This window comes from Canis lupus, chromosome 17, assembly GCF_003254725.2.
Source record: "Canis lupus dingo isolate Sandy chromosome 17, ASM325472v2, whole genome shotgun sequence".
Lineage (NCBI taxonomy): Eukaryota > Metazoa > Chordata > Mammalia > Carnivora > Canidae > Canis > Canis lupus.
The window spans coordinates 55,028,605-55,092,808 of NC_064259.1; the positions used below are offsets into that span (position 1 = coordinate 55,028,605).

The 64,204-nt window shown below is 48.6% G+C and overlaps 1 protein-coding gene and 1 long non-coding RNA gene across 8 annotated transcripts; one reads left to right on the plus strand and one right to left on the minus strand.

Annotated features, from left to right (window-relative positions):
• Positions 1-2,287: 2,287 nt before the first annotated feature.
• LOC112664127 (uncharacterized) lies at positions 2,288-22,356 on the minus strand. Of its 5 annotated transcripts, none has more exons than XR_003139519.3 (5): positions 22,089-22,356; positions 19,145-19,335; positions 7,051-7,229; positions 4,810-5,006; positions 2,288-2,808 (listed from the first exon to the last, which is right to left on the minus strand). It is a non-coding gene; the product is annotated as an uncharacterized LOC112664127 (long non-coding RNA). The 5 variants fall into 5 exon arrangements; XR_003139516.3 differs by having other exon boundaries at positions 2,288-2,811; XR_003139520.3 differs by lacking the exon at positions 2,288-2,808 and adding an exon at positions 3,059-3,181.
• A 167-nt stretch (positions 22,357-22,523) lies between these two features.
• TENT5C (terminal nucleotidyltransferase 5C) lies at positions 22,524-44,430 on the plus strand. 3 transcript variants are annotated; one of them, XM_025453384.3, is made up of 3 exons: positions 22,534-22,673; positions 24,272-24,395; positions 38,784-44,430. In XM_025453384.3, exon 3 carries the CDS (start codon positions 38,812-38,814, stop codon positions 39,985-39,987), a length of 1,176 nt encoding a protein of 391 aa, XP_025309169.1. In that variant the 5' UTR covers positions 22,534-22,673; positions 24,272-24,395; positions 38,784-38,811; the 3' UTR covers positions 39,988-44,430. The 3 variants fall into 3 exon arrangements, with proteins under 3 accessions (XP_025309171.1, XP_025309169.1, XP_025309170.1); XM_025453385.3 differs by lacking the exon at positions 22,534-22,673 and adding an exon at positions 23,098-23,219; XM_025453386.3 differs by lacking the exon at positions 24,272-24,395 and having other exon boundaries at positions 22,524-22,673.
• The last annotated feature ends 19,774 nt before the right edge of the window (positions 44,431-64,204 follow it).

Consider the following 64,204-nt stretch of genomic DNA (forward strand, 5'->3'; position numbering starts at 1 on the left):
GTCCATGGTACCTGGTTGCGGTGGAGGCAGTTGGCTCTTCCAGTCAGGCATTAATCCTAGTGAAATACTTGGTATTTCCAGTCATTCCGGCTGGAATTAAACTTAAATCAAGCCCAAAAAAGCACAGCCAGGAGAATGTGAGCAAACTCGCCAAAGTAACCAGGCATCCGGCCTGTTCAGATGCTGGTCTCCATCCTCAGGAACTGTGGGTCCTTCATAGCCGGTGCCTGGGAAGCAGGAGAGGTCACGAACAGAGTACCCCCACTGCCCTTCCAGTCGTCTTCCCCACCCTCATCCCTGCCTTGTAAACTGCCCAGCAGTCAGACACCAGGCATCTGGGCCAGGTAGCAGAGCGAGGCAACCCGGGGCCAGAAGCTCTGGGGTGTCAGCCGGGTTGTGCTGCCTAAAGCAGACTCCATCGCCCACTGTGGGACCACTGACCGATGGCCTCCTGGGCCTCCGCTTCCCCATTTGGAAAAACAAGAGAATAGGTGTCTCACTGGGTTACTGGGTGACTGAATATAAAGCGGGCTGATACACAAAGAGTTTATGTTGTGAGTGTTGTGAGTGCCATGTGTTAGCTACTATGGCTCTCGGGGCCTTGCTCCCCTGCCGGCAGGGTGGGCCTGGGGAAGGGCCTGACCGCCAGCGCACACTTCATGCGGGTGATCTGTGCCTGTGAAGAAGTCCCTGCCTCTGGGAGGGTGCTCCCCCTCCGTGGGAGGAAGTGGGTGGACAGGCAGCTACATGCTCCGCTAGCCACACCCCATCGGTGGCTGTGCATGTGTGACTGTGCCTGTGTGTGTGTATTTACGTGTGTGTGTTTACTTGTATATGTGTGCATGGATACATGTGTGTATCTGTGCCTGTGGGTTTGCATGTACATATACACATGGGTCTATGTGCCTGGGTGTGTATGTGTGTTTGTGCATATATGTGTTCATGTATGGACGTGTGCATGTGTGTCGTGTCTGTGTATGTGTGCACGTGTGGGTTTTGGTGTGCACGTGTGTATATATGCATGTGTAGATGTGCGTGTGAGCTGTTCCTTCATGCATGTGTATATGTATTTGTGCTTCATGTATGCATATGTTCATGGGACATGTGTGTGGGTACATGTGCACATACATGTGTGCATGTTTGTACACCTGTGTGTGTGTGTCCAGGAGGAGAGTACAGAGAACCAGCCCATTGGTTCCTCAGTGATGTGTGGATGAGAATGTGTTCCCCCTTCCTCTTGTACCTGGCCTGGACCTGTCTGAGTGGGCAGTGGAAGTCCCCCAAACCCCAGAAGGGGGATGCAGGGATGGGGGGAAGTGAAGGAGATGAACATGAGTGCTTTAACCCAAGAGACGCATTGGGATGTAGACTGGAGGAGCTGAAAGGGGAGAGCAAGCCTGGGGGGTACCTCGGGGGCTTAGCGGTTGACCGTCTGCCTTCGGCTCAGGGCGTGATCCCGGGGTCCTGGGATCGAGTTCCGCATCAGGTTTCCCACAGGGAGCCGGCTTCTCCCTCTGCCTGTGTCTCTGCCTCTCTGTGTGTCTCTCATGAATAAATAAATAAAATCTTAAAAAAAAAAAAAGAAAAAGAAAAAAGGAAAGCAAGCAAAGCTGGTTACTCAGCGGTGGACACAACCCCCTACCTAAGCACTAATGTCATAGAGAGGAATCTCCCAGAAGGCATCAGTGACCAAGCTGGGACTCGAGAGTGGGTGCGCTGATCCCCAGGCCCTGGCTTTCTCACCACCCTGGGATGCCTGTCAGGGGAAAGACAGACAGATGGGCTGGGGACAGTCCCTGAGGGCTCACTTGGCCCGGCTCCAGGGCGGGTGGGGGTGGGGGGTAGGGAGCTCCAGGCTTCCAAGTGCTGGATTCCCAGGCCAGGCCCGGGGGAGAGATTGCTGAGGAAGACAGGAATGCTTGGGAGCCCCCAGAAAACAGGGGGGCCAGCGAGGTGGTTGGAAAAAGGCCAGGATATTGGTATTTTAGTTCTGTTTGTGACACATTATCTTTGGCCAAGTCAAGTCGCCTTTCTGAGCCTCAGTTTGTCCATCTGTCCCTCATCCAGCCCTGGCCTCATAGGAAGCAGCTGTGTAGGGCCCAGGTTAGAAGGACAGGCTTTAGTGGCTCCCAGAGCAGATCCCAGCCCAGCCCTGACCCTTCCCAGCTGTGTGCCTTGTAGCCTGTTTTTTATGTTGTATGTGAAACAGGGCTCACAGTGGTCTCTACCTCATAGGGTTGCTGTGTAACTAACTCCAATAATGCCTATAAAACACCCGACACAAAGACAGGGGCCAGGGAATGTTTATTACTGTTGCACTTGCTATTATTTCACAATATTGTTAGAACAAACCCAGCTTGCATAGAGGAGGCTGCTGAGCTGTCAAAGCCCCTCTGGGAAGGGAGGCAGAGAGTATCCATGGCCTCCTCCCGCTGAGAGTAACATATTTTCACCTTACTGACTTTGGGCTCGATCGTGTGACATGACGAGGCCCATGGAATATGAATGAATGTGCCAGTATGTTCCAGGTGTCAGCAGCTTTACCATGCATCGGCGAGAGCTTCCACCACTGTACCTGCTGACCCAAATGGGGCAGCTCCTACAGCTTCCCTGGAGTAGGAAGTCATGATACAAAGAAAGCCCCGGGAGCCATAGGTGACAGTCACCCACGTGTGATGTGAGTGAGAAAGAAATGTTTGTTGTCATTGTGATCCCTTAAGACTTTGGGACTGCTTGTTACCACAGCTGAACTGACACATACAGACAGTCTTAAGAAGAAGAAGGGTCTCCAAGGAGGTGTCCCATGACCTACTGGAGAAGGAAAGAGCCAAGTCTTAGAAGCTGAAGTCAAGGAAGGGATTGAAGTCGACAAAACACACACGCACACGCACACGCACAAAACATGAGGAACCCTCCATATTGTCTGCCCTTCATTTCCATAAGACATTGTGATACTTACAGGTCTCTGGAGCTAGCCAGGTTTTCCACAGGGTCGCCTCACCCCACCCCACCCCACCCCACCCCACCCCACCCTGGGAGCTCCTCACTTGTTCCTGGCCTTGATCTCTGGGTTGTTCTCACTGAGGGAGCCCAAGAAGCCCTTTGCATTGGCTTCTGTTTTGTTTGCTTTCGCTTGTGCCATCCAGTTGTGGACGAGAAGGAAACATGCCAACACTAGCCCCTGCCACAGACCAAGGGAAACATTTCCTGGCCTCCGGTTGGATGTGGCTCCCTTCCCGTGGGTCCTCCTTCCAGAGCCAGGTCTGTAAGCTTGGGGAGCAAATGTTCTGTTGCCGCGCTCTATCTGGCTCCCGTCTGAGGTTTTCCTCAGAGGGGGACCGGAGCAGGAGGGGGCTGCGGTTGCCTGCCCTCTGGTCCCAGCAGTTCTCCCACCTGGGCGCAGAGGGCCTGGCGGATGCCGCCATCTTGCTTTTGGAAGAGGGGTTGCTCCCAGAGCTGACCTCACTGGTCCGGGAAAGTTTTCCATTTGGAGTGCTTTCCATTCCAGGAGGCAAAGCAAACATCTGGTCACACAGTTCCCTTTCTCCCTGCCAGCGATCCCACTTGGGGATTCTAGACATTTGTTCCATCATTTCTTCATTTTCTTTCCGTACCATCTAGCTGAGCGTTGGCTGTTTCTATCTTTCCTCCCCTCCAGGGAGCCATCCACAGCCTCTCTCCCCTTGTGTCTGTTCCTGGCCCTGACGAGAATTTTCCTGTGGCTTTCTGTGGTCGCCGACCCTGCAATTTACCACCCAGAGCCTGCAGGCTCTCCCTGCTCTGAAGACTTTGCAAGCAGATCAGCGTGGTGGCCCCGGGTGACTGTCGCAGAGGGCCCGGGGAAAGCCGTCCCTGTGCCCCAGCAGTGCTCCAACACCCCCCCCCCCAGCTCATGGCAGCTCACAGCCCCTCTGTCCTCGTGGTGGGTGTTTTGGGGGTGCAAGGACTAGAGGCCCACGCGGGCGTCCTCAGGCGTTGCTGGCAGGATGTGTGGGACAGGCCTTGTGGAGAACAGCCTCTTGGCTCCTCACTGCTCAGCACAGCGGTCTGTGGTCCTCAGAGGCCACGCCATCTCCTCCTGCTCCTGGGTCTGCATCATCCTGGCAACTCGGCTCTCTCGGCCCCTGCTCCGAGCCCGCCACCCCAGTCCCTCTCCCCTCCTCTCCATCTCGTTTGCTCCGGCTCGCGCATGGTGTCTGGTGCTTTGTGGCTTCTGCTTCTCTGCTCACCGTCCCTGGGTCTCCGAGCTCTGCTGCGTTCTGCTGATGGGGGCCGTCTCTGTGTGGCTGCTACGAAAACCCCCAAGACGATCTGGCTGGGGCAGTTCTTTCTGTCTGGCACCTGGTCCTAGCTGGACGGAGTTCTTCCGGACCACCTCACAGGTCGCTGGTGGCCTCATGTGGCTACCAGCCTCTGTGTGGCCTTCTTGAGCTCAGGTGCCAAGCCTCGGATCAACTGGTTATTTATGGCCAGGGCTGCATGGTCACACGACCCGCAGCATGGCAACTGGGAGGTAAGGAACTGTTGGAGGTGGCCCTACTGGGCATGCAGGCTGGCCGTAGCGGACCTCGTAGCCACCTGACAGCACCCCCACTGCATCGGGCCAGGTCCACAATTCAGGAGCGCCACTGTCTCTCCCACTTCAGGCCAGCCCAGCTCTCTCCTCCTGCTGCTCGACACATGCCACCCCTGTAGTGGGCCGGTTCCTCTTGCATGTCCCCATCGCCCCCTAGCCAGAGCCCTCCGCCGTCCATCCCCTACCCAAGTGCCCGCTCAACCATTCCGGCTCCTCCTCGAAGTTTCACTCACCCTTCCCTTCCAGGGCATCTGTGAGTCCTGCTACAGATGCTGCCTCTTGCACGTGGTTTGTCCTGCACCATTTTCCATGTGGCTTCACCACGCTGCTCCTTGGTGGGGTTGACATTTGGCCAGGGCCACTGTGGAGTGTCACTCATCACCACCACGGCACACCACCACCAGTCCTATTTTCCTCCGTGGCCCAGACTCTGCAGACAGAGGAAAGAGACATGAGCTCTCCTTCTGGTGGAGACATCGGCCTGGAACCCAAGGATGGTTCAATAACAACAGCAGTATTTGTGGAATCGGATCATGCCGCTTCCTTGCTTAAGACCCACCAGAGCATTCTATTGCACCAGAAGTCACATGGAACCCTCTGTGTAGCCTGCAAGCGCCTGCATGACCTGGCCCCTGCTGACGTCCTCAACTTTCTTTCCAGCCACACTCCCCAGCCCCACCCTACACCACCACCCAGGCTTTTCAGTTCCTCAAAGACACCAGTCTGTCTCCTCGGCTAATCTGTAAACTCCACATGGCAGGTGCGAGGCTTTGTGACCACCACACTGCCTGACACGATGCACAGCACACATAGTAGGTGTTCAATAAATATTTTTCGGTGACTAAGTGAGCACCCTGTGCTTCGATGTGAATGGAGGAGAAAAACATGAGGTACTTAGGAGGAGCAAGAAGGAGGTGGGCCAGGCCAGATTAGAGAGGGAGGTGGTGGGAGACAGGCTGAAGGGGGTTCGGGTTAAACTGTGAGGCCCAAAGGTCTGGCCTGCCCCTGTAACCTGCATCCAGTGGCTGGGAGGTCTTGCTGAGGGAGGAGGAATGTGAATGATTCAAGAGGAGGCCTTTGGCAGTCACAGGCAGAACAGATGGAAGCATGAGAAACCTGAAAGTCGAGAGACAGATAGGGAGCCTTTGGAAATACCCCAGGCCTAGCTAAGGACAGATGCAGAATTGGGGGGAGTAGGAAGCAGGTGGAGTGAGAACGGACAGCTCGGAGGCCTGGCAAGGCAATGGCCAGCCTTACTGGTAGAGTGGAGAAGCAGCCCAGTCCAGGAAGGGGGGGACTCAGAGCCTCTCTACAGATGCCACAGCCTGGCTTCTTGGAGGGCCGAGAAATGGTAGAGGCAGGAGCAGGGGGCAGGTGATCAGACCAAGAGCATAGGATGGTGGCTGCGTCAGTGGGGCATGGGCTTGGCCTGTGATCACTTCTGAGCTCTGTCGCTTACCAGCTGGCTGAACCTGGCTAACCACTCAATCTCTCTGCACCTCAGTTTCCTTATGTGTCCCACAGGAACAATAATGTCCTTGTTACAGTGATCCCCTAAGGTAATACTGGCAGAGGGCACAGCATGGTACCCAACAGGCAGTCAGTCCTGGGTTAAGTAGTAACACTCTTTTGTAACCATTATTATGATTAAGAAAATAATAACATTAATCCTACAAGCTGGCAGCCCTAGAAGGACCATGATTGAAGATGGATGCACAAGAGCTCAGTTGTTGAGGGGAGGGTTGCAGGAGGGTCCTAGCGGGGCCTGGGGACACCGCTGGCCTGTGTCTGGGTTCTCAGGAAGGTTGCTGAGCCCCTTCCTGGGGACTGAAGCCCTGAGGCGTGCCAGTCATGGACTGGACTCAGCCGGGGGGAGCTGGGGGCTGGAGACAACAGGGCAGGGGGCAGGGCTGCAGCCAGGGCCCGTGCTGCAATCTGGTGTCTCCCCTGCTCCTTGGGAGCATTTCACACAAAACGCTTGGCTGAGGCAGCAGATGAAACTACAGCCTTCAGGTCTGGCTGAGGATTTGAGTCACCTGGTGCTCCCTGCCTGCAGGCAGAGCAGTGGCGCAGGCAGGCCTGGTGGCTGAAGTGGCGGCCGTATGGGCAGGAGATGTTTCTCAGGCTCCCCTGTCAGTGGGGTGCCCTCACGCTTCTGCCGAGCATCTGGGCTCCGCCCTGCTTTCTGGAACAAGGGCTTGCCCCACACACTCACCTCCGCGTGCACGTGGCTGACACCAACACTTGGAAAGGGAGTCAACAGCCTTGACTCAAGCAGAACCAAGAGCAAGCCTGGGCCCTGCTGCTTCTGCGCGGTGGGTTCTCGGGCCATCCCTGAGTGGCTCTGCGCATCCTTCTGCGCATCTAAAAGCACGGAGTTGATGCTTGTTGGGTCCTTAGCTTGAAAGTTCAGTACATGCTAGCTGGTTACTAAAATTAATCAAAAAGCTGTCGCAACCATGATCACATTTTACCTTCCCGGTAAAGCCATGGTCCAGCTGAGGCAGTTAGTGGCTCTGTGTTACAGGGGAGGTCCGGGGAGGTTCCACAGCTGGCTGAGTTTCACATAAGGCCCCAGGCTTTCCACCTTCAAGCTGGTGCTCTGTTGCCTCTGCTCGGGGTGTACAAAGAGCCCCTCTGGCTGCTTCAGATTCTGATTTAGAAGGCAGGAGGTGGATTCAAGAGATGATCTTTAAGCATCAGAACCCCCTGCCCCCCACCAAGATGGCAATGCGGGGAGCATTTCTAAAACTCCAAGCTGAGGGTATCGTACTCAAGCCCCTCAGTTGAAAAGGAACATAACAGGTGGCCATGGACAAATAGCGGAAAATTCTCAAAAGAGAAATCTCAGGCCACAGAACTCCAAGAAAGGAGGTGGAAAGGGGGTGGACCCAGAGCTTCCCAGGGATCTGAAGGATGCCCCCCGCCCTCAAAAATCCTAAAAAAGCATTGATCCTCGACAGTGGGCAGCTCTGAGATGTGAACCTGAATCTTTTCACCCCAGCTCGCTAGCCTTGTGGCTTTGACAAGTCACTTCACTTCTCTTGCCTCAGTTTTTCCAAACAAAAGATCATGCCAAGGAAACAGTCCTTGGGTACAGCTCCTGACATGTAGTGAGCACTTAATCATCAGAGCTACTGCTCTGAACATTGTTGTCACTGCCTTCGGCAGCCTCTCTGCCTTTTAGCTGCTACCTCGCCACGGCCATGGCCAGGCCCAGCCAGGAAGAAAAGAGGCACAAGGACGAGTGTGGAGACGAGGCCAACCCAACAGAAGATCAGGTCAGCTTTGCTCCAAAGCTCTGTGATCCCAAGCAGAACCTTTCCTTGCATCAGTGTGACTAGGGGCCCAGGGAGGGCCGGACAGAGGAAGCAACAAGCCCCAGCCCTCTGGCTGACAGTGCTCAATGCCACCTTGGAAATGACGGCCACCGTAAAGCTAGCCTCACTCTTTTGGACATGTGCCAGGGGAGGGGCATGGTGGGTGGTGCAGACACCTGCTTGCTCAGCCACCCCTCACAGAGCTGTGTCTTTTCCACGCGATGTGAGACAAGTGGGGACTGTCATCAATGCAGTGGCAAAAGGCAAGGGGCAGGCCAGGGAAGTGGGTGCCTGGAGGAGCTGTCCGCTTTTTCTTGGCCTGTCCTGGAGTTACGAAGACTTGGCTAAGGTTCTTAGCACTGAGAACTATGTTCTCCTCTTGGGCTTTCTCCATTACCACCAACTCTGCTCTGCTCGGGTGGCTGACCTGGGGAATTTGTTCAGCGCAAAACAAATAGAAACGTATTTTGTATTGGGTCATTGGCAGTGGGGATGCGTTCTCACTGCCCTCTGGCCTGTGACACTAGAAGCAAGACCAGCCATCATTCTACAGAAACATGAAGGCCACTTCCCTCACCCAGACATACAGACTACAGGCTAGAGGGGCATGGGACCCCCTCCCAGTGTGGTTGGGAACCCCAAGTCTCAGAAGCAATCCCACCAAGGTCTTCAGCTTGTTTGGGGTGGAACAGACATAATTCTTGGATGTTTGCCAGGGCTGTGAGCTTATTGAAGTAGAAGCTGGTTTAACCTAAAATGTAACTATTAAAAAGGAAGATTTTAAAGTAACTTTCTAATCTTCGAAGATTAAATTATGCTTAGCAGAGTTTGGGGGTTGCCAGGTGCTCTGTACAAAGCTGCCATCCTCAAGCATTAATGTGTATAAAACCAGTCAAACAACTGATTTGTACCATCTCTCAGTGAGCCCAGGTCTTTGCCCACACAGAATATCCTGTTTATCCAACGGGTGGATACTAGTTCTTGGAATACTACTTGAAAAACCAGAAGTGTAGGATCTAAGAGTCCTTCCTTGTGCTGTCTGAGTGAGGTGTCTGCACAGTTGTGATGTCAGTGTGGAAACACACTCCCTGCTGACAGGTAGTCTGTTTGGGGCCACGGGGGTGGCTGTGGTAACAACGGACCATTGAGGGCTTCCAGGCAGACAGCTTGTTCAGTTGCACACACACACACACAAAAAAAAAAAAAAAAAAAAAAAAAAAGAAGGAGGAGGGTGTGAGTGTGCTGGGGGTGGGGGCGCGCTAGGGTTGACTTGCTCATCAGTGAAGATACTGAATGGAACCTTCTAAGCTGGTATTTCTTTGGAACATTAGAATTAACATTCATTCCTGTAAAAAGTGCCCCTTGACAAATACAATTCTGCAAGTGAGCTTCTTGGTCAGACTCTGTCACCAACGCCCACATTTCCATGCACTGAGGGCAGCATCTCTTATCATTTATTCTGCTCAGTGCACTCATGAGGTGGATATTATCTGTTCCCATTTCTCAGAAGAGGAAACTGAGGCACAGAGAGATTAAATAGCTTGCCAGAGACAATACAGCCAGCAAGTGGCAGAGCAGGGCTATGAGTCCAGGCCTGCATGACACCAAAATCTTCCTCTTACACCAGGTTTCTTTAGGTGTGGTCCTTGGTCATTTGGGTCACAATTATCAGGGGTACTTGTCAAAATCAAAGACTCCTGGAATGGAAGGCTCTGGGTTTGGGACATGGGCATATACCACAAGTACCCCAACAGGGTTCCAACGGTCTTGAAGTTTGAAGAACAAAGTCCTACACAAAGCAACAAACAATGCCCATGGATGGTTAGCCTTATCTTGGCACTTTTGGTCAGGACCCCAGGGTGGGGCTTCTATCCCAGGAGCCCACCTGTCTCCAGTGTGATTGACGCACCTCTTCCCCAGGTAACTGACACTGAGACTGATCAGACCCTGTGATGAGATCCTCCCTCTCCTTATAGGGGGCCATCTGGTACCCAGGTAGGTGCTCTGTGCTGACTCAGCACCATGGCCAGAGCATCTTCTGGTCTGCAGTTACAGCGGGGTCACTCCCTTTCCTCTGTGACTTCCAGTTATCCAAGCTGTCACAGGCCCCACCAGCAAGATGGAGGGAGCGGTGTCACCTTTCCCAGGTGGATGTGAGCAGGGCAGCTCCCAAACAGGTTTCTAAACACCACAGGCCCAGTAAGAAGCCTGCTTCCCGGGGACTGGGACATGAAAAGCAGCTCACCCTCTGCTTTAGCTAATTTGTACAGATTGGGGCCCACGTGGTTACAAAACCTTCTCTGTACAGTCTGCTAGCAAGGCCTGTGATTATTTGTGGCTCTTTCATATAAAAACAAGCCCTTTGGGAGACAGGCTATCATGGCTCCCAGGCCCTACTAGCACAGTCATCCCTTTGCTTTGGGGATGGCACCAGCTCGATGGGGAAGAATCTGCGGTATGGGATGGATGGGCCCAAGACCGTGAGAAAGGAGGGAGGAAAGAGCCCTTGCTTGTATCTTTTTTTTTTAATTTTTTAAAATTTATTTACGATAGTCACACACACACACACACACACAGAGAGAGAGAGAGAGAGAGAGAGAGAGAAAGAGAGAGAGAGAGGCAGAGACATAGGCAGAGGGAGAAGCAGGCTCCATGCATCAGGACCCCAACGTGGGATTCGATCCCGGGTCTCCAGGATCGCGCCCTGAGCCAAAGGCAGGCGCCAAACTGCTGCGCCACCCAGGGATCCCCCCCCTTGCTTGTATCTGGCTGTGTCACACTGCTGCTTGTAGACAAGCCCATTGTACCCGTAGCTGATGGCCCCAGGTTCTGCCCCTCTCTGCTGTTCCTTGAGCACCTGGACCTTGTGATCCCACCCGTATGAATGCAGCCGAGCACATGTGGTCCAGCCAGGGAGGCTAAACTAGCAGGCACCAGAGAGAAAACGCATGCCCATGGTGGGTTGCTGGTGACCACCTGTCTCCAGACTTCCTCTCTGGGAGTTTAAATTTTAGATAGCAAAGGAGTTGGGGTTTGGGACACGGGCATAGGCAGAGACTCTAGAAAAAAAGGGTTAAGGCTTATTAGTGATCAGAGGTCAGTAATATGCACTGAGAGGGCAGGGAGAAAAGTGAGCCTCTGGAACGTTTTAGTTCTCCAGCCAGGTGCCAGGCACTGTGAGGTCAGCTCTCCCGTGAGGTCTCCTGTGAGGTTCCTGTCTCCTCGGTACCCCAGCAACTTTCAAATAAGCCTTTCTGCAGCCTAGGGAGCTTCTCTTGCTGTCACCTCTGGTGGAACCCTTTCCCACCCCTTACTGTGGTGACCTGTGGCCTTGGGCTCTAGAAAGAGGAAGGAAATGAATATCGCCAAGGCACCATGGTAGGATGTTGAGTCGTTTTTTGTTTTTTTTTTGTTTTTTTGTTTTTTTTTAATGCAATCCTCACGGTCTCTCGGAGAGACAGGGAGGGTGACCTCATTTATGGGTGAGCATCCTGAGGGCCCGAGGGCAGAATGACACAGTAGGGGAGACTCTTGAGCTCCGTGTCCATGGCCCTGCTCTTCCTGTGCTATGTGATGATCAGCATAGGCTGGCCCTGTGTTTCTTTGCTTTGGTTTCTATACTGAAAACAACAAGAACAACATAAAACAGACGTCAGCGTCCTCCCTGAGGGCCCCGGAGACAGCCAGCCCCTGTAGCACTTCTGAGGACGCCGTGCACAAGTGAGCTCTGGGCATGTCAGGCTGGAAGGGGCCCTGGAGACCCTCTAGACATCCCCTCCTTTGTCGGGAGAGCATACTGAGTCCAGGGATGGGTAGTCTCTAGCTAACATTTTTTGAAAACTTATTTGCCATACACACTTATGAGTATACACGAATTAGCTCATGTAATCCTCATGACATGCAGGTGAGAGAGGTTCTCTTATTGTCACCATCTTATCATCTTGAGATAAGGACACTTATGAGGTTTAGAGAGGTCAGATAATGGTTCCAGAGAAACAGGCAGAGCTGGGACTTGAACCCAGCCAATCTGATCTGGGAGCCCATCCTTGCAACCACCAGGTGAATCATGCCTATCATGCTGCCATGCTTGTCCTGCTACAGAGGCCTGGCACTCAGGTTGGCTTCACTAAGCATTATGATGTATGCGATGCTGCCCTCCTAGGCTTCTGTTTTCCTAGACACTTGAGAAACTTTGGTTGTTGACGCTAAAATTTCTGATGCTTGGTCACCACACAATGAAACAGGGAAAGGAGAGTTTTATTTGTGAAGAAAAACAAGTCTAGTATAGAAAGTGCTGATGTGTGAGGTGAAACAGGAGGGACTTTGGGACCATGGAGGTGTCATTTGGAAGTTCAGCTTTAGTAAGGGTGGTGTAAAATCAGAACTGTCCTTAAATTGTCAGACTTGACATTTAATGTTTGGTCAACATGACAGCCCTTAAAGTGTGTGAGTTGGGAAAAAAAAAAGTTATTTAATGATATTAGATGCTGTTGGCTGCTAAGTATCAGAAAATACAGTTAAATTACCTAAAGCACAGGAAGTTGTGGGCTCCTGAAGAGAAAAGTTCGGTGGCAGTGTAGCTTTCTGACCTGGTTGTCTTGAGTTGGTCCCACCCATGCTGGTGCGTGGGTCTCAAGACACGTTAGCTTCTCTCAAAGCAGTGAAACAATGGCACCCTTTCTGGGACTCACATCTACATATCATCCCACCCAGACAGAGATGAACGTTCACCAAGTCCCCTTTTCCAACCACTGAGACAACTTCCCATCAATCCCTGAATGATCCCAGGCAAAGGGATAAAAGTACCCTGATAGCTTGGACCCATCATTAAGACACTGGGGACATCCACACCAATGCTACTCATGCATTGTGGCAGTTCCCCAGTCAGGGAAGGAGAAAGGGATACTGGGCACCAGCCTAGAATTCTCACTATGACACCTCCTATTTTCTTTCCAGTTAAAAAAAAATTCATTATTTTTAAAATTATAGTTGACTCTCAATGTTACATTAGTTTCAGGTGTACAACATAGTGATTCAACAAGTCTATACTTTATGCTGTGATCACGAGTGTAGCTACCATCTGTCACCACACAACACTATTATGATACCATTGACTGTATTCCCTACGCTTGTGACTTTTACTCACTTCATAACTGAAAGCCTGGGTCTCCCACTTCCCTTCACCCATTTCGCTCAACTCCTGACTTCCTCTCTTCTGGCAAACATCATATTGTTCTCTGTATTTATGGGTATGTTTCTCCTTTTGTTTGTTTATTCATTTGTTTTGATTTTTAGATTTCACTTGTAAGCGAAATCACATGATATTTGTCTCCGTCGGACTTATTTCACTTAATACCTTCTAAGTCCATCCATGTCACAAAGTGGCAAGATCTCATCCTTTTTTATGGCTGCATTTTTTCACTCTTAAGTAAGGGATAGCAATGATTTTATACCATCTCTAGTGTTAGCTTGTAGTCTTTCCCCGTGATTAGCTAAACTTCGTTTGCTATAATTCCCAATGTCCATTAATTAAAAAGCAATTACTGTTACTTACTCCCCACTTCATATACCGAAAAAACTAGGGCATATTGCAATCATGTTTTATAAATCTTGACAGATAATTAAAATTATACTATCCGACCGAAAATTGCAAAGCCTTAAATGTCCGCTCCCTCTCACAAACAACTATTACTGGGGCTGTCTTTAAACTGGGTACTCTCAAATTCCCTGGAGAATTTCAAGCCCTGACCTGGCGTGGACTTGGCTCAGGGGTTCTGAATAAGATAAGCAGGGTCACCCTGGCCAAAGGCAGGTCCATGAGGGAACTAGGGGTGGGGAAACCCACAGCCCACCAGAAGGCATCTGTCCCATAGCCAAGAAAATGGGCCACATGACTTCTTTGGGTTCCTTCGGGCTCTATTATTTTCTGATGTAGATCTGCCTTATGCCATCCCAGATTTAGGCAAGCAAACTAGTGGTAATAAATCTGACCCAGGAATCCAATGGGACCGCTTCCTCTTACGGCTCCCCCCAGGATAAGAGTAATGCAGTGGCTCTCAAACTTTTGGGTCTCAAGACCCTTTTATAGGACCCTTTGGGATCCCCTTAAGAACACCAAAGAACTTCTACTTATGAGTTATTTCTATAGGTATTTACTATATTAGAAATTCAAACTGAAGAAGCCCTAAGACATAAGAAGAGAGAGCACACATTCCATTAGCCTCAGACTAATGTCACAACTGTCATGCAGCCTCTGGAAACTCCAGTTTGCACACCTGAGGGAATGAGAATTCAGAAGGCAAAAATCACCTTAGGATTATTATTAAAATACTTTGGGTCCTGGACTCACTGTAGTAGAACAGATATTTTGAGAAAACAGGCCTTTGAATCTGACTGTCTGGGTTCAAATTCTTGCTTCAGTATTTAACCTTCTTGTGCCTCAGTTTCTTCAGCTACAAAATGGTGACGATAATAGCATTTACCTTATGTAGCTGTTGGAAGATCTCATAACATAAATACCTATAAGGCACTTAGAACAGGACCAGTATATGGTAAATAGTACGTATTAATACAAATCAATCACTACTGGCCTAAAATAGGAGCTTATACGTCACTAGTATAAGTGTAGACCTTTGTGCCATCCTCCTGGGGCTTGCCTCTCTGCCTGGTTTATAGACGCTGGTGGTGTGCCCCTCAGCCCCTGTGAAGCTGTGAGCTCCCGGCAGCCACTCCTCTGACCCCTCCTTGGTGCCCAGCACTGTCTTGTATTCAGGAGGAGCCCATATTTCCTGAATAACTGAGTCACTAAATCTGTCTCAAATGAGCAAGCAGAGAAGTCAGAGCTAGCAGCCAGGGCTCCTAACTCACTGTGTTGAGGGCAGCACCACAAAATAACAGTTCATCTGTTTGCTGCGGCCAAGGAGAGAATTAACTTAAAACAGATCACGGCATTTTCTAGATCTGGAACTCTAGAAATTGGAAACCCATCGTGGTATCCAAAAGTGCACATAGGAAAGCACGCTGGATGGCTTCCATTGGCCCATCCAGACCCTCTCTTCCCTTCCAACTCCCCGCTCTGTGTCTCAGGAAGGCTGACTTCTAGGGACTGAATCAACCTGCCTTCTGCTTGGGCTGGGCCACAGGGAGACACAGGCAGGAGATCAGAGGACCCAGGAACAAGCAGCCAGGTGTTTTTTTCTCTGGCTCCCTCCCTGCTGGCAGCAGATCACTGTTTATCTAGAGGCTCCGGCTCCTGTCAGGTAACCCTCTCCTAGCTGCCTGCATGTGTGTGTGTGTGTGTGTGTGTGTACAAGCATGCACACACTGGTGTGGGAGGATAAACACAAAGTGTTAACAGGATTGTTGCTGTGTGGTTGGTAATGATTTATCTCTTCCTTATGCTTCTCTACATTTTCTGATTTTTATGCAACATGTATTACTTATGTTAAAAAAGTTGTAGGAAATAAAGGAACACAGACCTGTGAAATCCAGTCGTTTTTACCTAAGGGTTCAAGCTCAGGGGAGACTAGAAGCGCTCAGATCTGGATCCTTTGGGGGTAGATCTGGGCCCTGATCCACTTTGGTTGAAGGAAACTAAACACACTGGTCATTACCCCCTCGATCAGATGTCATGAGGATTAATGAGATAAACATGTCTGCGGGTTGGAATTCTTAATGTGATTAAAAAGAAAATAAGAGGCCCATTATCATTCCTTGGCTTTGAGGTGGCCCTTCGACCTTGGCTGCCTCAATCTTGCTGCCATCCTGACTGCTAGGGCTGTGCCAGGTACACAGTAGAAGCAAGAGGACAAGTGGGAAAGAAGGATGGCTCAGCCTGGTGGCCTTCTGTGGCACGCTTTAGCATGCACAGAATCATTTGAGGATGTGCTAAATGCAGATTCCAAGGCATCTACCCAATAGGGCCAGGTTAGGCCCCAGGAATCTCATTTCAAAAAAGCTGGCCCTCCTCCACTCCCACACACATACATGTGAGGAATGGAAGTGCCTTGGCCACTAAGTTTTGGGTACAAGTCCTGCCCCTTTTGGGCTGTCATCCGGAAGGCTCAGTGGGCAGAGGGAGGGAGGAGGAGGGTGGATAGAGCTGGGTGGCTCAGAGGGGCAGTCAGCAGAGGCCTAAACCAACCTGGTCATCACCAGGAGGAAACCCACAAGCAGGACATTGAATCTGCCTGGGCGATTAGTGCTCCGGAAACCATGGGGACCCACTGGAGGCTTTGACTGATGCTGTGTTCTTTTCCATTTCTTCTCTGATTACATTGATCCTGTACTTTTGCTGATGTTGTGACAGTCTAATTATAGACTTCTAGGCTGCTGAGCAAACAGTCGTCCCCTCTCGGTAAATCCGCCTGTTACACAAGCGCCAGCACTGGGACACTGTCATTATATGCAGCCAACCCCATGGGTGCTGGGCAGCACTGCCACACACCCGTTACCTCTTTCATGTCACTGCTAGAGTCACAAAAGGTACAGGTAAGTTAGGTCAGGTCAGGTCGTCATCATCGTCGTCGTCCTCCTCCTCCTTCTTCTTTTTTCTTAACAGACTGGTAAACTGAGGCCCAGAGCTGTGGCTAATACATCACAGAGTCAAACTGAGGGACGCCTAGGTGGCTCAGTGGTTAAGTGTCTGCCTTTAGCTCAGGTTGTGATCCCTGGGTCCAGGGATTGAGTCCCACATCAGGCTCCCTACAGGGAGCCTCCCTCTCCCTATGTGTCTCTCATGAATAAATAAATAAAATCTTTTTTAAAATCTTAAAAAAAAAAAAGGAATGAAAATTGAGACATGGTGGGGAGTGGGAGTGGGGGCCGATGTTATTCAAGGCCTCTTTCTTTCTTTTTTTCTTTTCCTTTTATTCTCCTACCAAATATCCACTTGCGGCTTGTTCTAAGAATTTTGAAGAGGAAAAATGTCACCTGGCCAAGAGCAGAGAATATTGGCAGGATAGCATGAACTGGATGGCCTCCATCCTTGAAGATTCTCAAGAATCCATATCCTGGTCCTCCAACTCGTACGCTTCAGAAATTTGTCTGTGTCCCAGAGCTAGATGGGTCAAAGGATGCGGGTTAATTCAAGCAGTGAGCACAAGAGGTAGCTGTAAAGGCTGTAAGGAAGAGGTACATGTTCTGGCCATCCAGCATCTGAACATCTTCCCTCTGTTTGGAGAATCCCCTACATTAAGAGGTAGAGCCCATTCTCCAGAATTAAAGCTGAAAAGATCATGGAGCCTGTTTCTGGGCCATCTTTGCAACCAGGGCTTGGACACATGATCTGGGCTCTGCCAATCAGATGCTCCCACCCAGATTTTTGAATCAGAAGCTCATGGTGGGAAAAAGCAGAGAGTCAAAGACTCCAGTTATCAAGGAGTTGTGGCCATAGTGCTGGTGGCAGTTATGTCCAGTTTCCAGAGGCAGTAGTGGCCACATGTGCCATGTTTACAAAAACTTCATGGCATCCTCCCTGGGCCAGTACCGGTTCTGCAAGATGACCTTCAAGCTTTGTTCCTGGTAGCAAAGGCAAATGGCAAAGTTCTCCAGCCAGCCTTTTGATGCTGTGGGTTCCCCAATATCTTTTAAGTAAATTCCATTTTGCTTAAATCTTCCAAAGTCATTTTTGAATGCCTGCAACTGAAAAATCCGGGCTGATGTGAGGACCAGGAGATCAATGTTTGAACACTGAGAACCACAGCTGGCAGGCAAGGTAGCCGTTCCTAGCAAATGGGCATCTTCTTCCCCTGGCCGACTCTGTGGGAAGGGTGGGAGTCTCTTCCCTAGCAGGCACTCCAGTGCCGGGAATTTCAGGCGTTACAACAGCTGGTGAGACAGACATCCAGGATCTGAAGGTAAGACAGCTTCAGAGTGCACACAGGAGATATGAAATGATCAGCTGACAATTTACTTACACAGAATCCCTTTTCCCTGAAGGAGGATTTGAAAACGTTAATCCTCAGATAAGAAATCTGGAGCCCCAGAAGTGAAGGCAGCCACAACAAAGTGTTGAGAATATCCCCTCCTCTGTTCTCATCTGACCTGCTCGCCAAGCCATCCTGACAGTAAAGTGAGAAAGGGACCATGGTTGGCAAAGGGAGAGAAACGTTGTAAAAAGACAACTGTTTTCTTATGCATTCACTCCCTCATTTGATCGGGGCATACCAGCACTAAGCAGAGGTTACTTATCCTTTTTTTGGATTTTTGGATTTGGAAGCTAACACTCAGAGAGGCTGAGCCATCTGACAGGGGTGTACCAGCCATCTGATGAAACCCATCCTTTCCCTAGTGACATCGTCAGGGAGTTGGGCAGGAAGGGGGTGTAGAGACAGTAGCTCAGAGAGCTGAGGTTAGCACCTCCCAAATTGGGCATCTTCCTTTCTTTGGCAGTGCCACCATCACCCTCTCCCCCTTTCGGGGCCCCTCTACTCTTTTCAGGCTGCCTCAGTTCCCCAGAGTCTCCGGAGCTGTGTCATGCTTGAGTCGGCTAGATCGCTGCCCGAAGATGCAGCCAGCTCTTTCCTCCCTGCCCCATCAAATCTGACTAGTCTCAGCTCCATTATTCCTGTGGTTGGCTCTAAATAGAACGTACGCCTTCTTACTCCAAACCTCATTCTCTTTCTGCAACACCCAAGAAAAAAAAATATCAGCTTGAGGGAGCCCGCGAAGAGATAGAGATTGACTGGCATGGTTTCTAGGTAGGAAGCAGGAAGCCAGGTCATGCTTTGGCCTTACCAAAGACTCATCAGGATGTAGACAATGCCACTGCGGTGGTTTTAATGTAGGCCCACAGCGTAGTGGTGCTCCTTTGCTTCTTGAGTTACATGCTAATGACACAGGTGTATGCAGTTTGTGAAAGTTCACTGAGCTGAGTTTTTATGACTTGTGCAGTTCTCTATGTGTCAGTATACACAATCAAACCTTTACTTAAAAATCTTTTTAAGAAAGATTTTTAGAGGAGGGTAGTTTAATAAGTGTTTATCACAATAATCCATCTCGAGATAAGGTACTACTAAATCTTACGACTTATGAAACTACTACATGAGGATATCTGAGCACCAACTAGAAGTGGGGTTTTGTTTTTGTATGTGTGTGTGTGTGTGTGTGTTTGCTTTACAAAAATAATTGGTGACAGGATGTCTTATTTAAAATAAGATTCTATTGGGACATAAAACATTTTCAGAGTCATGGCCACAAGTAAGGCACACTGGCATTTCCTTAGCTTTTGTAGGTATAGATAAAGTACCTCAGAATGCTAAGGTCTTTAAACCATTTTGGTTGGGTGTGTTTGTTCTGGCAGAAGCTGGAGTTTGGCAAGGAGGCTCCAATAATCTTGGAAAGACAGTTTCAATATCTGGTCCCGTGTCCAATGGGCAATGACTTCTTGAGACTCCTTCCAGCTCTTGGATGCCACAGTTTTATGAGGTAGAAAGAACACTGTGTATTTTAGGAAACAAAACGGACAAACAAACAAAATCAGAAACAAAATTCTAGAAAAGGCAAGTAATGCCTCAAGAATAAAAAGGGAACCAAGAAAAAATACATACACATATATGAATAATTAATTTCTTCTCTGGCTCTTGGTTCTCCCTGCCCAACCCCGCCCCCCCTCCCCGGCCCAGTTGTCAAAGTCACCTACTGGTCAGGAGGCTGAACAAAATTTTACCTACACAAAGGTAAAAGCAAACCATGCCAGGTCAAATTCTAGGTAAGAATTTCTGAACTGTGTTCTACCTTAGGCTACTTTTGCTAATGATATCCACAAGGGACTGAAAAAATAGAAATGGCCCAAGAGTCAATGTAATATAAAATTTTGCATTAAGTTTATTATGATCAAGTGTCCTTTTTTTTCCCCCTAGACATTCTGGTTTCTAAGTAACTGGTTGCTTTATTCTCTTAAATGAATCTTTCATTCAACAAATATTCATTCATTCATTCATTCATTCATTCAACAAAACTGTTTGCCATTGGTGCTGAGCCAACTGGATTCCAAATGAGAAAAAATAAATCTTGACCCCAAGCTGCCCAACAAATTAATGTGTGATGAATCATAGACCTAACTGTGAAGGTTAAAGCAATCAAGTTCCTAGAAGAAAATAAAGGCAATGATCCCTACGGCCTTAACACCAGGCAAGGATTCTTCAAACAGGACATGAAAGCCCCAGTCCTAAAATAATAAATAAATTAATAAATTAGACTCCTTTAAACTTAAGAATTTCTATTTGTCAAAAGATAGCATCCAGAGAATGAAAAGAAAATCACAGACTGGGAGAAGATATTTGTCATGCATATACTGGGCAAGGACTTATACCCAGAATGTGTAAAGAACTCTTACAGATCACTAAGAGAGACAACTCTCTACAAATGGACAAAAAGACTTGCACTAAATACACTAAAAAGATATCAAATGGCCAGTTGCGTCTAAGAAATTTCTCGACATCACTGATCAACAAATAAACGTAAATCATAATACAATACACGCTCGCCTTTTTAAATTAAAAAGACCGATGATACCAATACTGGCAAAGATGTGGAGCAACCGGAAATCTCACATCGCTCATTGGAATACGAATTGTTATACCACTTGAGTAAACCATTTGGCAATACATTTAAAGCTTAATATGTATATACTCTGTGATTCTGCAATTCCAATCCTGTATATATAGACCTGAGGGTATAAAGGTACAGTTATGCCAGATGAATAAATTCTGGGGATCTAATGTACACCACGGTGACTATAACTAATAGTACTGTATTATATAACTGAAATTTGCAAAAGAGAGTTTGATATTAAGCATTTGCACTACACATACACACGTGGTAACTATGGGAGGTAATGGCTAGGTTGGTTGTGGTAATCATTTCACAATGTACATTAAAACATCATGTAGTACGCCTTAAATGTACCTAATTTTTAATTGCCAACTACACTTCAATGAAGCTAGAAAAAAAAAAAAGATAGTTTGTAGCAGCTTCATTCAGGATAGACAAGAACTTGATGCAACCCAAACATCTACCAGTAGGAAGAGTATATCAATTATTGAATATTTATACAATTAAATAATATACAACAATGGAAAAGAATGAACTATTGTTACATCGACCAAATGGATGAATATTATATACACACCGTTAAGTGAAAGGAGATGGACACAAAAATGCACAGACATGTAATTCATCCACATCCAGTTCAAACCCTGGAAAACTAACCTGTGGTGATAGAGGTCAGAACAGCGTTGACCCTTGAGGGACACGGAATGGGAAGGGGCATGAGGAAGCTGGAGATACCTGAGTGTACACATACATAGAAATTCATCATGGTGTAACCCCAGCTTTGTGCACTATCCTGAATGTATATCTCAAAGGGTGAAGAGAAAAAAACCAGACCATACACCCTGATTTCATGTCCAACAATAGAATCACTGTTGCTTTCCCCCACGGAGGCATGCTGATATCCTATCTCATCAACCTTCCGGGAGACTTCCCCCTGCCCCCAGAGAGCTCTTGAGATCTTGGCAGACACGGATATTTCAGGCGGGGTCGCAAGGGGAGGGATAGGGAGATCCCGCACCTGGGAAGTAACCTTCCTCTCCACCACCCAGTAGGGGGATCCGCACAAGCTCAGTAAACGTTTATTGATCACTAACAACAGCTACTATTTGATATGAGCAACACTTGCCACACAATTTGCGTGAGACACTGCACTAATAGCCTTCCATGTTCTTATCCAATACTTACAGAAGCCTAGGAAGCTGCTCTAGCTTTAGCCTCATCATACAGGTGAGCAAACAGGTTTACGGGGAGAGTTAAGTCGTTGCCCAAGGCCTTGCAGATAGACAGGTGGTGAGCGGAGGTCCCAGCCCACACTGACCTGAGTTTCGAACCTGGACCCCAAGCCGCTTGCTACGGAGCCGGCGGCTGGTGTCCAAGCCCGGCTCGCACCTTCTATAATACACGCGGCCCTCGGGGGCGCGGCCACGCGGTCGCAGTTGTCAGCCTGGGCGACCGGACTTCTCGAGGCCCGCACCCGCTAACCACACACAGGTGCAGCCTGCGGGCGGAGGGCCAGCCTCCAGGCAATTTGCTTGGGGGGAAGAGGAAGGCTTCCTCGGCTCACAAGCCACAAGCTGTTGTGTGTGTGTGTGTGTGTGTGTGTGTGTGTGTGTGTGTGTGCGCGCGCGTTTCCAGACCTCAAAACACACGCGGGAGGTAGGCGTCGGGGTGTCACTGCCCGCTCCGGAGAGAAGAGGAGCAAGGCCAAGATCCCCGGAGGAGCAAGAGGAAAGCAGGCCTGCGAGGCAGCAGGACGGAGACGGAGGAAGAGGCGACGGACGGCGACGGCAGCAGGAGCCCGGCGGAGAGCAGAGCCCCGGGACTCCGGGGTTGGGGGGGAGCCGGCCAGGCCCCTCGACTGCGCCTGCGCCTGTGCGGCGCTCCCGCCCGCCCACCCCGCCCCTGCCCGCCGCCGAAGATTTACTCGTCTCTCGGCAACCATTCAGCCGGGGGCCAATCAGGGGGCCCCGCGCGCCCCGCCCTCGCCGTCAGCGCCGCGGCGGAAGGACCCCGAGGGCGCTGGCTCCGCCCCGCCCCGCCCCTCGCTCCCCGGGGAGGGCAGGCGGGGCGGGGCGGGGCGGGGCGGGCGGCGGCGGGGGCGTGGCCAGGCCGTATAAGAACGGAGGGGGCGGCGGCGGGACCGCTCTCTCGGTGCCGCTGCCTGGGGGCTGCAGTGACCGCGCCGAGGACCTGCCTCTGTCGTCGCCTCTTCCGCCGCCCAGGTGAGTCCCCAGCCCCCTGCCCTACAGGTGCGAGGATGCGGCGGCCCCGGAGCGCCGCGCGCGCTGCCTTCGGGGCGGGGGGGGTCGGTCCCGCCGAGCGGAGCTCCGGGCTTCCCAGAGCCGGGGGGGGCGGGGGGTCGGGGGGAGGCACGGACAGGTGCTCCCTGCCCCTCCAGCCCCCGCGACGGCACCCGGCGCGCACGCTCATCCCCCGCCCCGCGAGGACCAGGCGTGACGCCCGGGGAGGGAGCTGCAACTTTCCAGAGACTTCGGCCGGGGCTTGGCAAACTTGGGCGAGTTCCTGCTCCGCGCGTCCCGCGGGCTGCGTTCTGGCCGGCGCGGGCGGGGAGGCCGAAGAGGCCGAAGAGCTTGCGCCCCCCGCGCCCCCGCGCCCCCGCGCCCCCGCGCCCCCCGCGCCCCCCGCGCCCAGGCCGAGCGCGAGTTCGAATGCGGCGGTTTCGGGAGGCGCAGTTGGAGACGGAGCAGGCCGGGGAGGGCGGGGGCGCCGGCGCTTCCCCGGCTGGGCGCCAAGCCCGGGGTTTCCAGGTCAGGGCAGAGGCTCTCACTTTCCGTGGACTCGCGCTGGACGGTGCCCCCGCGAGCAGCCCCGGGGCCCGAGCGAGGGACGTCCGCGCGCCGCAGGTCCCGGGACTGTGCGGGATGCGGCGACCGCGTCCTGCCGGGCCCCTCCCCCGTTAGGGAGGACACTTGCCCGCCGTGGGAAGAGCGCAGACGAGCAGCAGCCTGGGCTAGCGGGGCCGCGGGGGCCGCCCCAGGTCGCAGAGGTGGGAGGGGGGTCGGAGGAGGGCGAGGGCCTGAAGCTGACCGGTACAGCTTGGTAGCTGGACGGCTAAACGCCAAGGCGGATGGGGACGGGGGCGTGGGGACACAAGACTGCGCTCCCTCAAAGTCAGGGAGGACTGGCGGGGAGAAGGCTGGCGAGCTTCCCTGGGGAACTCGAGCTCACCCCGGTTCATCGCGACTGGACCTCGCGGGGGGCATCAGCTCGGTCCCCTTCCCTCCTTCTACCCTGGAGGGAGGCTTCTGCAAGGCTGCATCCTTGTCTGGGGTGGCGACCTGCTGCTACCTCTTCAACTTTTTCTTTTTGATGGACGAGTAGCATGCAAGCAATGGAGGGCTTTAAGTGCCGTTCTTACAGTCAGCGCTTCTAAAGACTGTGGTAATCATTTGTATGGTGACAGTATTCAGGATATTTGGTAGGTGGGTCAGGAACCTGAACCTCCCCAGGAAATAAAGATTATTAAATTCTTCTAAAGTAGATTCCTGGCTTGGCCCAGCTGCCCTTCATGGGGAAGGGGGTTGATGAGAGTGGCCATTGTTGGCTACACTAACCTTTCCACGGGAGTAACTTGGCAAGGAAGCCCACAAGGAAGCAAGCCAGGCAGCCTGGGGCTGCCCAGGGGTGGTGTGTGTGGTGGGGGTGGAGGGTGGGGAGAAGGGGGGGGGTAGGAGCACTTACCAAGAATTGTGCTGTGTCTTGAGGGAGTGAGACCCACCACACATGAGACCCCGCCAGCCATGGGTGGACGGGGTGGGGTGGGGAACTAGAGAGTGCTGACTTTTCTCTTCGCTTTCAGGGAGGCAGTCTGAGCTGGACCAGCAGGGGTTCTGTCCTTTGACATTCTTGTTTGTGAAGATGGAAAACTTAATATCTCTGGAGTCAAGCTTTTACTTGAGATAACTGAAACCTTGTGTCTTAAGGTATACCCATATCTTTAGAGTACATTTAGTCTCAATAAGGAGTTTTTAGAAAGAAGGTTTTGGTATATTGTATATTTTTGTTCAGGTGGCTGTGGGGAGAGTCCCATTATATAATGTGAAAGTTAAGCACACACACACTTTTTTCCCCCTCAGCTAGGAGGCATCTAAATTGCTACTCAAAATAAAGCTCTGTGATTTCATGACCGTGTCTGTCCCTAGAGCTCACAACAACACCCATTGGGTTGAGTTTCCTCCACCATATACCTCCCTTATATCCAGAGATTAAGCTGGGGTTCCTCTGCAGGAAAGGACGTGGATCTTGCCTATTTGCTAGAATGAGTGTGATTTAGTTGAGCACCAGTGGTTCTCCCTCCTTGGTTCCCTTGGCTGTTCCATGAGTACAAGTAGCTCACTGAGACCCCATCCTGAGTTACAGAACCCTCTCACCTCTGCATTTCCCAATATGCCCCACATAGCCTATACCCCCCAGTGTTCAAGGCCAGGGCAAATTGTGCACATCTTGCACTACCCATCAAAGAACAGAGAAGTCCCCGTACTTCTGAAAATCCAAGGACCTGCCTAGCAATAAAGATAACATAGAGGAGACTGTAGTGTCCTTGTTCTCCCGGGGCCAAGAATGGGACACATTTGATACAAAGTTAGCAAACGACATGTTGTTGATTTTTTTTTTTTTAACCGCTCAAATAAGTCATACCTTGTCTTCATCTTTCATCTCTGATATATTGTGTGCCTGGGGCCAGTCACAAAGAATGACGAGCCAGAAGCTCTGACTGGATGTGGTAAACTTTTTTTGTATGTGTGTTACCAAGAGACATTGTGGAAACCCAAGACTAGTTTCATGAGTTAAGTTTAAACTTGTGTTGTTATGTTTGGGTTTCTTGGTCCCCTGCCAGATCTCTGGGCTCTGTGTGTGTGTGTGCGCGCGCGCACACACGCACACACACGCACACTAAGGGAATAAAGGGAAGTAATGTAGAACCTGAGGTGTTACTTGAGATAAAACATTACTCTGGTTAGATAAGGTCCATTGCTTTTTTTGTGATGTCACTGGAGTACACAGGTAATATAGAAAAATGTGTTGTGTCATCTTGGTGTTTTGACTATGGCCTATCAAATTGGCATAAGCTATATTATGATGAAGCAGCCACCTCTGTGTCTAAAGAAATGTTCATGTGTTTAAAAAAAGCCAGTTGGGTACAGCCATAGTGTTGATCTTCTGTGATGCTTCCCAGACTTTTGGTCTCAAGCCTTTTTGTCCATCTACTGTGTGCATTTTAAGGAAGCTCGTATTTGGAATTTAGATGGTGTAGACGAAGCATCTTTGCATAGCCCAGCTATGTAAGAAGCAGCCTTATGAATTGTTGAGAATCAATAGATTTTGTACAGCTGGTCCCTCTAGCCTGTCTTAGAACTGTTTGCAGAACTTCTTGGAACAACAGGAAAAAAAAAAAAAAAAACCGAATATGAGGAAATAATTGCTGATGTTAAGTAACTCCGTCCAGGGTATTTTTCAGTCTCAGAGCCTTTTGGAGGCTTGGTCACTAAACTGCATAAAATGTTTATTTCTTGGATAACTGTGATTGAGTCAGTAAGTAGTTAAATGCTTCCCAGGCAGTGGCTAGTGCCAGGTGCCGAGGAGGCCAAGGCAGTGGTATGTAAAAAGGCCTGTGGAAGTGCTCAGGATGCAGGAGGAGCTGGGACAGCCTCAGAATGTACGGGCACTCGGATTTTGCTCGTTTGTCTTAGCCACTGGCATGTGAGCCCCAGGAAAGCAGGGATCTGTGCTCACTGCTGAATCCCCAGCGTCTGGAGCAGAGCCTGGGCCACGGAAGGTGCTCCTGTTGATTGGATATAGTGCATTCAGCTGCCATTCCTCTCAGCGAGGGAAATATACTTGCGGTGGATTCATTCTGGTGGGCTAAGGTGCTGGAAGCTTTTTGGGTTGGAAGCTTCCAGCCTAAAATGCCGAGTGGTTTCCAGGCCTTTCCCTAAATGGTGGCCTCCTTTTAGTAGGTTCAGAGCCGAGGGGGCAGTGCCTACTAATTGGCCCGCAGCTGAAGCTCCTTCAGCTGAGCTCCAGACCTGCTGTCCTCCAGCACTTCCCACCCTGTCCTTCCTGCCCATCCACCCCGACGCCAGCCTCACGTGGCTCACTCAGCCTTTTTCTCTCTAGTTCTCTCGGCTGCTAGTTCTGCTGATCTTTTATCTTTTTAACTTTTTTGTTTCCCACTGCCATCACTGACCTGGTTCAGGGCCCTGCAGACAGCAACTCCAGAGAGCAGTAGCGGGGTTCTCCTCCTGCCTCTGGCCAGTTCCATGTCCCATGCCCCTCAAACACCACCTGAAGAACTCCCAGGAACTGCCCATCCTTCCGGAAGCCCAGCTGCTTTTCAGGACCTGTGTACCTTTCTGACCTTCTGTTTATTCTCCATTTCCCGTGGATGAAGTCTTCTTAACTCTGGTACCTTGCCTCGTAGAACTCAGACTTAAATATTTTAACAAATCCATGCTATTCCTTCCTTACCAAACTGTATTTTGACCCAGCTTTAGGCCCTTCTGAGAGGCTCCTAAGGTTACCCCATCTGAGGGTCCCGTATCTCATCACTTGCCTCTTCAATACCTTACAGTTCTGCTATGTACCTTGTTTTCTGTTTCTACTTTCAAATCTTCAACTGAATGAACACAAAAAGTCCCATACCTGTCTCCATATGCACTCTCTGTGGACCCATTTTGAGAAGAAAATTCTCCACAAGTCTTGAACTGCTTCCACTCCCTTGTGTTGCCATATGCTTCTCTCCCCTGGCTTAGCCCTCACGAGGATGGGAGAAAGGGTCATCCTCCATCTCCTCTGGCTGTCTATGCCCTACCCTCAAACACACCCGGTTCATCCCTGACTTGCACTTGTGGCTGAGGAGGTGGGCATGGCAGCCGACTGGTCCCGCATGGTCTTGGCCAGTTGTGGCATTGACATGGAATAAGCGTCAGGTTGCTGCAAGAGGAGAGATGAAGTGGTCAGTATGTGAGCATGTGTTACTTATCCAGGGCCTCGGCACAGGCTTGCTCAGCTGGGAGCTAGCACTGTCGCTGTCTCCAGCAACCAGGCCTCCTTGTGGTCTCCATACTTCCTTCCTTCCTGCCTCTGAGGCCACCTTGGGTTGGGAGGATGTGCCTCTACCTCTTTAGGCTTCAATTTCTCCATTGTAATAGACCACTGCTGTCCAGTAGAAACAGGAGAGCCACAGTCATGTTTCTAGTAGTCCTCACATCAAAAAGTAAGTATAAACAGGTGAAACTAATTTTAATAATTGTATTTAACCCATTATAGCAAATGTTAGCATCGCTGTATATCATCAATATATCATCTATATATATAAAAATATTGAGATATCCGCCCCCTCCCCCATACTGAGTTCTTGACATCCAGGGTGTATTTTACATTCAGAGCACATCTCAATGTGAACGTGCCCCATATTGAGTGCTCAGGGGCCACATGAGGCTTGTGGATACAGTATTGAGCAGCACTGGTCCAGTCTAGCTGCCCCATGTCTCCCTCTCCAGTTCTGATTCTTCATTAGTGGGATGTAGGAGTTACCAGCAGCGGGTTGTGAAAGAAGAGTGTGAGCCAGGGGGTGAGCGCTGCAAGGGCAGAGGCCTTCGTCTCTTGCTTACTGACGGGTTGTAAGCGCCTGAAACAGTGATGGGAACATAGTAGGCACTCAGATGCTGGAGAAAACGAAAGGAAACTCGGTCATCGTGGCCAACTTACTGATAAGCATTCACCCTATGAGTCACACCTGACACTAAATCATAGGATATTTGATTCCTAGTCTGGTGCTCATTCTTTCATTTTTCTGTAGTCTTAGAGAATAATCACAAGGTAATAGAATTTCAAAGAATTGCAGAGGACATGATGATGTCCCACTAGCAGGGGACCAGGGCTCTGACAGTTTATCAACAATTAAAACATATCAACAACTGCAATTTGAAAATGCAAGAGGAAATAGCTTTCAAGTAATAGGCGTCCATGAGCTGCCAAATGACAGCCACACATGACTTGGTAAATGCTAATTTCATGGTAATCATCCTAGTGGGCCGTATCTGTGGCCTGCACAGCTCCACACATGTAGAAATACCAAACACAGGGTGATTTGGCTGTGCCGGCACAGTGGGTACAGAAATAGGTACCACCACCTGTTCTTCTTCACTTTAATGCCTCCCGCCACACCCACCCAGCAGTGCCCATCCATCCAAATTGCCATTCTTCCCAGCATTTATAATGTCAAAGGGACCGTTGAGTGACATGTTCAGACCTGGAGGTTAGGTACCTGCTACAAGGATGGGTCCATGCAAACCTGAAGCCTGGATGGAATTGTGCCTAATTAGCATCCTCACAGAAATGGAGGCCAGCTCACATTTAGTCATATGTGAACGGGGTGTGTGTCTGTGTCTAACGTATGATAAGTGCTGCACTTGAACCTGGCCCTTTCCTGATAAGGCCCAAGGATGGTGCTAGTGATGGGACAGCAAACTGAGGCCCTCCCCCTGGACAGCTGACAACTGCCCAAAGTTCTAAGCTGGAGAGTTAGGTAGTATGCAACACTTGATAGACCCTGGGGGCCATCAGCTCTTAGAGCCTCTGGACTGTATGGAAAGTTGGCCATCCTTATGGTAAACAGCCTCCTAGGAATCCTACTATTTTTCTCTAGCTAGTCTGTCTTGAAAGTGGTGGGGCCGGCTCTAGCAATCTCTTTAAATGAGTCAGACCAGTAAGATCTCTGATTTAGAAAGACACATTTCATAGGAGGAAGTGGGGCTCCAAGTTGCAACAGAGATTATTTCAAGTGGTGGATGTAGCACTTAATATTGCTGACACCCCGGAAAAATCAAGACTTCCCTGCTTAGCTTCCATCTACAGATGTCGGTGTCCTGACCTTGTTGATGTTTACGTTTGCAATGAGTTCAGGGTATTCCTTAAAACATATGAAGTTCTGCGGCGTCCCTGTTATAATATGGGCATGTGTTTTGATTCCGTCTCGTGCTGCTTTGCAGCCACAACGTAAGCTCTTCCAGCCTTATCTCTGCAGCCACACTTGCTTAAGCATCCTATTTTGAAAGATGTGTAAGTGCTTTCTGTTTGGAGTCCTCTTAGGGTGGGTGTCTGTGGACAGAGCCCAATCTCTGATAACCATGAAGACCATCTGGGGACTTTGATGGGAAGTGAGGACTTGGAGGGCCCCTGAAACTCAAAGCTCGGTGGGAAGCCAGCTAGCACTGGGTTCTGGTGGCCTGTTCTTGCTTCAGTCCAGGACATTCCCCCCTTCCTTCAGCGCAGGCAGTGCCCCGGATGCCGTGGGAATCACACCAGGCTCTGGGGCTGTCGCACACATTGGTGTTGAGCAGCTAGGATGGTACTGATAACCCTGAGAAAATAGACTGAGACCTCTGGCCCAATGTGGGAACGGTGAGTGTGAGAATGGTCCAGCTGCGGCATCTGTTGTGTCCCTGACTTAGAAGTGTCTTCCCTGGACACAGTTCTGTGGCACAGGGCAGTTGTTTCTTTGAACTGAGGCAGCGTGTTTGCAGGTGTCTTAGGAAAAGCTAACACAGGATACATTTTACTGTCCTTTTAAGAAGCAAGACATTGTTTTGTCTGGTGCTGTTGCTTTGGGCTGTGTCCTAATGTAAACCCTTATTCCACGTACATTGACATGAGACATAGAGGTGCCTCTCAGTTCCCTGTGACATTTTCACATGTCTGGGGGCAGAGGAGTCTCCAGAATGTGGCCTCCTCCCTGGGTGCTGGTGCCCGGATCCTGGTGAGAGGCTAGCCACTGGCAGACAGAAGCTTCCTCAGGCTGCCCCCTGGTCCTCGATGACTCCTGGCTTTCACCAGCCACTTGAGGACTAAGGGAGGATTTCTTACTTTGAGCTCAGTCTTTCTCCTTTGTGCCCACTGATCTGCTGCTGCTCAAGTCCATGGACATTCAGAAAGCCTGGCTTGTTTCCCTAGAGCAGAGGAATCTCAAGGGCCAGACTCTGTGCAGTTGGGAAAAGCAGCAGGTGTGCATTCGGCAGTCTGTTCCAGGCTGTTCTGTGTTCAGCTCTGTCCCAGCCCTCCTTCCCAAGCTCGCCCGAGGGGTTCCCGTCACTTCTTGTGACCTTACCTACTTTCTGTCCTCAGCTGCGGTTGGGTTATCAGTTTCTGGGATCTGGAAAGTGGCCCTCTTGTCTGCAGAGTGTCCTGTTCCGTTGCTTTATGGGCAGATCAACACTGCCGATCTTCCAGCCAACAGAGCGCATCCCCTCGGCTGCCCCTGCTGTCCCTGTGCTCTCTGGGAACCACTGGTTTGCAGCCTGGCCCGTATCCCGGAGCTCCCTCAGAGTGAGCAGCCTAGGCCTTCACTTCAGCCGCTGCTCCTTTAAAACAAACAGTAGCATAATGATTAGTATTTCTGTACGTAATTACCTTCAATTCTGTTGGATCCAGCTGTGGTAATCTTGAGGGAGAGGGTCTCTGTACTGACGGCTGTGAGGTACTCGAGCTCTGAATGCTCCTGCCTCGCCTCTAGTGCCTGCCATCTGGCCTGCCTCACTCAAGGGCCTTCGCTCATCTAGCCAACTTCCTTCCCACCTTCCTATGAAAAGCCTTCATACCCTTTACCGCTTTCCTTCTTCTTCTTGCCATCTACTTTCTACAACTACCTGAGCAACTGGCTCATCTTCAAAGCCCTACCCCCACCCCAACACATGCACCCAGACTTTCCACCTCTGAGGAAGCCCCTTGATCCCATTTGTGTCACTTCCTGGCAGGACCTCCTTGGACAGTTAATACTTTGTGCAACCTCTTTGTTCCCCAGTCCCCTTAACTGTAAAGTGGGGACAGTAGTAGCGCTGGTGTGCAAAGCAGATGGGTTGATCAGATAGTTTGGTGGCTCATGTTAGGGCACCTGGCTAGACATCTGGTCACATTTGGTGTCCCCTGGAGGAAGGAGTAAGTGGTTTCTGAGTGGGTAGCATGGGTAAGATGTTTACATTATGAAACAGCTGCTGTGCATCCCCATTGAGAAATACGGATTTCCCACACGTGGGCCATGAATTGCCTTCTCTGGTGCTCCTCTGAGAGGCACCTCTCAACCACCTTGGCATCCTCGAAGATGGACACTGACTTGTGTCCTTTGCTCAGCTGGAATCTGCTCTAAAGCAGGCAGTGAAGGGTGATTGATTCAAGCTTTGTTGTTTTCATGTCTGTGGTAGATGGAAAGTGTCACAGTCACAGGGGTAACCTTCTCATTTTTTGGATAGGACCAACACAATCTCTGTTTTAGAAGATCATTATATTTTTCACAAGAACTGGTCACCCCACGGCACCTATGGGGTTGTGGCAGGAGCCTGTGCCCTCTCTCCACCTCCCACCTTGCCAGTGGCAGAGTGAGTGTAGTGTGGGAGCTGTTGTCCGTTCCGAGGGTTTGAATGCTCTCTGGAGTTGAGGACCTGGGGTCAATTCACTTCATCTTTTCTGATCCTTATTCTTTTGTGCAAAAGCAACCATTGTAGCTCCCTCAGAGTGCTTGTGAGGATTAAATGGGAATTGATGTGACGTGGCTTATGCTAAGTACCCTGTCTTCTGCACACACATCTGTACCTTCATTTTACAGGAGGATAAAAAAAAAAAAAGGCCCAGAGTTGTGGCTCTTCTTCCCTTGGGTCACTGGAAGAACTGGTGCGATAGAATAGTAGGGTGTGTATTGCCACCCTCTTTCACTTCTGCTTCAACGAGTAGTTTCTTTTTCCTGAAAGTGCCCTCTGCGGTATACTGGCGGGTGGGTAGGTGGTGTGCCAATTTTGTGTGGAAGATGCCTGCCTCCAGTGCATGGGTTCCCTCTCAGCCTGGAGCTGGGGACAGTGTCTTTGTTCTGCATACTCACCCCCTGGGTAGTCTGTTACCAGGCCTGGTCCACTGCCCATGGCTGGCTCTCTTACCTCAAACTGGAAAGTGTTACGGGGAAGGTCCAGGCTCTGGAGGTGACATCTAGTAACAGAAAAGGAAATGTTGTCATCGAAGGAATGTTGAAATGTGTTTGAGTTTCTTTTGTATTCTTAAACCCCAGCAAGGTCAGAGGAAGAGGGTGTTGCCCAGTTGTCTCTGGAGGGGATGGAGGGCTGCCATAGCTGAGAACCTCGTTCACACCTCAGCCTTTCCATAAAACCTTTGGGGCGGTAGCTTCCAGAGCTTTCATGTGAAATATCACAGAGCAAGGCGTACATATGCACTGTCTTTAACTTCACAGGTAGAAATTTCTGCATGGACTGAGAACCCTTTGGGCAGTGACTATGTCTAATGCCTCGCACAAATAGGAATCAGTGTTGATTTGACCCACGTCAAGACCCAGAAGCATTACATGGGCTCTTTGTGCTTTTCTCCAGCTTATCTGTCTTCCTGTCTTGCTTGCCCACCTTGAGCCCCCTCACTTTCCTAGCCTCTGTCACTCTTGTTTCTGGGATCTAGCTAAGCTAGGAAACAGGACTAGAAATAGTTTTCTCTCTCTTCCTCTCTTTCTCTTTCTGTTTCTTAAAATTTTCTTTTCACCTAGGGCTTAATCATAGGTTTTCAGATCAGCCTGCCTTTGGGGGCCTCTGTCCCAGGCCAAGGGAAGCAAAGGTAAGTGAGACATGAACTTTTACTTAGGGATCTTGGTTTATTCTTTGGGCTCTGTCGGGTTTTACCTCTCACTTTTTGCTGCTATTCCTGCAAACCTATCTTTTTTCAATGTGCGCATTCTACTCTTCTGCTAGCCAGATGATGGAAGAAAACATTTCAGGGGCACCTGAGGTTGTTGGTCATCATGAGTCCACTTTTTAGGAGATTGAGTACTTTGACTGAGTAGGTGCTTGGTCATCCTCACTTGTAAAGAGGTGCCTGAATTTCCAAGTCAGTGAGAAATTCTGGTTTCCCACCTTGCCCAATTTCTCCTGTGCAAAATACAAGGAATCTGCTTCTCAGATAGTAAAAGGAAAATCAGACACTTCAGTTTGAATTTACCAGGCTTCAAATCAGTTTTGTTTTCTAGTCATCATTTTGTTAATTCTGCTACCTAGAGTTTGTCTTTAACCTGGGCCTTTCATGCGAGCGTGTGTTCCACATGATTCTTTCATGTACAGACTATATCAATGTCGATTTCAAGAGGTTAATTAAAACTCAAACTGTTACACTAAGCTCTGGTGTGTTATCTAAGCCCTCAGGCCCTATGACTGGGATATATTCTAGTAATACCAGTGTCTGTTGGAGTCACTAAAAAAAATATACTTTTGGTATTTGAAATTGTTTGGATGGGTGAAAGAAAACAAAGAATTCCTTTGTAATAGTCCTCAGTAACTTATTTTGGGCTCTTTTAATGAACTAAGCACCAAATATGAACCCAGCCTAAATGTGAGCCTTCAATAGCTTGAGCTTTTCTGTGTCTAAGTCATAGTAAACTGGAAGAATTAAGAACTACACCATGGATTTGTCATTTGTCACATTCCACAACATGCTTTTATATGAACTTTTTTCTAAGTGAATCACATTGTTCATATGTATGTCAGAAAAAGTTGGCACGGATGATGCCAAACACAGATATCTTAGGTGCTGGTAAAGTGTTGACTGCATTTATGACGGTTCTTGTGACTGTAACCAAGAATCAACATGACGGCATCATGAGGGTCATTGTAATATGTCTGACATGAGAAATAGTAATTGTTACAAAACTACCAAAAATTACTTTTGGATAACAAACATAGAAAGGGACTAGATGAGATGATGTATCTGTTATTTTGAAAGTCTGGAGGATTTTTGACAAATGGTGGACATCTTCTATTAAACAGTAGAGAAGTAGAAACTTGACTAAAAGACGTTCTTGGGAACAAATGGCCCCTACTCCCTGTCTACCCCCCCAGAGATCAACTTTTAAGGCTCGGAGAGGAAACTTCTATGTGTATTTGATTTGGGGATGCAGGGATAGTGGGGAGTGCTAGGAAAGGCATTGAAAGAATTAAATAAGGTAGCAGATGAGTCAGAAGGCTCCTGGGGGGTGGGGAGAAGATTTTCGGAAATGGCTCACAAGATTTGAACTGTTTTCAATTAATATATGCATAGGTTCTAAATTCCAAAAAGGATAAAATAAATTTCCCACCTGCCAATCTAGAGGCGGTATTTGGTAGAGGCTGAAGTCCTCGTGCTGCCTTCCAGAGAGCTGTATAATTGTTTAAGCGTGGGCTTGTGCTTTTACCCATACAGTGTTGGTTTTCTATGAATAAATAAATCTTGACTAGCATCTCACATTCGTACAGATCTGCCAGCGTTCTTTTGGACAACTGCATGCAATCGTAGCCTGTTATGTACATGTATTAAGTCCTCTCACCTTTTACTGATGATTCTGTAGCTTCACAAATAGCTCTCCAGTGAATATCCTCATGCATACTTGTTAAGTATACCCACAGGATAAAATCGAAAAGTAGGTTTCCTGGAAGTAGAATTGATATATAAAGGGTACAATCCACTTAAAATGGAGAGTCCCACACTGTTCTTCAGAAAGAACCCATGGGCAGTGTGCCAGCGGGTTTCTGCCTCTTGATCTCTGCCAACCTGACAGGTAAGAATGATATAGTAAAATTTGAATATGCCCATCCCTTAAGGTAAGGCTGAGTATGTTTTGCATCTGAGCTGCTGTTCATGTATTTTTGCCCCTTCTTCTCTTGGAACGCTAGTCTTTCTGCTCTCTAGGAGCTCATTCTTCATTAATAAGTACTTTGCCTCATGTTGCAAATATTTTCCTAGTGTTGTCTTGTGACTTTTTTGTGGTGTTTTTAACCATGTTGATATTTTTATGTATCAAGTTTTCTACTTTTAGGTTTTATGTGATATGGGAAGGACTGCCTAAACTACACATGTGTAATAAACTCTGTGTTTCCCACGGACTCTGAGGGGTTTGTCTTCTTTTGCTTAAATCTTTAATCCATCCATCTAGATCTTAGTTTGGCACAAGACAAGGCACCACCTTCTTTACTGTTTAAATGTAGATAACTATCCACATATCTGAACTTTTCCTCTCTGTACTATTTTGAAATGCCTCCTTTATTATATATGAAATCCCCTTATGTATTAGATGTTATTTCTAGATTTAAAAAATTCTGTTCCACTAATCAGTCTCTTTGTACCAATACCATGCTGTTTCAATTATTGTGGCTTCATAGTATCTCTTATGGGGCTAATATGTACGTCATTCTGTTTTTCTCATAACTTTTCTGGCCATTCCTGCCTCTCTTCCCATATGAACTTTACCCGTTTTCAATCTAAAACAGATCTTAACTTTGAAGCTACTACAAGTTGAGAGATTTAAAAATATATGGAAGTTCTCGTGCATATGTCATCCCCTTCTCTCCCCGCTCCCTTCCTGGAGAGGGAATGTAGCTTCCATCAGATTCTCACTGGTGTTAGATATTCGTCCTCTAAGAACTACTTTTCTAAAGGTGGGGGTAGCCCAGACTTTATTTTTTCATTTTTTTTAAGATTTTATTTATTTATTCATGATAGTCGCACGGAGAGAGACAGAGAGGCAGAGACACAGGCAGAGGGAGAAGCAAGCTCCATGCAGGGAGCCCGACGTGGGATTCGATCCCGGGTCTCCAGGATCGCTCCCTGGGCCAAAGGCAGGCGCCAAACCTCTGCACCACCCAGGGATCCCTAGCCCTGACTTTAATTTTAGAAACTCCCCCCTCCACAAATCCTTTAAAGACAAAACAACAATGCACGAGTCAAAAGTCATTCCTATAGCTATATTTCTCTGCAACATTATTGAAGTGGTTCTTAGAGATACTTTTAAAATTAATTGTTCTTTATCTTCCAAGAATTAATTCAATGCTACTCCTCTGTCATTGTAACTTCTCATACCTGTATCATAAACATGAGACTTGGAAGCACAGTAGCAGGTGACACACAGGTAGAGAAAGTTGTGTTTTTATAGGTAGATCAACATCTCTGATGGAAATCTGTGTCACCAAGTGACAGATAGTTTAGCAGTTTCTCACAACAAAGCGAGAGCCATGCTTTTTACAGTGATTTGGATTTAATTGTGCAGTGTCCTGGGTAATAGGCACAGTGTACCGTATGCTGATCGTAAAAGGGCCACAAAGAACCAAATGTACATAGAACACAGTAAAAAGATGTCCCAAGCCTGACTTGAAGCCAAATGCTAGCCACAATAAACATTAAATATTTCGTCACAAATTTTGCTTGTTATCCTTAATCTAGGAGTGCTTTGGTAGAATGATCTAGAGAGCCTAGAGCGTTTTAACACTGTCCAAACAGGTTTGAAGGGAAACTTACCTGCCCTGTGGCAAGTGTTCTTCTGTAGCAGGCATAGGAGGGCTTATCCCCAGATTGGTCTTCCTAGAGCCACTTGGACCATACGACCACCCTTCCTGTTGCCGGCCAAGCAATTCAACCACTTAGTCTACCTAGTAAAGGGAGCCTGTGCTTTAACTTGAGAGGTGTGTGATGGCCAACTGGACAACTTGCTGGGTCTTGGCTGCATGTTGCCTTCTCTAAGTCGCAGCCCGGAGCTCATTGCCTTTCTGTCCACTTACATCCTTCCCCGTAAGTGAAGTCTTCTGTGGCCTTCTTGTTCACCCCAAACAGTCTTGGGGCACTCCTTTCTTCTACCTTTAAATTCTATTTTTTCTACCACACACTGCCTACTATGCTGTGTTGTGTTCTCATCCACCTTCCTAATGGCCAGCTCCTGGAAAGCTTGCCTTGATGTGTCCTGGGATGCCCCCAACCCCGAGTGACAGCCATCCCATTGCTCCGAGCCATTATGTGAGGCAAGGATCCCTGGCACCAGGGCAAGGCCTAAAGCTCAAGTTGGAACCTCAGGGCGGTGATGGCAGATGTGCGTTGAAAATCAGCAGTCCCCAAACAATGAGACTGTTAAGGTTGTGGGGACGGGTTTTGTGTGTGCCTCACAAGTCAGTAAGGTGGAGGGCATGGGAAGACTCTGTGCTTACACTGAATTGTGAGGATAGCACCTTGACATTTTGTTTCTGCTCTTACGTCTTTCTAGCTAATGTTTGACCCACCTGGATCCCCAAGCACCTTGACTTTCTAATAGAGCAGTATTTGTTTTTACATATTAGGATTTCCAGGGATCTGTTGTATTTTATTTTCTGAAACATGTCACTTGGTTGAAAATTACTTTGGTAACTATGGTTCTAGCAAGTGAAGCGTGAGATGGCATGTTTTTTCCTCTGAGTTCTGAGCGCTAAGTTTTAGGTCGCCTCAAGGTTCTAGATTTCAAAATACAGTCAAAAGATCCCACTGCCCTGAGGACATGGGAAATGTCCTGCTAAGGGCCCCCTCTTGCTGGCAGAGCCGTTCCACCATAGCGCTGAGCCAGGCCTTTGCCTGCCAGGAATCTTGTCATTCAGACCACTCCTTGGTGTCCCACTCTGGAGGACAGAAGTGCTTGGGACAGGGCAGACCAGTCCAATGAATGAAAAGGATGTGGGATTCTTGCCAACAAGGTAGCCACGTACCTGGTTCTAGAAGGACTCCTCTGACCTCCTGCCCTCTGTGTGATGGCGGCCCAGAGTTGAATCTTCATCTCTTCATGGAGTGAGGGAAATTTTTCCCCCAGGGGGTCTTGTGTTCAGGGTGTGTGTGCGGGGGGTGGGGGTGGGGAGGGCTTGTATCTTAGGTATCACCCAGCTTAAGATGCAGGTAGGTGTGCAAAGGCAGCAGAAGTAATTCTATAGGGATCCCTGGGTGGTGCAGTGGTTTAGCACCTGCCTTTGGCCCAGGGCGCGATCCTAGAGACCCGGGATTGAATCCCACATCGGGCTCCTGGTGCATGGAGCCTGCTTCTCCCTCTGCCTGTGTCTCTGCCTCTCTCTCTCTCTCTCTCTGTGACTATCATAAATAAAAATTAAAAAAAAAATTTAAAAAAAAGAAGTAATTCTATAAAAAATGAGGACAATTAGCTAAACCCATAGTACGGCCCTCTATTGAGATTGTTTAGGTTGCTTTGTTTGATGAGTTTGTCTGCCTCCCTTCACAAAATCACCCTCTTGCAGACAAAACAAGCAAAGAAACCAGCCCCAGGTAAAATTAGGAGGCAGAAGGGGTAGGTTTGCGTATAGGCTGTCCTCCCTGGGTGCAGGCCCGACTCACATCCTGTAGCCCTCGTGGCAGCACCCAGCCCCCACCCGTTACCGCGGTCGGCTGGTCATGCAGGAAAGCCTTCAGAGGTCAGTCGGCTTCTGCTCCGAGTCCCTCGAGCTGCACGGCCGTGTACAAGTGAATCCTAATTCTGTTTCTCACCCCCTCACTTTCAGTTTCCCCACAAGAACACCGCCCCCCAAGATGGCAGAGGAGGGCAGCACCACCAGGGACTGCGTGTCCTTCAGCGTCCTCAACTGGGATCAGGTCAGCCGGCTGCACGAGGTCCTGACCGAGGTCGTGCCCATCCATGGACGAGGCAACTTTCCAACCTTGGAGCTAACCCTGAAGGACATCGTGCAGACCGTGCGCGGCCGGCTGGAGGAGGCAGGCATCAAGGTGCAGGACGTGCGGCTGAACGGCTCTGCGGCTGGCCACGTCCTGGTCAAAGACAACGGCCTGGGGTGCAAAGACCTGGACCTCATCTTCCACGTGGCTCTTCCCACGGAGGCGGAGTTCCAGCTGGTCAGAGATGTGGTGCTGTGCTCCCTTCTGAACTTCCTGCCTGAGGGTGTGAACAAGCTCAAAATCAGCCCCGTCACCCTGAAGGAGGCGTATGTGCAGAAACTGGTGAAGGTGTGCACGGACACGGACCGCTGGAGCCTGATCTCGCTGTCCAACAAGAACGGGAGGAACGTGGAGCTGAAGTTCGTCGACTCCATCCGGCGCCAGTTCGAGTTTAGCGTGGACTCCTTTCAGATCATCCTGGATTCCTTGCTCTTTTTCTACGACTGCTCCAGCAGCCCCATCTCCGAGCACGTCCACCCCACGGTGATCGGGGAGAGCGTGTATGGGGACTTCGAGGAGGCCTTCGACCACCTGCAGAACAGACTGATCGCCACCAAGAACCCCGAAGAGATCCGGGGCGGGGGGCTGCTCAAGTACAGCAACCTCCTCGTGCGGGACTTCCGGCCCACAGACCAGGAAGAGATCAAGACCCTAGAGCGTTACATGTGCTCCAGGTTTTTCATCGACTTCCCAGACATCCTCGAGCAGCAGCGGAAGCTGGAGACCTACCTTCAAAACCACTTTGCCGAGGAGGAGAGGAGCAAGTATGATTACCTCATGATCCTCCGCAGGGTGGTGAACGAGAGCACCGTGTGCCTCATGGGCCACGAGCGGAGGCAGACTCTGAACCTCATCTCCCTGCTGGCCTTGCGCGTGCTGGCAGAGCAGAACATCATCCCCAACGCCACCAACGTCACCTGTTACTACCAGCCGGCTCCCTACGTCAGCGACGGCAACTTCAACAACTACTACGTTGCCCATCCTCCAGTTACCTACAGCCAGCCGTACCCTACCTGGCTGCCCTGTAACTAACCTTGAGACCTGAGGGTTTCCACAGTAGGAACCCCTCACTAGGGCAAGGGCTCTCAGGTAGGGGAGCCTCCTTCTAGATGTAGGTGTTTGGCTTTTAAAGGGGAACTCAGCTCTGACTCTGCTTTTTTTTTTTTTTTTTTTTTCTTTGTGCACCCATTGGAATGGGTCTCCAGCATATCATGAGCCAACCCTGAAGGGGCCCAACATTCCAGTGCCACTTTGGAAAACACTATAGGAAGTAGGACCCATCCACATCTTTCCAGGAAAGACACTAACCTGCCATGTCCCAAGCGTCCGCATGGGGAGATTGGAGCTCTGTGCGCCAATGGAACCTCGGAGAATGCTTGGGCAGTGTCTCTTCTCACTCCAGCCTAGAGTAGGCTCTGTTGGCCCTCACTTGGGATTCTCAGCTGTTCTATGAAAGTTGTGGCTGTCGTCTTATTTTCTTGTGCCAGTTCTAGCCAGGCAGAAAATGGTGGACATGAGAGTGGTCTCGTGACTTCATTTTTGTTGAAGGGACTGAATTGCTTATGTGGGCAGAGCTAAGGATTTCTTTCACGAATAAACCAAAGCCGGTAGCTGGAGAATTGAGATCTGGTTGACAGTGGTTTATGGTTTAGATGCTGTGCTCTCACGAGCAACCGTGAGATATTGTTGAGGAAAAAAAAAAAAAATGACCTTTGCTTGAAATGTAACTTGAAAACAAAATAAAATGTGGAACATAATGTTAAAGCAGAATTGTGGTGGTGGCGGTGGGGTGGGGGAGGGGGGCTGATTGTAAATAGGAAACGTGAATGTTCAATTTTTTTTCCCCTTTAAGGAATTCTTATTGAATGACACTTTTTTTTTTTTTTCTCTCCCTCAGCAGCTCATCACTTTAGTTTTGCTCTTCCTAAGACTAAGGGTCGTGCTGAGTCTAAAGGCCTTGTAGGAACTGACGTGTGAGGGTCTTCCCATGTTTTAATTGGAAACCCATTTTGGTCACATTCCAAGTATGACAAGCTGTTTTTCTGGAGTACCTTGGCTGATTATTTTTTGTTTGTTTTTGTTCTTTCTTCAAAAAGTGATTTCCTTCTCTGGGCTTTTTTTGGGCAGCAAATGAATTCAGGATTTTCAATAGAAGTGAATGACCTGTGAGCTGACCTGCTGTTGTGGGCAGAGTTCTCTGACTTAAGATTGCTTTAGAATCGAACCTGCTGTCCCTGTGCAGAGGCTTAGCACTCAGGAGGGCTCCATGTGAACTGGAGCAGCCAGGGCACCTTGCAATGATTAATTCTGTTCTGTTTGGGGAAGAGTGGAGTAAATGAAGAATGGTCCTCCTCATTCTGGTAGATTTGACCATACTTGTTTATGTTCTGCACTTTAGAAGGATAACAGTGTTAATCTCCAGTCTAAAGCAAGCTCGGTAAATGGGAGAGAGTTCTAGGCCACTGCTTTCCCAGTAGATTTAGATAAGGGATTTTGTGTCTTGAAACTTTTGTGGGATCTCTTAGAAAGCATCATTCCTAGGGTATAGAGGACAAAGGGATTTTAGCTTCTTCTAAAAAGTGATTCCATCAAATCCACGCTTCTGATTTTTCCTTTCTCCTGTGGCCCTAAAAATCCCAAACCCTGGGTGATTGCTTTCTTTCCTCCTTGCTTTAAGTGATGAGGATACCTTAATGCAGAAATGCTTAGCAGGTAATGTGTGGTTTACCTTTTTCTAAAGATGGTATTTTCAGGGTTTGTTTCTTTTAATTTTTTTTTTTTTTTTTTGGAATGTGATGTCTCGGTCCTCTTAAACAGCAGGTTGGGCATGACTGAACCCCAAGGCTTAGCTGGTATCCGATGTTGTGCTACACTAGGTGAATAGAAGCCATTTCTGTGTGTAAGTGAGCAGCTGCAGTTTCCCTGTGAGCCATAGTTCCGTCTAAATGCATTGGCTTTGAGTCCAGGCCCGTCCTACACTGAGCTCCTCAGCAGCTCCCCCCAACCCCAGCATGCTTCAGGGTTAGAAGAGGTGGGAAATGAAGAGTGAATCCCAACTTTAACAACTACGTTTTCATCCATGACATTAAAAGGCCGCCATGTGTCTAATGGCAACATCTTTGCACAAAAATGACAGATCTGTTTAACCAAAGCCTTGAGATGTGATGAAGCCACCAACATAAGCACTTGCTAACAGAAGTCAGTCAGTATTGCTTCTACTAGAAGGCTGGAGGATCAGGGTGATGAGGTGCCAGATGAAGATAGAATCAGAACCGCATCAAGTAATTAAATTTCCACTTCGCCCTTGGAGTTCTTTCTGCTTATATATATATATATATGTATTTTTTTTTCTAACTGGTACTAGTCTTCCTCTGAAGACAAAGAGAAGCACAAAAGTCACTAGAAATTACCAGTCTCCTCCCCCAACCCCCAAGTTCTTTACCACCATTGCACGATGACCATCTTGGTGCAATCTGTTCACCTGAAGTTCTTTGCTCTGCCATTTTAGAGTCTGAAGGTAGACACATGTTCTAGAACCATCAGGGTAAAAGGCTGCACTGAACAAAGCTGCACTTTTAAAACCTCACCCTGGTCCAGTGGTGTCTCCGCCTCCTCTACAAGGCCTTTGCCGGCCTCAGAACAGGCCAGGTAACCTTGAATTTCAGGTGTTTGGAAATTCCAGCTGAAACCTGCCTTTCATGCTGCTCACACAAGCATCAGGTACTCTGAACTGGTACCAAGACCAGTGATTCCTCTTTTTTTACGTGTGTTGAGTAACATGAAATTTGGCAGTGGCCAAGGGCACTAAAGTTCAAGTACGAATTCTAATATAAATTCTAATACAAATTGTAAGCAGGCTCATTTGCTTCAGGACTCTGAAGTTCTCTGATGCTTTCTGCAAGTATGCAGCTTGTTTTCCTGGCCTGCTTCTTGGAATCCGTGTGAGCAGCAGTGCGATTAAAACAGTACCGTTTCCCCTTGCGTGGGCAGAAAGGCACAGCCTAAACTCCTGGCCTTGAGCTTGTATCACCCTTAAATTTTATTTTGGCAGTAAGACACGATTCCTCACTCAACTTCAGCTCTGAAACTAAACTCTTTATCAACTCACACCTTCAAATCAGGGTTCCTGCTAACTGTGAGCTGTGGTATGGTCCACACCTGGGAGCACCTGGCCACTAGGGAGAGTCAGGGAGGAAGGATGCTGGGGCCCTGCTTTGTTCTAACAGTTGTGGTTTGGTAGTCAGGTTCCCCCCACCACCACACACACCCCAGTTTGATGAGTCCCCTGGGGACTGGAGTCACTGTGAGCTCTGTGTAAACCCATGTTTTGTGGTGACATAATAATAATCAAATCGCTAATGCCCTGAAACTGCTTTTCATTCCACCTCCCTGCGAGCACTAGCTCCTTACCTTCATGGTAGGTTAGGATCTTAACCAGCACTGCTTTGTTAACTTTGAGAAATGGTGCCACTCAAGAGCAACTTCCTAACTTTAGGGATACCTCTTTTCTAGTTAACTTTGTGATACTGGTGCCTTATTTTAGGATGCACCTCGATTCTGAGCTCAAATGTACTGATAGTTTTCCATCTGTGGGCAGAGGACCTTGTAGCTCACTGGGGACCATTATTTCCTGGGTATCAGACTGGGACTTTATGTGAGGGAGGACCCTCCTGCTGGATTCTGTAAGGTGAACAACTCCTGTTTGCTGGGGTTGGATTGAGATCCTTAATCTGGCAGAGACCAGAATGTCACAGCTGATTTTGGAACATGTTCCAGTTCAGCCAGTTACATGCAGAGGACCAAGGGAGGTAATATAGGGAGGATGTGTTTTAAAAGACCTGGCAACTTTTCAGGATTACTTGTGGAGACTCCCCAAGGTGAGGATCAGGAAAGAAAATGTGTTTTTTTTTTGTTTTGTTTTGTTTTGTTTTTGGTGAGTTCTAAATCTTGTTTACCTATCACTTTTTCGAAAATAGTTTAAGTGTAAGCTAAAGGAAATGCTTGGAGGTTTGCTTGGACTGGTGAGAGTTGGTACAAATTGTCATGTGTGTTTGTATAGGAAGGTGAGAAGACAATCCGCTAAAGAGGAAGTCGTTAAGTAATATGGATATGTGGGTGTTTTAAAACTCAAGCCATCTGGCCTCCCCCCTGCCACCCAAAGGATTAAAAAAAAATTTTTAAAAAAGAGCTGCTTTAGGAAAATTTATCCAGTAATTTCCAAATTAATATAGATGAAAAGCAAGATGCTCATTAGACTGAATTGGAAACTTTTTGTTATTCTTCAAAGCATAGCCTTCGAAATTCTAATTTCTTAGTGATGCCTAAGATATTTGAGGTTTCCTCTTTGGTGCGATGGCCACTGACCTTCTTACGTGATGAAGGTGAAATCACTTGTCAATGCAAACTGTATTAGAAGTTGATGAAATAAAGCTTTGAGTTTGAGAAATAAAGATATATTTAAAAAAAAACCCAAAACCTTGTCTGTTATGGTCATTTATTCATGTCTCCTCCAGAGCGAACCTACTTCAGCTTTCAGGGAACATGTTGCATGGCGGTGGGGGGTGAGGGTCAGTTATTAACATTCTCAGCCTTGGATACTTCTCTGAGAGCTGGTGCTTTCTCTGGGGGGAAGAGGTGTGTGCTTACCCTTAGCCATAATTCCCTTCATATTTGGGGTCTTTTCCAAGGTACCTGATCAGTTTAAACTGAGCTGCATTATTAGCTTCATTATTAGCCCCTGGGCTAATGCCTACATCAGATGGTATAGTCCTGGGATCTGCCTTCACCGGCATCCTGTTTGACTTGATGTTAAAGCCTGGGCTCTCTCGAGCTTGACCTTGGTTCCAAACCCATTTTCCCCAGTGGAACCTCACCTATACCATATACAACTCTGTACAACTGCTACCGTGGTTTCTTCGTGTTTTAAAGGAAGTAGAGAAGTGGCTCTGGACCTAGAAACCACTCAGGGAGGTTGGAGTGACTTTTTCTCTCCTTCCACCATCACAAGAATTAGGATTGAGATGTTTCCAAGTTCGGTTTGCCTCAGAGCCCACTGCTGGATCATTCTCTTCTCATCTACACTGCGTGTTCCTCTGAAACATCCCTTGGCCTCTACCTTTTCGGTGCTGCCTTTAGCTCTTGCCCGGGCCACTTCCTGAGTCTTGTCACTTGTCTCCTCTCCATTTTTCTTGATTCACCCAAGGGCTTTTTTTTTTTTTTTCCTAAAGATTTTATTTATTTGAGAGATGGCACAAGCAGCAGGGACGGGCAGAGGGAAAGGCAGACTCCCCGATGAACAGAGAACCCGACGCAGGACTCAATCCCAGAACCCCAGGACCATGCCCTGAGCCCGAAGGCAGACGCTTAACCCATGGAGCCCACCCCCAGGGCCCCCCACTTCCCACCAAGGGCTCTTTCTAAAACAGGTGTGCCTGTGCTCCTCCCATACATTTTAGCCTGCTGAAGACCCTATTGTTTAAGGGCACATGTCAGAGTTAGAGACGTGGGGAGCCCCGCAGGGCCAGCCCCAGCCTACCTGGGCGGTCCTTCCCAGCCTCTGCTCCTCCCATGCAACCCAGCACGCAGTGGGCCTGTCACAGCGCCGCGGAACTGGCCCACCTCGCGCTTCCCCTGCCCACTGCGTCTGTGCACAAGCTGACTAGGTTGCGTCACTCCACGGGGCTGGTGGACACCTGTAGGTTTCATTTCCCCCGACTGCCTCCCACACAACTGGCGGAGATCTGCTGCCTCAGATGTTGAACCTGGTGTTTTCATCCCCAGAGGACTTGGCCCTGGGCCACTAGCAGCGATGAGGCTGGGTTCTGGATATTTACCTGGATGTGTTGTAATGCCTCCTTCTAGTGCCAGAAAACACAGGAGCCCGGGCATCATCCGGACTAATATTGACACGCAGAGCAGCTTGTGTGGGAAGCGGTGGTGCTCCATTCCCTGCAATAAGCAGTCATGTCCCTGCCCCTGTCACATTATTGATCCCAAGCTCTTGACCTCCTGAACGAGGTTGATACTTAGCCCCAATCTTCACACTCCGCTGTGCCCTTCCTGACTCCCTGTCCCCCACCAACACCCCCACGGATCTACCCATCTGGCATCTCATTAGAACTTTCCCTGTGTGGCCTCCAAGTGTTAATTACTCCGCGCTGGAGTGGTGTTTCCGTTGCCACCACGTACACGCAAGATCCCGGGAGTATGGTTTTCTGATGAGTGGGGAATCTTCTTCCCTTTCACCGTCCTCGTAGTGACTTACCTAGCTGTAATTTGGGTTCAATATCTGTTAGAAGGTGCTGAAAGCATTAATGGGACTCGAGAGTGTTTACCAAACACCCTCTGGGAGAACCCGAGGCCAAAGCTGCAGTGTGACACACCCTCTACGACCTTACCTTGGCGTGCAACTTCATTCTTTGGAAGTTCTTTCTGTGTATCTTAAGGCAAATAGAATCGAAAGGCAAGGCAGGGGTGGAGTCCTGTCTGGGGCATGGTAAGGGGCTAGGTGGCACCATGGAGACTGTTTGGTCCAGCACCTGCCCCTGCCCAAAAGCCAGGGGGGATTTGGTGAGTTGGACACACTCCTGTCCCAAACAACACCACAGAGCTAGGCCCAAGGTGAGTTTCTTGTCTCCAGGCCCCATGCCTTCTTCTGTGCCACAGGCTGTGTCCCTGTTCTGGGGGTAAATGCTATCTAGAAGCATGTGCTGGCCTAGCAGATGAACCACAGGTCTCCTGGCTGCTTGACTGACATCCCTCTCTTGAGCAGATTTCTGTGAGTGCTGCCAAAGAGGCTGGGGCCCTTCAGGAGGCTTGGGTCCATGCCTAGGTAGGTGATTCCTTGCCTATGTCAAGGCCATCTGGCCCACTTGTTCCAGCCACCGTCGCACCACGGGTCTGTCCCCTCTGGGGCTTTTTCATCCAAGCGAGTCACCACTCAGGCTGCTTTTTACCGTAGGACATTTCTCAAACATGGTCCCAGAGACGGCAGGAAAAGCAGAGGCACTTGCTCCCCAGGGAGGGAGGAGTCTGGGGCTGGGGTGTTTGTGAGGGAGAGAGACGGTGACAGCCCAGCAGCCGCTTTGCTCTGACTCTCCCAAACCATTTAAATCCATTCAGTATGGGTGACGTGTGAGCCTCTACTCTGGGAGTCCGTTGGAACCTAAAATCATGAGAAAACTGAGTGACACTCACTCACATTCGGCGTTAGGGTTTACCAAGTACATGTTACAAAAATGTTAGCTCGTGGACCTCAGGAACCTGGGAGTGGGGATCAGTGCTCCCATTGACGGACAAGGAGCTGCCCAAGGTTACCTGTCCTGTGCTTGACGACCTGACTCCATGGCCCCCTTCTTCCCACTGCTGTAAGCCTTGAAGGCAGTCTGCAAAGTGCAAATCACTGTGCAGATGTTAATTGTTATACCAGTCCCCTCTCAAGGGCCAAAGAGGTGTTGAGTTCCCTGGTGAGAGATCCGCTTCCACTTACACAGGAAAGGAATCCTTTGGACAGACCAGTGGCTTTTCTCAGACAACCCTCCCTTTGTGGATCAGGTTGGCGGGGGGACCTACTGCAGGCCCGCTAACATGTGCAGGGGCGATCACGGAGCGCCAGGTCCTGTGCTCACAGATGGGACGATGAAGTTTACAGGGGAAACTAAAATGTCACCTACTCTGCAGAGCCAGGGCCGGGCCGTGGGGTGTCTGCCTTCCAGGCTCAAGCCTTTAGCCCCTGTAAGATATGCCGTTCTGCTTCCAACGTGTATTTTTCAGGACAGCATCTTGGAAGAGGCACATGAGAACAAGCATCCCACCTTCCAACAGGAGGCTTTGAAGGGAAGCAGGTACATCTCCCAGGTCCAAGCAGGTACATCTCCAAGGTCCACGGTCAGTTGGAGCAAAAGGACTGATGAGTTAAAAACAAAAGTCAAGCCAACTGACAAAGCTAAAATAGGGTGCCTGTCTTGGATAGTAGCTGGCATGAAATTTTAAATTAGAATAGAAATGAAAACGTTTCTTTTCTCCTCAGGCAAGGAGTTAGGGGTATTAGAGGGGTGTTTAACTCCCTGCAAGCTAGAGGGCGGGGCAGGGAGCTCAGGAGGGCCCAGCTCCCCCATGCCTGGGGACAATGAGACCCAGAAGGGAGGGCACTCTGGAAACTAATACCAAAACCTGAAGTGGTTCCTGGAGTCAAACACCTGTAGATTTTCATGTGCTAAATATAGTTGAAGTTGGGTCATCTTATCCTTAAGTAAACACTACAGCTAAGCAAAGATGAAAGATGTTTTTGAAAAAGAATCTTTACATTGGCTCTTGGTAGCTGGGGGTGGGGAGAGGAAGCATCTGGTAGTGGTCATGGTCATGGTCGTGGTCGTGATGGGGCAGCTAGGAAGGGCCCCCTGGCCGCGTCTTGTTCCTCTGCTCCCCACCTGCCCCTCTGCTGTTTCAGGTTCCCAAGCAAAATGTTTCTCTGTGGTCCTTCCCTTCTCTGAGCTCAGCTCCGTGTATCTTATTGTCCCAGTGCTTCTGTCCCTCCCCCAGTGAGAGATCAATTTCCTTCGCCTTCCTGTGATCAGCAAGGTTGTTGCGGGGGGGGGGCAGTTGGGATGGACCCAAGAAGAGCCCCTCTCCCCCTGGCACGGGTCCCGGGTAACGGAGGCAGCTCTTCAGCAGGCTTATTTTCCACCCAACTTAAGATACTACTGAGAGGCCAATGATTCCTTCTCTGCCTTTTGAATCTTGGCTGCTGCTGAAGGGGGCCCAGCCCCTATTTCTGGAAATGTCAAGCCAGAGGCTCGTCCTCCTGGTCCTCGGGCCCACGGCCCCGCAGGTTACGCTTGCAGCCACCTGCCTGAAGGCCAGTTCTGAATGCAGCGGGGTTCATGGGAACTGAGGTGAGGAGCCCCAGAGAGGCCGAAGAGTGATGGGACATGAGAGCACGAGCTTTGGGGCCAGAGGGCCCACCCCAGCATGTGCCTCATCCTTCTCTGTGCTGTCCGGAACCACTGGCAGCCCAGCTGTTCACAGAGAGACATGCAGGTGATGGTGACGCTGGCTTTGGAGTCGCCGAGCGTTGGAGACACAATGCACTTGACATCAAGCCCCATCGATGGCATGTCTTCCATGATATTGACTGCCCTCCGGGAGTTTAGTTTGCTGGGGGGACTTGTAGAAACTAAGTGGCATCTGAAGCACAAACACACATGTGCCACAGATTCTTTGGCTCTCCTGGGCACCAGGAAGTGAGAAGTAACACTAGCTACAATGTACTGAAACCCCTACAGCCAGCTTAGGGCGGCCCTTCTGCTGTGGCTAATGCCCACGACAGCCCTTGCAGGTAAGTGGCAGCAGGCTGTCCCCCCTCGCCCACCTCCACGTACTAGATGAGGAACCAAGGCTCAGAAAGGTTGAGCACTCGGCGGCAGCCCACACAGCCATGGGTGGTCAGTCAGCCCAGGCTGAACCACGTTCACACTCGGAGCCAAGAAGGTGTGGACCATGCCCAGCTGCTGGACCGGGAGCCTGGGGCACCGGCCAGTGCTCCGTCCTGGCAGACTGCCCCACTGCCCATTGGCCCACGGGTCGCAATATCATCACAATTCCCACTAGACAACCAGCTAGCCTCACTCCCGAGGTGTTTCTGGCCTCACATGATTCCCCAGAACCTCACAAGTACTTCCCCCAGCCTGTGGCCCCCCAGGGCCAAGTGGGGAATGAAAGGTGCTGTTCTGGAGAGCTGCCGTGAACGCACTGTACAATGGAGTCATTTTGTCCTTTCACTGAACAACTTGCCTGCACCAGGAATTAGCACCTCCGTAGGGTGAAAAGGCCTAGAATCCTCCTGCTCGGGTGCGGCAGGCTCTTTTGTAAATGTGTGACCCGCTGGTTTTGCTGGGATGTGCACATTTCCAATAATGATGATGATAAACAAAGAGGACTTTGCATGGGAGGGGGTGTTTGCTCTCTCCAAAGCTGCTGTTTCAGATGTTCCTACGCCGCCTGGGCCCCGGGGCTAGCCCATGCGGCCATCCTTCGTGGGGGCCTGCTCCCCCAGACCCAGCACCAAGCAGCCCCGGGGAAGTGGCAGGCACAGGGCTGGCAAAAGCTGGGGCTCTGCCGACCTGGGGTTTCACACACTCCCCTTCCCTCGTATAGCTGAGTATTTTCCGCTAGACAAGTGCCTCCCCCACCCGAAGAGCATTCGGTGACTTCTAGCAAGGTCAGCAGCCCCGACCTGCGGGGAAAGGGGTAGAGAGACACTGCACAACCATTTGAGGTCAGCGTGGGCCAGTTTCTGATCCGGCAGTGGTGGAAACCAACCAGACAGATAACTTATTGGGGGCTTTACCAGGGTTTTCCTAGTTCAAGGGTCAGTGATCTTTTTCCATAAGGGGCGAAAGAGATAATAATTCAGCCTTTGTGGGCCATGCAGTCTCTGGTATAACTGTTTAACTCTGCTGTTATCACAAAACCAGCAAGAGTTAATACCATGCTCCAATAAAACTTTATTTATAAATGCTGAAATTTGCACTTAAAATAATTTTGATGTATCATGGAAATTTATTATGTTGATTTTCCCCAACCATTTAAAATGTAAAATACATTCTTGCTTGTTGGCTGTATGAAAACAGGTGACGGGAGTGATCTGACCCACTGGCTGGAGTTTGCTAACCCTTATTCTAGAGGAGGGCTGCTTCACAGCAGAACATTCTTCCTTTTTTTTTTTTTTTGTACCCCAAGCCAACTGTGTCTTTCAAACAGGTGGAACTGCAGACCTCCCATCTTGTTACCTGCGTACTGCCAGCCTCCTCGCCAGCTCCCTCCACCTCTTCTCATCGTGGTCTGGTTGTGGTTGCCTGTTGCACCTGCTAGCATCACCTGCTATCACCACAGCTGTGAAATTGAGCCTGGAGTTTCTAGCCATGTGGACATCACTGCCCTCTCACTGCTCTCCAGCCCCAGATGGTCCTCTTGGCCCACCTTCCACCATACCTCTCACTCAGCTGGGAAAGCACCTCTCCTCACTGGGGTCATGATTTCTTCTGTGTTCCCAGGAAAGGGTGACATACAGCTCCCAACAGAGCTTCTCCACAGAGCTCCCAAATGATACAACTCCTTCTAGGAAGGCTGGTTCTGCTTACAACTCACCCCAGAGAACAGGGAACAGTTTTCTTGGGACTTTCAAGTCATGTTTGTCAGTATTGAGTCAAATTTCTCTTTCTTGCCATAGTCCTCCAGGATCCTAAGGTGCTTCGCTAAGCCTAAAGCAAGCCCTTTTGTCCTGGTGTCCTGGGCGCTGATTCCCAGACTTTAGAGACCTTCATCATTTTTCGCAGGGGGCCCTGGGACTGATGAATTTAGAAGAGGACAGGAATAGGGAGGGCACTAATGAAATCGGTGTGATTCTGTAGACCATTCAGGCATTCAAGGGATGAGGTAATGAAGGGGACCATGCAAGAGAGGCTCAGCCCTGTCAAGAATAAGTCAAGAAGGCCCAAGCTGTGAAAAAAAAATATCTGAAAGACTCTAGGCTTCACCAAGGACATGGAGGGGTAGCCCCACTCCCTGGGGATGGAGAGAGTGGAGCTGGCAATGCCCAGAAGCCATGCGCTGGGTTCCTCCTGGGTGTCTGTCTTTTTCATTCAAAAGGGAGCTGGTGGTGAGAATGAGGCCTGAGTGAGGGCTGAAGAGCCAGATGGACTTTGCACTGTCATTTCCCAACCCTGTGACCTTTTGGCAACTGACTTAACCTCTCTGTTTCCTCGACTATGAAAGTAGGGATGGTAACCTGCTATGGTTAATATAAGGATTGAAGGAGATAAAGTTAGTGAAAAGACCCTGACCCTAAGTAGATGGTTAATAAATGATAGCCTGTGTGTGTGTGCGTGTGCGTGTGTGTGTGTGTGTAATTTAACCAGGACAACTCTTCAGTAAAGCAGTGGTCTTCGTGTGGGTCCTCAGATTGCCTGATTAAAGTCACCCAGGATGCTAGTCAAACATTTAGATTCCTGGGATCCCACCCACAAATTCTCTTCAGCGGGTCTGGGGATGAATCAGGGACTCCTTCTCAGAATATTCTCTTGTGCTCTAAAGTTTGAACACCACAGCATAAGGGTTAAGGAGGCGATATGTCACAGGAGCAGGGACAGTTGGAGACCCCTTAGGAGCTAAAAAGCAGGGTCATAATCTCAGAAGATGACCTCCCAGGGGTCCCATGTCACTTTCAACAAGAAAATAAGACAACAAGAAACATCAGACCAATAACACTTAGGTGATGTCAACACTTAGGATTAGTTTGACTTTTTACAGGTTGCCCACACAGACTCAATAAGAGAGACCCATCTGCCTGTCATTTTCTTAGACTATTAGATCAGGGCGTGGAAAGACAGTTGTGTTTTGTGGTTTTAGCTGACTATTGTTAATACATTGCATTTTTTTTTAATACATTGCATTTTTACTTCAGATTTTGGAAACTCATGTGCCTGGAGAGGAACTGTGTACTGAATAGGAATAAAATCAAGGGGATTTGTGGTTTGAAGAATAAAACTTGAGTCCAAGGATTCTGCCCAGAGGGTGGTGGTAAGAGATTTTCACTTCCTATAATGAATTCCTCAGTTTTGAAGGTATAACTTTGGAAGGAGAATCCTCCAGTGGGAAGGGTAGGTGACCCAGCAGCTCTTCTGCCCCTCAGGACCTTTCATCCTAATGGCCCTGCTCCTTGTGCTCAGGAAGCCACTCTTTCCTACAGGGATGCCATGAAACACTCCTGGTTGTCCAAAGCCAGTTGAGACAAGCTGGAAGTTTTAAAAAGACATTTTATGGGGCACTTGGGTGGCTCAGTTGGTTAAGCATCTGCCTTTGGCTCGGGTCATGATCCTGAGTCCTGGGATCGAGCCCCAGGTTGGATTCCCTGCTGAGTCTGCTTCTCCCTTTCCTCCCTGCTCATGTTCTCTCTCATTATCTCTGTCAAATAAATAAATAACTAAATAAATCCTTTAAATAAATAGACAGTTTACTGAATTTTAAAGGAGAGCAAAGGGAAAATACATATGGAAAGGACAGAATTCTAAACATAGAACAATGCAAGAGAGGCCTGCCTACTACTGATGATGCTCCTCTAGGTAGCTGGCCAGCACCGTGTTCCAGCCTTTAGAAGCAGGCTCATGTCTCAGCCTCTACTAGCAAGGCCCACAATTGCTGTCACTACTCCTCCAAGGCCACCCCTTGACCACCTGACCCTTCCTGGGTTCAGATCCCCGAATTCAGGGACAGATTCCCTGCTGCTCTTTACCCAGGATCTTTCTTTTCAGTTTTTTGTGTCTACTGAGAGAATTCCGCCAAGACCTCTCTGTTGAGGTGAGACACCCCTTCATCTTTGCAGTCACAAGCCCCTGGACAGATCGCTGTGGGGGCAGCTCCCTGGTGGGCTGCATTTCCCACCTCTCCTCTGTTGGAAGCCCTTCTCCGGTCAAGCCCACCTATTCTCAGAATCCTGGAATGGCATTCTATATTGTAGGACTCAAACCACCTCCCAGGTCTGCCTCCTAATGCCCCATCCTCAAGGGGCCTTCACGAAGCTTCCACAGTTGTGAGAAGGGAAGACTGGGTGGTGCACTCGTGTTAGCTGTAAAACAGTCACCAGTTTCTCCTGGTGCCCTCCCACGCAAGGGGCGAGCTGATAAGACACCGGCCCACAGGGCAGGAGACCACATCCTTTTCTGATGTGTGAGCCACTGGCCCTCACTCGGCCTCAGTTTGTTCACCAGCAAGACGCAGATGTTGGACTAGCCCATCTTTAGGGGCCTTAGCTCATACTTCCATGCTAAGCCTGAAGCCACAAGGACCTCCGTGGCTCAGAGAAACTGGGAAGGATGCAGAGGAGTCCTGACATGATGTAGGACCCTCATTCATGTTGGTAATAAGAGTGTATGTAGGGATTTTCTCTGAGCACAGCCTTCTCATGAAGGAGAAATGGGTCAACTCTACTCAGTAAATGCATGAGGATTGCTTACTGCATGCCAGGTCCTGTGCTAGGCATTGAGGATTCAGATGGATGAGAAAAATAGTTGGCCCATGAGGGGCTCAAGAATACTGGAAATACTGTATAAAAGCACACAAGTGTCACTCCATGGGTGCACACTGGAACAGAGGGTCCAATACTAGGGTCTCTATAGAACAGAATGCCTGGGAAAAGCCCCTTAAGGGAGGTGCACCGCAGCTCCTTCCTTGGGCCTTGGAGGATGAGTCCATCGGGCTCATGCTCTTGGGGAATGGGACAGCAATGGGAAGCCATTGAAAGCTTTTGAGCAGGTGAGTGACACAATCAGATGTGAGTCTGAGAAAGATGGCTGTGGTCACTGCGTGGTGGATGGAAGCACAGAGCTGAGACTGGAAGTGGGGACACCCATAGGGATGTTGCAGCCAGGGGCCAGACATCACATGGCGGGAGGACGTGGGCACGGCAAGGTTAGACAGCCTTTTACAAATGTGCGTGTCATCAAAAATCACGTCGAGGAGTTCATTCTGTAGACTCGTGGGCATGTGGCCCAGCTGTTTATTTCCATCAGTCACTACATTTTATCTCCTAGAATATTCTCATTCCATCCTTCTAATTCAGCTTCCTCTCCTCTGCCTCGCCCAAGCTAACCCCAAACCCTTGGCAGTGCTCTCCTACCCACCCACCCCCCTTCAAACATGACCAGCCTCAGAACATTACAGAGATTCTTATCCGTATTTCACAGATGTGATGTCTTCTGTCACTCTGAGAACAGTCTTTGTAGGGTTTGCTGACATTTTCTCATGGTTTTTACACCTCTTTTCTCCACATTCGTTTTCTGTGTGTATGTGTCTTATCCCACCTTCCACTGTCCAGACTGTCTTCGGAGGGTACATGACCCTCAGCTGTCTGTTCTTACTTTGGAATGGGTCACTTAGACATGGAGGAGGAGAAGCACTGGCCAGTGCACGAATCTTCCTTATGGTCCTGGAACTGTCTCTGCTGGGAGAGGAGGCACATGCTCAGCCACTGTGGTTGGGTGGTGGCCACTGTGGCTATCTGTGGGTATTTTCTCTGGGGTGGGCCAGTCTTCCCCAGAGAAATCTGTCAGTCACATGTAGAGCTGGAGGCACCAGTGTGGCTCACAGTAAGGTGTGTGGACTTTCACTGAATTACCACTTTTGGAATAGCATCTCAACCGTGCCCTTAGCTATCACTGGTATCCCCAAACCCGGAGCCTTTCCAATCCACCTTCTGCAGAGACTAAAACCTCCCTTCTTCCACTGAGCAGGGAACTTGGTCATTTCACACATCGTAGTTGTCATCTCTAGAAGTTCAGTTTGGGTCTTTTAATATCTCCCACTTCTTCACATAGTCAATCTTTCCTCTGCCTTTTTTGAAAATTGGAATAGAATTATAATAACATGCTTTGTTCCTTATGTAGTTCTCTTTTTAAATTACAAGACTTTTTATAAGAGATTTTATTTATTTATTTAAGAGTGAGAGTAAGTGTGAGTGAGTGAGAGAGAGCATGAGAGGATGAGGGGCAAATGGAGACGCCGACTCCCCGCTGAGCAGGGAGCCTGATGTGCGGCTCCATCTCAGGACCCCAGGATCATGACCTGAGCTGAAAGCAGTTGCTTAACTGAGCCCCCAGGTGCCCCTAAATGACAAGACTTTTCTTTTTTTTTTACAGCAGTTTTAGGCTTACAAAAAATTTAAGTGGAAGGTACAGAGTTTCCATTTACTGACCTTCCTTCCTTGCCCACCCCGACAGTTTCCCAATCATGAATTAACATCTTCTGTTAGTGTGGAATATTTGTTATAATTGATAAGTCAATATTGACACATTATTATTATTAACCAAAGTCCATAGTTTACATTAAGGCTCGCTGTGTGCAGTATATGCTCTATGGGTTTTGATAAATGTATCGCTGATTCACCAGGTGAAAGTATGCTTCATTTTGTAGTAAACTGCTGAACTGTCTTCCAAGTGGCTCTATCATTTGGCATTCACCAGCAATGAATGAGGGTTCCATTGTCCTATATCCTTGTCAGCATTTGATGTTGTCCATGTCTTGCATTTTAGCCATTCTAAAGTATCATAACTTTTTAAATGCTCTTATCTGCCAGTTTCATCATCAATGTCAGTTTTCCATCCAATGCCCCCGAAATATAAGGTTCTACATCCTGGCTGGTGGAATAGGAACATTCTGTGGACCATGGGGGATTGTTCCCTTCAATCCTTTAGGAGGACTCTTTCTCAACCCTGAGGAGTTTCCTCACAGGCATGTGCTGCTCTGTACTCAGCTGAAGACCCAAGGGGGCTGTCTGCAGATCTCTGAACTCCCTCACTATGTAGCTCTCTCCATTCTGGTGCTCTGCGCTGCACTGCCTCAGACTCCCAGCTTCATCACCCAAACTCAGCTCCCTTTGGCTTCCTCCTTCCTGACTAGCAGCCTGGAAACCCTCTCCTACTGGTGAGCAGAGGCAACCAGGGGGTTCAATCCCTTTGTTTCCCATCTCTTAGGGATCACACACTGCCCTTCATCGCCTGATGTCCAGTGTCTTTCAGATCTTTTGTCTGCTTTTACATTTTTCAGACAAGAGGGTAAAGATGGTCCCTTATAGTTAATCTTGGCTGGAAATGATCGTCTGAAGGTTTCTTTTGAATTGAACCAATTATTAATAAAAACAAAGCTTTTATTCCTGCTGTGTTCATAATAGGTAGATTCTGCAGCAGTGTGGTCATAATACAATACCGCCATGCACAAGTCTTCAGTCTGTGGTTGGGTTCAGCTTTGATGGTGCCACTCGGCAGGCCATGTCATCACCCACCCCCCTGAAAATGGGACCCCCAGTAATGGAGCCAGTGAATCAGCAGGAGAGGCTGCACCTGCTCTCTCCCAAAGACCAGAAGGCCACATCTATCTTGGGAAAGGGTAGCAAACGGGAGGAGGTAGAGAGTAATGAAATTATTAGAAAAAGAGGTCATATCAGTGCAGTTTTTCTGATTAAAAAGCTTCATATGTTTGTCATTAAATGTCTTTAAGACTCTGGAAGAAGAGAGTATTACTAATTAGGGAATCTATTTTGGCAATTTGAGAGAGATCGAGCTAACTGCATGACTCCCTAGGCCTTTATCCCTTATCTCTAGTGGCCTTATGGTGCCATGCCTCTTGGTTATCCTATAGCCCAGGCAATGGGAGTTGTTGGGTCAGCATATTTCTTTTGTATTCAAAGGTTAGCCCTAGAACACTAGCACTTCCAAATTTTTAGCATCTTGACAGAATTATTTATAAAAGTCATTGCGTACTTTCCTGCATTAGTAAGAGTGATAGAACAGCAATACAATAGTGATAACAATACTCAAGGAGTTTGCTATAGTTTTAAGAGCTTTGCATGTATTGTTTTAATCCGGACAGCAGTGTGAAATATGTACAAGGATTATCACCATTTTGTAGGTAAGGAAACATACACAGGGAGATTAAATATTTGACCAAGACATGTAGATTATGGAGTATAAGTTTATCTGTTCTTGGTAACTTGGGAGATATTACTAGGATCGCCAAATATTGGACTGTAGCTATCAACATAGACACATATGGAAGGTCCTAGAAGTTTGAGAACTGACCTGGGGTCCCCCAGAGTTGGGTTCCTTGAGGGGAACCCCTCACTGGCAGCATTTGCTTTTATGGGAGCCTACAGAGAAACAAGCTATAGAGGTGCCCCCTAGGAAATGAAGGTTGGGGGAGACAGGATTACAGGAGAGTGGAAAACTGTAAACCCTGCCACTGGGGTGAAGGGAGCATGGCAAGGTGGCAGAGGATACTGAGACACACAGTTGGCAGTCATGGTAGGCTTGCCCCATGCAGGAAGCTGTGCAATGGCCATTGCTACTTTAGTGGATCCGACGAAGCTGTTGAGACCTAGGTTCCCTGTATTGACTGGGTAATCCTGACAGCTACCCAAACTTCCAGGTGTTAGTTTCCTCAACAATAAAATTGGCAAAGAAAGAAAGAAAGAAAGAAAGAAAGAAAGAAAGAAAGAAAGAAAGAAAGAAGAAAGAAAGAAAGAAAGAAAGAAAAGAAAGAAAAAAGAAAGAAAGAAAAAGAAAGAAAGAAAAGAAAGAAAGAAAGAAAGAAAGAAAGAAAGAAAGAAAGAAAGAAAGAAAGAAAGAAAAGATTTAAACTGTAGGTAGGATTGACTTAGATTGACCCAAATATGTACATAAAGTGCTTAGCAGAATGTCTGGAATGTAGTAATAATTCAGTAAATGGTCTTAGCTGTTTTTAATAATGAAATTCTGGAGTGAGGCCAAGAGGAACAGTTGCCTTTGGTTATATAATACATCCTGTCTATGACTTTGAATCCAGTGTCAGAGCCACAATGGGCAAGTTTCTCTGGAGGGAGCTCAGTCTCTGAATGGTGAGCAGCTGGGTTGGGGCTGGTGTTCCATAAGCTCCTGTGTTCCCACCCGACTGGGCAGCCCTTCTGAGCGAGGCCCCTTCCATTCTGGCTCCCTGGGCCTCGGCTTGCTGTTGCTGGGCTCTGGGCAGTCATATGACCAGTTCTCACTGTGCCCAGCTGGCTCTAGCAGGGCTCAGGCAGCCTGCACAGTGAAGGACTCCTATGTCAGCAGCTCTGGAAGCCAGCAGGTCAGAGAGGAGGCCAGAGGTCCTGAGCTAGAGGCTCCTAGAGGCCCAGCAGCTGACAAATCTAGAATAGGGACATGGGACCTAGCAGTACATGGCTTACCTCCATGGACTCCAGACTGGAGTGGCTGCAACTGGCTCTTGACTCTCTTCTGTGGCCCAGCCACATGCCCTGTCCATTATAGACTGGAGGACTCCACCTTCTAGAAGCCACACTCCCCTCCCCAGAGGGGACCCCAGAGAAGACCACTAGAGTGACTCTGTGTGACTTGAATTGGCTCTCATGTCCCAAAGCAAGCAGCCCTTTCCTTAGCACAGACTAGGAGAGGGTGTAGTTGGAAGGAGTGAGATGGGGAGTCAGGGAGAAGGGAGGCCAGGGTCCATGGGGAGGCCTGAAGGAGGTTGCCTTCATGGAGAGTCTGGAAGAGAGAGTTTTTTTTTTTTTTAAGTAAAAGTAATTTTAGTATTTAGAATTTATGTTAATTTTAGTATTAGAGATACTAATACTAAATACTGATTTTAGTATTTAGAATCAGTGCCCAGGAATTTTTTCCTTCTTATCTTAGCATCAGAATCCAGTCTTTAAATAGGTTCTCCTGTGGGTATCTAATGTGTAGGGCAGCTGATGGCAGAGCAGCGGTGTCAGCCCGACGTGGGGGCCTGGAGTCGTGCCCTGTGGTGGCTTAGCACTCCCTTGGGAAGCTCTTGACCCACCTCCACAGACCCCCAAGGATAACACTTCGAAACCCTTGTAAACTCAGAGGAAGATGAACTGGAGCAGCGCCAGGAGCAGCAGAACCCCCCAGTAGCCACGTTCCAGGGGATCCCTCTCCCCCCAACATCTTGTCAGTTCAATTCCCAGGAAACCCTCTGCTCACAAACCCCCCTGATTCTGCACTAGTGAATCCAAATGAATGAGCTTTTAAGAAAAGTCATGTTTAGAGGGCACCTGGGTAGCTCAGTCGGTTAAACACCTGCCTTTGGCTGATGTCATGACCCCAGGGTCCTGAGATCAAACCCCACAATGGGATCCCTGCTCCGTGGGGGTCTGCTTCTCCCTCTCCCTCTGCTGCTCCCCTTATGTAGTTTAGTTTTGCCTCATTTTGGATTTGTTAGAGACGAATTCATCATCTCATTCTCTTAAAACATACTTCTTTCGTTTAATGGGAGGTTTTCAGGCTCCACTATGTTGCTAAGTGGAATATTTTTATTTGCAGTGCATTTTGAATATGTCATTTTCAGGTCCTTGAGCAAGTCAATTAACTTTTTCGAGTCTTGGTTGCCTCACCAGAAACTATGGTTCAGAAGTGTTTCCAGAGCCTGCTTCAAATTCCTGTTTTATTGCAGAAGAGATAAGATAAGTAGAACACAGGGCTCTCAGATCACTAATGGGGATGAAGAGAAGGGAAGTAAACACGTTTTTTTGTGAAGAAGAACAACCATTTCATTGAACAGAGAAATGAACATAGCTTTGGCAGCAAGAGGTTTCAAAAAGAGAGAGATTCTTCTGCAAAATTGGAAATTTTATATAGATTTTTGTTATCAAGTTACCATAGAGAAACCATGAAACTTACCTATAGAAATTACACAAATAATTTATTGATTCTTCACTAGTCACTTGAATTTTGTAGAACTGGAATTTTGTTGTAATGGCACTATTCTACCCACCATCTTGGGTCTACCCTCCCCTGAAGGCTCCATCTTTCCTATCTGGAACTACCCCAGCATCTATCACAGTTCTAACCTTGCCCACAGCTACTTGCCCTGTGCATTCAGGCCTGGGCAATCATGAGCTGTTTCTACTTGCCACAGACCTTTGCTGGATTTGGTGGGAAAAAATCATGGATGCACAGAATGCCCATACAGCCCCTACACCACATCCTAAGGTCCAGCAGCTTTCCTGGTATCCCCGCTAACTTCACCCAGGTTTAACCCTCATTCACAGACACCAAATGTGAGTTCAAGGCATGTACAGATTGTGATATAATCTCCCAATGGTTCTTCTGCTTGGTTTGGAGGATATTTTGGGTAGGAGGAGGTTGGGAGTGCTGTGCACCAATTTAACTTGGGTTCGTTTTACTGAAGCCAGCGTAGACGTGATGAATTAAGACTTTTTTTTTTTCTAGAGCAGCACTGTTTAGTAGACCTTTGGCCATGATGGATGTGTTCTATTCAGTTCTGTGCAATACAGTAGGCATTTAACACTCGATGAGCCACCTAGCTACTATGATTAAGGAGCTGCATTTTTAATTTAATTGATTTTCATTTCAATAGCCACATATGGCTAGTGGTTTTGTTGTCAGACAACAAGTTTTAGAGTGTGCCTTTCCCATACAGTCTTTTCTGGGTATATACTGAGCTTTCATGTCTTCAGTACAAAACAAACAAAACAAATGCCCCTCAATTTCTAAGGTCGTTTGTCTCCTCTCTGTTTCCTCAACTGCCATTGACTTCTGTAGGCTGGCTTCTGCTCTGCCAATGCACAGGAATTGCAGAGATAAGGCCACACGTGCTCTCAATATTGCTAAATCCCTGACATCTGACACTGGGTTATTTTTCTCTTCTCTTACCCTCTAGCTACATTCCTTTGGTCTTTACTGTCTACTGTATGCCAGGATTTCAGGTGGTGATGAGGAAAAGAATACCGTCTCAGTTCCTGTGTCCCATGTTACAGTCTGGGTGTTCATTTTATAAATCTGTGACATTCAAACTAGTTAGACCACAACCCAGAAAAATATGTTTTAGCATGCAAAACATATATGTATATGCATATGTATATAGATATATATAGATGATAGATGAATAGATAAATACGAAGCTAAAATCATAGCAAAAGTTTCAGGGAAAGATCTTTACTGAGATTATATGCACAGCGTGTTCATATTTTTGATGCGATTTTTGAATGCTGGAGCAGATATATTCTATTTCATGACCCACTCACAGTTTGAAAACCCTGCCCTAAATGCCAGTGCTCCCAGGCCCTTAATTATCACTGGCCATCTCATGCTGCCTCCTTTCCCCAAGCGTCCTCACCCTGGTGCATGGCTCCAGCCCTGACCTGTGGCTACTGCTCCTTCTTCGGAAGCTCTCTCTTTACAAAGACTCTCTACATCACATTCTGAGACCCAGCAGTCTCCCAGACATCACTGGTTATCCCAGACTTACTTCTTACTCTCTGGGCCCAAATCTAATTTTATCCCCTTTCCCCAAATCCTACTCCTTCTCCTGTGCATACTATGTTAGTGAATGTTTCCATTCATCATCCACCCACTTGCCATAGGGAGAGACCTAGAAGGCATCCTAAATGCACCATACCTCATTGCTCTGCATGGTATTAACTGTCACAGAGAGAATCCTGCCCCTCCATCTCATCCCCACGGCTTCAGCTTAGACTCTCCTCACCTCTACCATTGCTAATATATATATATATATTTTTTTCCATTGCTAATATATATTAAAAGTTTTCTGAATCAGCTCTGCCCACTAGCACATATAGCAATAATGAATTTTCCTATATTGGCACTGCTATTAGACATGTGTAGCTCTGGAGCACTTAAAATGTGGCTAGTGTGACAGGAACTAAATTTTAAGCTTTTTTTTCCCCCAATACTTATTTATTTATTTTAGGGAGAGAGAGATTGAGAGAGAGAGAGAGAGAGAGAGAGAGAGAGAGAGAGCATGTGTGCAAGTAGAAGGGTGGGGCAGAGGGAGAGGGAGGGAGAATATCCAGCAGACTGTCTTCTGAGTTTAGAGCCCAGTGCAGGGCTTGATCTCATGGCCCGGAGATCATGACCTAAGCTGAAATCAAGAGTTGGTCACTTAACCAACTGAGTCATCCAGGCGCTCTATAAATTTAAGTTGGAATAGGCATATGTGTCTGGTGACTAATGTGGTGGACAGCTCAGGTCTAATTGACCTCCCTGTCACAAGGGTACCCCCTCCAGCCTCTGGAACAAATAGACAACCACCCAAGCCCTGTTGACTAAGCTAATGAAAGAAATATAAAAATATGAAAGCCATAAAAAGATGTTAGCAACACCATCAATTACCAGGTAGTCCTACAAATCAACTCAATTTCTCAGATGAAATTTTTCACCAATTAAAAATAAAAAGAGGAAGAGAATACCATGTTACACAGCCTTTCTCTGTGCCCATTGATTAAATTAAGTAATTAAAGAACTAGTAACCGAGTATTACCATTGTGCTAGGCATTTGTGATACAAAGATGAATGAGATATAATCCCTCCAAGAGCTCTGATTCCAATGAAAGAGAGAGAGAGAGAGAGAGAGAGAGAGAGAGAGAGAACATCACTGTAATCAAATACAATAAGGGCTGAAGTGGACCTGGATGTGACCTGCCTACGAAGCGCCAGAGGAAGAGCAGCTAACTGGATGCTGCACCCTGCAGATGGTGATGCAGAGGGAGTGGTATTTGCATGGCATTTTGAAGGATGACAAAAAAGTTTGCCAGATAGAGAAGGAGTGGTATTTAAGTCCAGGAAGGAGCATGTGTGTATAGTTATCTATGATTGCATAACACACTACCCCGAAACTTAGCATCTTGAAACAACATCTACTGTCTCCTGCTTCTGCAGGCCAGGAATTTAGAACCAGGTTTGTTGGGTGGATGTGGCCCAAGGTCTCCCCTGAGACTGCTATCAAGATGCTGTCTGGGTCTGCAGGCACCTGGAGGCTTCCTTGGGGTTGAAGAATCTGCTTCCCTGCACTCCCATGTGGCATTTGGTAGAGGCCTTTGTCCCTTGATGGCTGATGGCAAGACGCCTCTCTTCCTCACTACACAGGCCTCTCCTTGGGCTTCTGGGGTGTCTCGGTGTAACAGGTCAGCTAGCTTTGTACAGAGTAAGTTATGAGAGAGAACAAGCAGGAAGTCTTGATGCCTCTTATAACATAGTCCCTGGAGTCACACTTTGTCATTGCTACATTATTCCACCTGTGGGAAGGGGGTTGCCAAGTCCAACCCACACTTGGGGCGGGGAGGGGGGGAATCAGGCTCACCTCTCAAAAGGAGGAGTATTAAAGAATATGTGGTCTTGTCTTAACACTATGTTGTCTTAATACCATGTACGAAGGCACGAAGTATGAATATTGCTGATATGTTTCGAGAAAAATGGGATATCGTCCATTGTGGGTAGAGTAGATTTGTGTGGAACTGCACAGGCTGGTTCCTGATAGGACTTGGCTCCAGAAGAGCTCCAAGGCCTCAAAACTGTAATGCTGGGGTGCGCAGAGGGCTGTTCTACAGGGCAGAAATCCTCGCTTAAATGGGCAGTCAGGCCCTGCTGGACCAGTCTAGCCGGGGCTCTGGGGGTCACGATGCCCCATCAAGACCTATCTTACATCTGGGAGCTGAGTAAGCAAGTCTTCTGCACGCATTCTTCACATCAGGGGTTCTGATGAACTTGGTGAAAACCCAGCCCCTCCCCTAATGTGTATGCTGCACAAACCAACCTTGAGCTTTTTTCAACTCCTCTCTACAACTATCAGTGTGCCTCTTCCCCCACCCCGCCTCTGCAGCTCCCTGACCCTCAGGTGAAAAGTTTTGCTGCTTTCTTGTGGATCTTACATCCAAAATTCTCCT

Bases quoted from the DNA above. Each gene is read 5' to 3' on its own strand.
- TENT5C (XM_025453386.3), top strand. From the start codon at position 38,812: ATGGCAGAGGAGGGCAGCACCACCAGGGACTGCGTGTCCTTCAGCGTC.